General features: G+C 37.1%; 1 pseudogene; it reads right to left on the reverse strand.

The window, feature by feature from the left end:
- Positions 1 to 34,464: 34,464 nt before the first annotated feature.
- Positions 34,465 to 52,903, reverse strand: LOC102017837 (annotated as a pseudogene).
- Between the last annotated feature and the right edge of the window lie 11,266 nt (positions 52,904 to 64,169).

The following is a 64,169-nucleotide window of genomic DNA, read 5'->3' on the forward strand; positions in this document are numbered from 1 at the left end:
TTCATAAACAGTGCATCAATGTATTTTCTCATTTATTCTAATCTACAAAAAGTGTAGACAAACTTTACAAAGGACAAGGAGATAAATACCTCAAGCCCAGTGAGTCACACATTCTTCTCATTTTTCTTGCTTCATCACAAATTTAGTCTAGAGAGGTATTATTTTATCTACAATATTTTTGTATTACTTTATCTACAAATCAGGCAGATTTGGCCCAAGTATCACTGAACTAAATAAGATAAACTTAGAGTTCATCAGGAAGATAATCAGTGATAATACAACATACTCTAATCCATTAAATCTCCCAGTATTATGTTCAAGGTCACTTATAATTTTGATCCTATATTTAAATCAGGTAATTTAGGCAAATTAAAAGCCTTAACCCTGATAGAGGGTGAGCAATCCCTTATCTGAAATGTTTAGGACCAAGTGTTTTGGACTTCAGACACACGGATTTTGGAATATTTGCACATATATAATGAGATATTACTGGTGACCTAGATTAAGGGTAGTGGACTAATTAATCTATAGAGGAAATTTCAAGGGAGCCCAATGTTCATGCTGTTTGATGGGTACTTAAACCAGACCTACAGTGCAAATAAGGAGCAAATATCAGATGTGAAAAGCCTGAAATTTCATCAGAAAGTAAGTGCCTGCAAGAGTGAAGCCATGGAAAGTACGCTTGCTGGAAAGATTAGCATTAGAAAGAAGTCAGGTATTTATATTAGGACACTAGGATAAATAGTTTGCAAATATGTTAGGTAATAGTAGAGAGACTTTGGTCTCCTGGTTGGAGAATGTCCACATAGGGAATTGGCACTATGAGATTTGTTTCAAAATGCTCAGGTATTCAGGGACATCTGCAGCCATGATTCAAGAGACCTTGGACACTGCTAGGATGGGTGGCAAGCTTTGGCATCATACAGGTAATGCTGGTTTCATAGACATGCAGAATAGAAGAGTTGTGGGATCAGTGTGGTTTCCATCAGATGTCAGAAGTCTTGGGAGGCCAAAAATTGTTTCCCAAAGTGTACAAGGGGTGAATCTTAAAATGAAGCTGAAACTGCAGTGGAGACCCCAGGAAGTTGGGGATGTCAGGAATATAGGCCATCTACTGAGGAGAACCTCAGGTAGTGAGCAGAGCCACTTGAAGAGAGTCAAATGGGGCTACAACTGGCAGTCCTGTAGAGGTGGTGTCTCAGTTACTTTTTTCTCTTTGCTGAGACAAAATACCCAATTCCCAAAATTAAGGAAGGAAAGATTTATTTAGCTCACAGTTTGTGGAGGTTTCAGTCCATACTTGGCTGGCTCCAAGGCAGAGTGGCACATGGCAGAGGGCTACAGTTCATGGCAGTGGAAAACAGCAAAAGCAGCAAGAGAGAAAAAGGAGGAGCAGTGGGAAGAGCAAGACTCTTTCCATCTTTTACATTGCATGCAGGCTACCCACCCCAGGGTGGGTGTAGCACTCGCACCCATAATCCCAGCATTGAACTATGGATCAATCATAAACTCTGGAAGCCCGCCCCATGACTGCATGAGGCTTTAAAGGGGGGGGGAACACTTAGACACAAGCCATAACAGGTGGGGACACTCAAATCCTTTGGAGCTCAGTACCTAGAACCTGATGGATACTAGACAGGCAGAAAAAGGATTTGTTTGCCTTAATGGGTTTTGGGATTGTTTTGGTCCTATTCCTTTCTAGGCCCCATGTCTTTCTTTTGGAAAGGAAACATACATGCTGTGCCATTGTATGATGGAATTAGTTTATTTTCTTTAATTTTAACAGTGTCTCATAGGTAATAGTTTGCCTTGAGTCTCAGAGAAAACTTTAGATATGGTCTTCATAGCAATGCTGGAACTGTTGAGACCTTGACAACTTCTAGAGATGGACTAAATATATTTTTCCTAATGAGAAGGACATTAATCTTTCAAGATCTTGGGCAGAATGTTATGTTGTACATCTAAAATGCACTCCAAATATTTCATGGTTTTGGATGATGATTGAAGCCTGGTCATGCTAAACTCCTTAGTGGAATCATAGATTGTTGAGTTCAGTGGCTAAATGTGTTGCTAGCAGGTAAGATCTGGCTAGAGGCAGGTCACTGGGAGCTTGACATGAGAGGGTACATTCTTCTCCCTAGAACATTACAATCTCTTCCTTACCCTCGCTGCTTCTGGTTTAGCATGGTTTGAATAGCTTTTCCTTACCATGTCCTTTCACCATTTTGTTTTTGCCTTTTATCCGGCCAGTCATAAACTGAAACCATGGGCCAAAACAAACCTTTCTTCCTTTAAACTGTGGGTACCAGATAGTTTGTCCAGTGTTGAGAAAGCCATGGGTAAGTAGCTTATGGAGACAAAATTTTGTCATATATATACCAGTGTTTGTAATTCAAATCACTCACCATTCCTTTTTACACTTGAGCTTTCCATAAGCAATTATCCTCTTTTTTCCTACATTACAATTTTAGAAGTGTCTTTTGGTAAGACCTGTTAATACTAATAAGAAGTCTCTTTCATGCTGTCTGAAATTTCTTTGCATTATTTTCTTGTAAAAGACAAAGAAACTTTACTGAATATGGAATTCTAAATTGATGCTATATTACTTTTATACCTTGAAGACCTGCTTCCATTATTTTATTCTTACTTCTATGGTGTTGTTAAGCTATCAGTTATTTGCATTATTTTTATGTTTATCAAGATATTGTTCTTTTCCTTCATAACAACTATAATATCCCCCCTGCCTCTGCTGTAATGTTTTTCAAGAGCCTAAGTTTTGCCTTTGTTCTATGGCAAGGTTTTTTTTTACTTACCCTGGTTAAGATCTGTTGAAATATGTTAACTTTAAGAGTAGTCTGAAGATTGGTCCTATTTATTCATTTTGAAAATTCTACTAAATATTCTTTTTCTTCTTCATAGCTTCCTCATAGCTTCCTTCATAGCTTCCTTCATAGCTTCCTATCAGGTCTCCAGCTTTCCTTTTAACAGTGCAAAAACAGATCATGTTATTATTTGACAAATGATTGGGTTTTCAAATTTAAGTATTATATTTATCCTTTCCAGAATTTTTGTATGGCTCTTAGTTTCAAATAAAACTGGCTGTATTTCATATTCTTTTTTCTTATACATTGAAATAGTTTTATTTCATGTAAGAATTATTAAATTATTCATTGTATAAGTATAATTTCTAGCCAATAATTTCAAGGACATTATTTAAATGTCAGATTCTGGTAAAATTTAATTTTGCTTCTGGCTTTTTCTTTGAAGTGTTCCTATTGTGAATTTTTTTCTTCATACTTTTTCTATTTCTGATCAATGAGAATTCTGTAAAGTCTGGATAGGATAAAAGGTAGATGTCTACCAAGGAAATACGTGTTATCTCCCAAGCAGTCAATGACATTACAAGATTGAAATCACTTTAAGATAAACCACCACCCAATAGTTTTTTGTACCTCACAAGAAATGCTTTTTGTTTTATACTCTAATACAAAGCAGAAAATTGTTGCCAGGAGCATTATTTAGGGAAACTGTCACTCAGTATCCAGAAACCCAAGCTTTACCCAGGGATCTCAGTTAGAACTTATAACCTATGCTGGCCTTCTGTACTGTGAATGAGACTCATTAATGTGGGAATTCTGCACACCAGGCACTTGTACTCTCTTCATATCCCAAAATCTCAAGTTTTAGTGTATGTCCATGGATTAGTGCTTCCTTGAGTTATTTTGAGAAATATGTAAATTTCCTGTGTTTACTTCCATTTTTATATTTGCCTAATCTTAGTGTATTACATGCATGGATTTGGAGATATAAACTTCACCATGTTATAAGAGAATATTCTGCATTTTCTTTATATTCCGGTAATCCATTACATGAAGAACAATTTAACTACACAAGGTTGTACTTATTCACCAGCCAAGGGTACTCACTTTCCCTTCCAGCCGTTGAATCTGGGTCTCAGTTCCTTGGTTTGTCCTTCAGAGGCATTTAGCTAATCTCCTTCATGTGGAATCTGTGCTTGTGTCTCCTTACTGATGCCAGGGGGCATTGAGAATGCCAGTTCAGTTTAGTTAGTTGCCGTTTCAGAAAAGGTTGTTTCACCATACATTGGAGGAATTCACAGGGGCTTCCAGACAGCCTGAACTGATATTATTCCATTCTAACAAGAAGCGTTAACATTAAGTTCTGATTTGGTCTAATCATGAGCTTGTTTGGTTCAGAGCTTTCCCACAGGGAAATCAAATACAAACACTGCTTTATACCTTTGTTTCTCACAGCAGTGTTTCAGAGTGACATTGAAACCCAAACGTCCAGTTTGTTTGTTTTTGGTAATCTCCAAATGAGCTTAAACAACAATAAAATAATAAGTATGTCTCCCCAGAAATGAAAGCCTATCACAACTTTCTTTCTTAACACATCATCAATTATGGAATGTCAAAAAAAAAAAAAGAGAAACTCCCTATAGTTGATTATAAACTCGTAAAATATCTTTTGTTTCTGTTACCTTCCAGTGACCATGTTACAATATGCATGAAGACACACAGGAACTACTACTAAATGGGAGCAGTGGCATCTATCCTCTGCCCTGTCTTATTGCCACTGCTGTTTATGACATCTGCAGTTAGGGGCTTTGGTTGGTTTGTTTTTCCCTAGCTCATCACTTCATACTACACATGACACTTAAGTCAGTGAAGGAAGTAGTACCCCTACAATGTGGGACAGGAAGTAATCATGTCCCTAGTTGCAAGTACCTTTAAGGAGGGAATTGTCCCCTGACATTGAGTTTTCCATTTGTGTTGGCTGGTATGTGATACAACGAATGGAGTTAGTAGTCATGTGAGAGGATAAGATGATCTTGGGAGAGGCCAATCACAGAAACCATGGAAGAGGAAAGGAAATCTCCAAGTCCAAGCTGAACATAGTAGTTTTGACCCAGGGTATCACTGAACACATGAGCATAAGAACAAATATCATAGGTCTTATTTAAGCCCCTTAATTCATTTCTGCTGTTGCTAGTATTCACTCTCCTCAGCAAACCTCCTTTGAACTAACATAGATTTTGGTACCAGGAAATATGGAGTCACAAATAGCAGGACCTAAACTCATAGCTCTTGCTAAATGGAATTGATGTTGTGGGCTGTTTTATGATCTGAGTATATTTGTAGCCTGCAAACTTATTCTACTCAGAGTAGATTTTGATAAAAGCATCCCCTGCTGTTTCTTAAAAGCAGATCACATGTCGATGAGTACAGTGACATTGGGAAAAATACTAAGAAAAATTAGATTATTGATTTTGCTGGCTGCATCTTGCCACTTTTAGCAAAGTGCTAGGAGAGACAAACATTGTGATGCTGAAGCTTGTGCCCACAGCCACAAGAGGGCCAAAGAAAACACCTTCACTGTCAACAGACTGAGCCTGGGAAGCTGGGCCTTGCAGATCTGAGAAGCAAATGCTTCTCTCAAAAACTAGAGCAGTTATCTCTCATGGCTCTTAGGGAAAATGAGACTAGGAGATTTCTTGGGGATCTTCCATTAGGAGTTCTATGCTAGAAAGTTGAAAGCAGCCCAACCACACACCTGACTTGACAGCGTAAACTTGTTTTCAGCAGTTCTTAAAAGAGCTGCAGCCAGGAAAGCAACACAAGTAGGAAGTTCATATATGTAGAAATGCATAGAGGTGTAGCTATAGAATTATACACATACAGAAATACATAATATAGATCCACTTACTATAAGAAATCATTATAAGGGTTGTGAGAACTGGATGAATAAACTCAAAGTTCAAGGACAATAGTCAGGAAAAACAAAGCACAAGCCAGTTGGTCCTTGAATTAAAAGTTGAAGTCCACAGGTAGGAAGAGATGAATGAGCAGATCAGTAACAATTAGGTAGGTCAGCAGATCACTGTATCAAGGTGAGGGTGAAGGTCTCATAGCGCTGAAACTCTAGCTTTTCTTCCATTCTGTTGGTGGTAGGAATAGGAGGTAAAGCATGGGGCGTGGTCAAAATGTGCAAACTGGTAGATAAAATGTTTCAAAGCTCAGAACTATATTTTTAACTATTTGTTCAAGGAGCTGACCAAGAACAAATAGCTGAAACAGCCTACCAGATTTTGTGAAGATGTTGTATTTTCAAAGAATCCACAAACCTACCATACAAATATCTATAGTTTTGAACTTTAAAATAATTCCTGAGTTTCCAAATCCAAAGCCTAGGGAAACATTTAAGCGTCAAAAAGACCAGGTTCCCATACATACTTTTGATGAAGCAATGGAGGATGGCGTAGGAGGGAAATTGTTAGAAGTACAAAGCAGGTGTTAACAGATGGCAATGTTAGCAAGACACCCCGCCCAGACTGCAAAATGTGAGCAGTCAGAAGGTCTTAAATGGTTTATTGTATTGCCAAAAAAACCAGGCTCACACATCCTTCCCAATATGGTCTATGTGATAATGCCTAAGTATCAGTGATGATTCCAGGTCAGAATTTTTAATTGTGGTTACTCTATTTTTACTTCGTAAATTGAAGTGGTGACAGTTAATGACTTTTCAAATAAGGGTGTGAATGCATGTAGTGCCCTAACCAAGCATTGCACTTCCTGAAATCTGACCTGGAAGCAAAGAGCATGTGGAAAGTGAATGGCTACACGGATTCTCAACCAGCAGTGGCAGCTTCTCTTCTTCCATATGACAAAAACATTAGCTGGATATGTGACTAAAGAATAAAAGGTTGTGTTTTTGTCCTATGTGCAAATTAATGGGTTTTGTGATGACATCTGGCCCGACAGCCTTTGGCATTAGTGGCTAGAAAAAATGAGCAGATAGCTAGCATGCACTTTTTATGTATCTTCATTACCTATCCCTCTATTTCACTGTCAAAAATTCAATTTGGAAGTGAACGCCACTGACCATGAATGCATTGAATGGCCTGTCTAGTAATGGCAGAACAGTGACCTGATAGTAGCCTGGATCCCAAAAAAGTTTATTGAATAATGGGTCCTTAATAGCATTGGCCTGGCTAATGCAGACATTTATACTTGTCAGAAGTAACAGAAACCTAATCCTTCCTAATAAACTTTAATGATAGTGTATATAAAGATGCAACATTCATCTCTTCTCTGTATACAGTTTCTCATCATCCCCCAACTTGTTTCATTCCTAGAAATGTGGTTTCTATCTTGATAAATTACGTCAGTAGTCTCATTTACTTTGCCCGTTCTGTGTCTGTCTATCAAGGGCTGTCCTATCTATTACCAGAGGAGTTTTGTTGAGGTGAGTGCTGATTTAATTATTTCATCTGAGCTGCAGTCTCATCTAACTTTGTACCTTTCTCGTGCTATATTAGTTTAGGTATGACTCCTGAGATGCACTAACTCAACAACTGGTAAAGCAAAATGTGACCCATGGGACACATATCTTCCAGCTGCAGGAGTGATGAAACCAAGCACAGTTCTACGGACTTTGCTATGACTACATTCGGCGGCAGACTATCATTGCTTTATCTTTCAAGCTTCCAAAATTCAGTACAGCAGCCTTAATTCACTTTTCTGTTTGACCCCATTAGGTTGCATGATCGAATAATGCATTGAGAGGCCATGCACTACATTCCACCATTAAACACAATCTGTAAGATAATAGAAGAATTGCAGGAAACAATATTGTACATCAGCCATGTCAAACTTTAACACAAACACTATCAGCATTTCCTACAGTTTTGTCCTCATAAGAATTCATTCAGAGAGACGTTTACACAGGCAAGAATTTAATAAAGTGCACCAAGCTTTAAGTTTGTGAGAACTTTTGTTATGCTTCTCAGTGGTAAGTGAAGTCACAGCTCTAAGTATGAGGTGAGGCCACAGGACAGGGCTCACATTATTTTCACCAAGTTTCCTTTCAACCTCAGTGTCCAGTGACTTACAGCACACTTTTTCAAATAGGCTGTGTTGCTTTATTGATAAAATAGATCTGGGATGACAGTAAGGCAAATTTAGCTTCCTGGTATCCTATACCTTGTAGTGGAGTGTTGGTCCAGGCTTGGTTAGAGAAGCAGAGAAATAGCTCACAGCAAACAGGTAACTGAGAGCACAACTTGGTTAGCAGCAACTTCTTGGTTCCACGTGTTCATTCAAGTCATGAAACTCTGTTGAATGACGAATCCAATGACATTAAATGTGTTGAGAAATGCTTGACACTATAAAAAAAAGTCTGAAAGCTAATGTGAAACTGCATCTGACTATCCGGAAAACGCAAAGGATCTGAATAGTTTCCAGAGCTTTCTGGGGTTTGCGGATTGTGTACAGCAGGCTCAGCCCCAGGATGTATAATAAATCATGGACCATTTCACAAAGATGCCAAATGAGGCATGTGATCCCAATAAACCAGGAGTCTGAGTTTAAAAGCCTCATGCACCAAAGGCAAGTGACAGAGAAAGGTACTGGTGCAGCGCATCTCACGTACGCAGGATGTGTAAAAGACTGATAAAAACCTTTGCAGCCAAAAGTTGATAAAATGGCCACTATCTTTTCATAACTATTTATTCTCCTCTAAAGCATAGTTTTCAAGGTTGTTATATATTTTAGTAAAAGTCAAATTAATTTGGAAGCTTAACATTACAAAGTCCCTTGAAGGGAATTGATTACAATCACGCAAAAAAAGGACCCTGAAACTCAGTTCATCTTCCCACTTCCATCCAGCAAACGTTAGGAACTCGGCTCTGATCTCATGAGGGCTGTCTCAGCCACAGAGATCAAAACTCACTCTTCACTGTACCATGTACTATTTGTATTTGGGGCAGGGTGTTCAAGAGTTTTGGCTCAAAAATCAACCCTATTTACTATTCAAATCATTTTCCCACTTTTGATCAGGTTGTGTGTTATGTATCATTGAGGTTTGTTTAGCTCCTTATATATTTGGGATATTAAGCCCTTCCTGGTTTAATATTCTTAGATTCTCCATGTTGTCTCTTCACTCCATTGACTGCTTTCATCAATACTCAGATGTTGTTATTTATAAAATCATTTAATTACCTTTTTCCTAGGCTTTAGAGTACACAGCAGAGTTTTAGGCAACTCCTGGGTCTCTGGACCTTTGTCTGCAGAGAAAGCTGAGTCAGGCCTTTGTCCTGTCCCCAAGGATCTGCGACACCTTCACACTCACTTCTCACCCACTCCGTTCCTTCTTCCCTTCCACCTCTTCTTCCTCCTCTTCCCTTTCTCCCCTCATTCCCTCCTCTTCCTTTCCCTCTCCCCTTACTCCTCCTGCTTGACTGCCCCCTTATTTTGAAGTAAAATGCCAGGAACTCATAAAATGCCATGTTTCAGTTTTGCAGGTGCTTGATTCTTTCTTGCTGTTTTGATGTCTCCTCCTCTTTCTGATTAAATTTGGAAATACCCCACTCGGGTCCTGTGCTCACGTGCCCCGCAGAAGGGCCAAACCCAGAGGGCTGCCGCTGATATCTTCAGTCCTGTGAGTATTCACTGCATGTTTATTTGCTCTGTTTCCTATCCAGGTATTAAGGTGCATGGGCCTTTCTTCCTTCTAGGTGTTGTCTTCATAAAATTGTATTCTTACTGTGCTTGAGTGTATGGATGTGTGAGTGTGTGTGTGTGTGTGTGTGTGTGTGTGTGTGTGTGTGTGTTTAGCCCCACCCTAAACTTTTTTTTTTATTTTGAGACAGGGTTTCACTAAGTTGCAGAATGGGCTGGAACTTGCAATCCTCCTGCCTCAGCCTCCCAGAGTGCCAAGATAACAGCCACTATTGTTGGATTTAACTCATATTCTAATTCTCTTTCCCAAAATGGAGAATTTCTGTTGCATGGGAATCCATGTTTCTCTCTAGAAAACCTTCTATTAAAGCATATAGTATTACCCTTGATATTTTAATTCTAGCCAGGTATTACACCAAGCTTTTTCTTATGAATTTTTAAGATTCTTTGAAAACAAGAGACTTTAATTATGGCAGCTGGTGATCATTGTGGTTCCAACTACTAGAGAGATAAAACCTCTTACACCTCATTCAAATAACATCCTCAGACAATCACTCACAGTCCAGTAAGTACTGTGAGTCTAGCTCTTATTTTCTTACTTGCATTAATTAATTCTACTGAATTGTTACTTTATTTAGTAAACACAAGGTTTTGGTGGGGTTGGAAAATTTTAAATTTAGTCTCTACCTACAGGAACAGCTGAGCTGGTTGATAAATAATGGATCTGGCCATGGGTGTTCTTATCTAAACTTACCCTGCACAGGAAAGAAAGTTCTAGCAACTTATCATGTCTCTGGAAACGTGTGTAGGGAAGAATTTCCGTAAGCATTCTAATTTACACAGCATTGTAGCCTATTTTTAAATCATTCATGAAAACCAATTGTCTTAGAGGTTCATGTAAAATAAATATTCCTTTTTCATTAATATGGCAAGTGCTGTTCTCCTCCCCTCTGGAGGCCTTTTCACAGCCCTTTTCATTCCACAAATGTAACAAAATTCTACTTATAGACCCTTCCTCAGACTCCCTAGTTCTAACTGACTGATTTCCCATGGCATAAATTACCTAAACATGGAAACATAAACAGGAAAAATAAGTCAGTGCATATTTCTGTAGAAAAACATGCTGATTCTTGTGACTTGCTTAAGCTCTCTACATTTTACAAGTAGTTCATGTTAATGTAAATATTACAATAGCTTTGTCAATTTTGCTGTTTTTTTGATAAAGAACTGAAACAGTATTCTCTCATTTCCACTGATCTTTTGCAGGACATGTTCTGATTGCGCTAACTTTCCTTTCTCTGGTCAACCCAAGTTAAACTGAGCACTAAGGAATTTCTCAGAGTTTTGGGTAAGCCCTCATAATTCACTCATGGAGGTGGGGTAATGATCACCATAATGCAGTATTACTGCCTGGAGGTTATACTATGTAACACCTAAAAGTCAATATGCTGATAGAGGCCAAGTAATGGAAAAAGGGAAAGGCCTGAGAACTTAAACCTAAGCACAGCCTGAAAGGATTTCTAATACCTAAGATCCAATTAAAAGATAAAGTTTGCATGGAAAGGCAGACAAAAGGAAGATGACTTGTGGGCTATGTGACTGACATCACACCTACTCCCGGTGTGTTTGTGGACGTCATCCAGGGTACCTCAGTCCAATTTACAACAGCAAAATGCTTTGCTACTCTTTCTTCCATAGACTCCTGGCGCCATATTTCTTTTACACAGGTCACTGCACCTCATTTAAAGAGCTGTGAAAAATCCAATTGTGTATTCAAGAGAAGAGGACCAGAGCTCACCACACACCACCTGCCTGCTGCTGAGTGACTACTTTAAGAGCAACTACTTACACATAAGTACTACAAAAGCAAAGATTTTCCAACAGCAAGTTCAACAAATACAAACAACAGGCTCTCTCGTTCAATCTCTCTCTCTCTCTCTCTCTCTCTCTCTCTTTCTCTCTCTCTCTCACACACACACACACACATACACACACTATCCTAATGTGATTGGTCAAATATGTATGGCTTATCATTCTTTACTGAGTCACTGAATGAAATGATACTAGTAAAATATGCATGGCATGTTGAGACAGAGAAGAAGTACTTGATCCTTCCAGCTGGAGAGAAGTCTTGTCTTGGTTAAAGGCTGCAGTACCCTTCTCCTGGCTCCCCGTTGGTCCCCTTCTCCCACAGTGGACCAGGAAACTTGCTTGAGTGTCTTCCTTGTCTGTGGAGCTGCCACTCTCCACTCCAGTGTGAGCGCAGCCAGACAGTTCCATGCCCCTTCTCGCCACTTCAGATGCCAACGTTGCGTCTCCCACACTGGGAAGGGAAAGCTCATGTCTTCCTGTTTGCACACCAAACCTCACAGCTTAGCCTCCCGGAGGATTCCCTGGTTTTCGTCCTGGTCTCTCACTGACACAGGCAACTGCTATATAAAGCGGCCTCCCCAGCCTCTTCTTGGCTTTAGTGGGGAGTGTCTCCCTCCTGTAACTGACCACCCTGTGCTGCAGGATAGGCCCTGCAAAAATAAAGACTTATTTTGGTGTTCCTGTAAACCCGCTCATGATTTATTCCTCAAACAGTATGGGCTTCAAAGTCCCATAAATACTTGGGATTTTTATCCTAAGTTATATGGACAGAGCGGTTGCTTCAAAAGAAAGAGCAATAAACATTAGAAGCTGTTAGCACCAAAGAGCTCCCCAGACCAGCAACCAATAAATATCAGCGGCAGAAAACAGTACCAGTAGAGGCCCCCCGCCGGCACAAGCCAGCGTGGCCTGGGGACACGGCAGCGACAGCAGCTGGCTGCGCCAACTGCGGGCACCCAGCATCGTCTGCACTTGGCCATTTCACAATTTCCATCTGAGTTCTGCAGAAGAATGCTCAGCTCATTGGCCACAACATCTACCTGATTCTGTAACACTTGAATTAATCGAGTTCTTGCCGCTGTTGAGGGCACCATTTAAATCTCCCCGACTGGCATCGGGTGATCCCCCAAGCATCTAACAGGCAAGTCTATGAGACTGTGGAAGCAACTTAACTCCTTGAGACCTAAGCAAACAAAGATGGCATACTACTTTTTTAAAAGATACTCACGGAGCATGTTCTGTGTGAGAAGCTTCCTGACATATATGTAACCTGAAATAACAAGTACAACTCAATCTTTACCAGTAAGGAATAATTTAATAATTTCACATGAGAGCCAGAGATGGAAAACGGACCATTTTGGTGCATTTAGTGTCACGCCCCTGGGCTTCCCACCTTGTTTGACCCCCTATTCCCCTTTGTTCTCTACCGCACAGGTGTTCCTGGTCCTATAACTTTACCATTTCTGTGAAAATTTGGAACCAAACAACATAAGTTTCCCACTTGATTACTACATCTACCATAATAACTATTTGGCTATCAATAGAAATCAGCTCACTGGCCCTTTAGGCTTTGCCTATATGCCTGAATTTTGGTATTGCTAGTTGGATCAAATCCTCAATAAAAGAACAGAAACCACTGAAATAGTAAATAAATATTCAATAAAAATATTAAACACATATTATTCAATAAAAACAATATAGTACAATACTCAATAAAAATAAATATTCAATAAAAATATTAAAAACAAAGTATGTGTTTCAGGAATAATAAAATAGATAAAACCATAAAAACATTATTTGAGGAAATAAAACACCAGGAGCTTGTAAGGAAATAGAAAATCCAAACCAAAGCACAGAATGAGAAGTGAGATTTGGTTGTGGGGAAAATTTTTGTTGCAGGAAATGATAAACACTTGGACTTCACAAACAAAATGATTGTGAAGTATGATTATCATATTATTTAAAATAGATTGGGAATACATGCATGAGCCTACAGCTAGTCAATGTCAGAAGGCATGGAGTGGACTCACAGATGCCATCATCTACCAAACAAATAAGCTAACTGATCTCTCAGTTCCATGCAGGCTTGATTCTACACATCCATGATTTCAAATCTCATAGTATCCCCTGGAGTGTACTGATGTCTTGCAGAAAAAAATTACTCAGATTACTTATTGTATTATACACCAGATGGTAAAGACTATAAAATCCTTCCTAGTTATGAGCAAGCACTGAGAAAGACTATGACAACCTTCCTACTTAACACAGGACGATTATAAAAATTGACACTTGTTGAAAGGACCTTTTAAAGAGCTTAATTTATAAGAAAAATTTTACTTGGGAATTTTATTGACATTTTTTGTGGATGAGAAGGTTCTATGCATGAAGTACACAACTGTATTACAGATGAAAACTGTATACACTTGAACTGAACTCAATAATTTAAATTCATAAATAATTTTCAATTTACCCTCAATTTTCCCCCTCTTGCAAGGTTGTACGTTAGGAAATGCCAATGTTGCGTACACAGCAGGGCCAGCCAGGAACAAGGAATGACTCACGCTGGCATACGTCTACACTCCAGTAACCTCCAGACCGTCCGCCCAGTCTCCCACCCCTGCTCAGTGCTTCCATTCCTATCACTCCTCCACTAAGTACTTTGCATCCTTCCCCTGCTTACTACAACTCCCTGAACCATTCGCTTCCACCACTACTGTCCCTGCACCTGACCAGCACTCAGAATACATTGCTATTCGAGCTAAGTACAAACTCCATTAAATGGTTTACAAACTCTTTGTGGTCTGGCTCTCCCTGGTTAGCTCATTCACCTAATCATTTGCCTTCCTCGCCTACTCAGTCAGCAGTAGCTTTTGCTATATCCACAGGATTCTGAATCATCTCAGCTCTGTGGGTTGGTTCTGCGTGTCTTCTCCCTTTGGCATAGCTTCTCCATTCCGTGTTGGCCCACCTCCCGTTGGCTGATTATTCAGGGGTCAATTTAGATGTCATCTCTTCAAAATGGCCTTTAATAACCCCATGAGAAAGAGCTAAGTTCACAGACTAGTCAGTGCAACCCTGAGCTTATCTGTACCTCAGGACAAGCAATAATATTGTGCCGTAACAGCACCGTCATTCATTCCTCTTCTGATCAGACATTAGGATTCTTAAGTGAAAAATTCTGATACAGTGACTGGCTTACCGTGGGCAACAAGGAAATATTACTTGAAGAAAATAAATGAATGCATAAGGCACTGGAATACTTAAAAATGGCATGTAAAAATTTCAGTAGAAAGGGAAAGAAGAAAAATTATACTATTTGAAAATTGATATTCTTTGCTTGTGATAAGAAGAAAAGTCACTGTAAACATTATATGTGCTTAAAACAGTAGAACTGCAGTGTAACTGCAATTCATCACAAAGATTTTACTAAATTCTGGAGTATTTGAAATGCTTTCAAATGAAAAAATAAAGAATACAACCTCAGAATTAAGCAGATGGTAAACATAAAATTCCACATATGTTTCCATACAATAATCCCGAAGAGTTTGACATGAATTAGGAAAAATGCTTCAGTGTCCTTTGAGAGGACAGAGAGTGAATGAACCCCAAAACAAGGTCAGATGAAGCGTTAGTGCTGTATCAGCCCTTCCTTTAGAAGTCTGAGGCCAGTCCATGAAAAGGACCAAGAAAAAGGAGGAAAGAAGGCAGGAGGGCTCAAGGATGGAGTAAAGGAAGGAAGAAGAGATAAACGGAGAAGAAGGAAGCAAAGAAGGAAAGCAGATGGGGAAAAGGGAATTAAGAAAGAAGATGGACAGTGTGTTTTTGTTTTTCTTTTATCCCCATGGAAGAACTCTGTAGAATAAATAACTATATCCTGCCTCCTTTGTAAATTGAATTTTTCACTCTCTTGTACAATGCAGAAATTGAGAAAAGAAAAAAAGCTTGTGACAGCAATCTGGTCTGAGGAAGGCCAGATTGTAGAGCACCCACTTCTTCTCCCTGAAAGTCTCCCATGAGTGTAGTAAGTACCAGTCAGCTCCTAGTGCTCTGAGAAGTCCTCCTCTAATCTGTATTGCTGTGGCTGTTTTATTTTATTGGGATTTCTTCATGCTTTCTTCTTCATCTCACAGAAATGTGATGTAATGTGTGTGAAATTTACAATTGTGTACTTGAGTGACAGGAGATATCTGAAGTAATGCTGCCAAGGACAGAACATCCTGACTTTGAAAGCATCGGGGCCCTCCTTTGCAGTCAGTGACACAGACTGCGGAAATATGTCATGGGCGATCTGTCTCAAGTACCTGCCTCAAAGTCACGAATGGGCACTTGTTTAAAAGGCAGATACCTGGCCTTGCTGCAGATCTGCTGATTTAGAATCTTTGCATTTTCAACAAGCTTCTCAAAGTGATTCTAGCTGACTCTAAAGTCAACTCTAATGGAAAAACTGTACAAGTGGATGTAGCCTGCTTGTGGAAAAATACTGACAGTCTACCTGGATTTCATAGTACTAATAACGTGACTGTGTTATTCTGTTTCATTTCAGAAATGGCTTAGCAATTCTAAATACAGAGCTGGGGCGTAAAATCCTAAACAAACTTGGAATTCTTTTTAAAAAGTTATGGGAGAGAAGAACTGCAGGAAGAGGAGTCAGACAGCAGAGTTATTTTGCATCTCTTTAAGCTCTGCAATGCTTTCTAAAGAGACCCAGGAGAGTTATGTTAGCAGAAGCTTTCTTGTTGGGTTTTATGTTTAACGCATGGGTGCTTATCAATATGATTAGTTTCAGATTTTTTTTACTATGTTTACTTTCAGGTATATTTCTGATGTTTGTGTGACTGTCATGCTAGATCACATAGGGATCCCAAGGTCTTCTCCCCAGAACCTGTGCACAGGTTACTTGCCAAAAGGGCCATGGATAAGTAACTAAGACAAAGATCTTGCAGTGTTGAAATTACCCGGAATTACTCAGGTGGGCCCATCGTTATTACAAGAGCCCTTAAAGGAATTCAGGGTAGATGAGGAAGAAAAGTAACACCGTGGCAGAAAAGTGAGAAAGATTAGAAGATGCAATGCTTCTGACTTCAGAGGTGGAGAAGGAGCCAGCATCCCAGGAACGGGACATCCTCCTGGATCCAGAAACAGCTGGACGTGTTCTCCCCCGAGAGACTGGAAATGGAACCAGCTTGTGGACACCTTGGCATTAGCCAGCTGAGAATGAATTTTAACTGCTGACCTTCAGAACCCTAAGGTAATACATTTTTGTTATTATATGATGCTCATATTTTGATAATCTATTATAGGAACAATAAATTTATAAAACATGCTGACTAAAATTAATCACTTAGCAGGTGGCATTTATATATCTTATTAATTAAAATGAAACATCATATCTTGTATGTGCTTAATCAATAAAATATGTGACAGAGATATTGGAAAATAATCACCAATTACTAAGGGCCATTTTTAAATTCTGTACTATGGATTCTTTGGGCAGGCTGATGAATTCTACCTGAGAATCTTCTTGTAATACATAAACTGATGTCTATGGGAATAGAAACCAATTACACTGTGACATTGTTCTTAACCCTAAATTAAATACTTTTGAGATAAAGTAGAAATCATTTATGTGAGGAACAACCTAGTTCTTTGAGTCAAAAAATTCATTTAATTAATGATGAATGCAAAATGTGTATAAATGAGGCATCTTGCTTAGATGCAGAATTGAATCTCCCTGGGAGACCGTCACCAAAATAATGACAGTGCTGAAACACCTAGCTAACACACATCTAACCCTCACAGAGCTGTAGAAAGGCCTGGCTTTACGCAATTGAATCTAGACACTGCCCTGCTAGCAAAACTTATCTTATGATGCCAACAGGCACCTGATTACACATTCTGAGATTACATCAGTCCAGGACACAGCAAAACCGCTAATCCTAGAGATTTTAAGGAAAGCAGTAGCACACTGTTTGTAATCATATGCAACGCTAAAAATATGTGAGTGCTGGCTTATTATGATATATGATGTGCTCATGTAACTGGATAATATAGCAATGTAGCAATGCATCTATCTGCATTAAGGAAAATTCCCTGTTTTTCTCTAGCTGCACTAGTCGTTACTGTCAGCTTGCATCTTTAGAATTTGTCTTTGATAGCTACATCACATGCAATTAGAAGCCATTATAAGTGGACATGCCTAGTTACTCAGATTACATATACATCCATGTACTATGATTAAGCATGCTAAAATGTGGGAAAATAGCTAATTGACTACACTGAAAAAAATACTAAGTCCACATTATACACTTCACATCAAAAAATATCAGTGGGTTATAGCAGCAAGTATGACCATACAGTACAAGTAAAACCGGTGTGAAAATATACATATCTACTTAATGGACAGAAACGTCCAATGGCATCATGAGCAGAGACATAAAATAAAGACAAAGTTGATAGAACTGATTAAAAAAATAGAAATATTCGCTAGAAATATAAAACCAAATTAAAATTGTATGTGTAATTTTAACAAACATTAGATGGAATTGTTTTATATTTTTAAAATGTCTCAAAAACCATCCAGAAGAGGATAACACAAGGAATAGAGAAACTAGTTAAGAAATAGGTAGTTCACAAAACATTATACATGAATGTACTTCTGCTAAATTCCATTTCAGTGTTACATAAGAAACACAAATTAAGACAGAAGATATTGGAAAAATATTCTAAGCAAACCTTAATTTCTACAACTGGCATAGAAGGGAAATATATTTTTGGGGGGTCAGTTTTATTACATATACCAGTTGCATTAAAACTATTGTCTCAATTTGCATAATTATTCTGGAAAGAATTACCAGAGTTATAGAAAAAAGTTACTTATCTCACAAAAAAAGGTTATGCACAAAGATGTAGGTCTCCAAAAGGGAATAATAGGAAAAACTATTTTAAAAAATGAAATGTTCTCATATTTTATGTGCAAAGAGCAATCTGGAGAAGAAAATTGTGAAAGCGTACATATGCAGACAAAAGGCGAGAAGAGGTGCACAGGAATATCGTGTGAGACTTCTGCTTCCAGAAAAGACGGGGTAGGAGAACAGATTCATCCTCCCCCTCAACACGGCTAAATACAAAAACAGAGTATGTGAAACCTCCGCCCTCAGGACGAAGGTGCGCAGACAAAGAAAGATTTCTGAGGAATGGAAAAAGAACAAAGTGAGCCTTAAGATTGCTCCAGTGACTGCTCAGAGAAAGTTTCTGGCCATAGAGTAGGGGCCTGGGAACCAGTGTGAGCTGTGGATTCCAGTACAGTGCCTGCGAATAGAATGCTCACGGTGGCATATTCAAAATCAGCTGCACAGCGCGAGAACACAGCAGATCTTCAGAGGGTTCTCCTTAAGAATTTGGGAGACCATTGCTCCTCCATAATTTCCCATGAGGAAACTACCTCAAACAAGAGAAACGCCAGAACAGACTAAGAAGAACAGCTCTTGGAGCTCAGACAGGGCTAAGAATAGGGTCTGTACCAACACCGGAGTGAGAAATGTTCAGGGGGACAAATGAGTGCACCCCAGTGGGTCTTAGGGGAGTAGAAGGAATGATTAGTCCTATGGAAAGTGCATCTCTAGCCTTACCTAACAAAGCTTTAAAGGAAGATGTGAAAGGCCTTAATTGTTTCTAACTAATTTAACCATGCCTAATACTAGGTTCCAGATGCTGGGAGAGCAAGAATATGAATAGCAACATGGTACATTCATGCTGTTCAGCATCCAATCAAAAATTAAAAGACCTATTAAAAAGTGGAGAAATATTACCCATAATGAGGATAAAGCTTAGTCAACTGAAAGAAATCCACAAATCATAGAGATTATAGTTAGCAGACAAGAGCATAAAGATGGTTTTCAGCACCTGATCCCATATATTCAAATAGATAAAAATGTATTTATTTAAATAGAGGCATGATGATATAAAAAGATACTAATTAAACTTTTAAGTTAAAAATTATGATGTCTGGGATGAAAAACACCCTAGGTGGGAGTGAAAGCATAGTAGACATGTCAGAGTAGGGAATTTGAGGCCTAATTTGGCTTCACTTTCCATCACTGTTGTGACAAATGACCACAATCTTAATGGCACAGACACACATAAGCACACATGTGTACACATTGATTCTTACAGTTCAACAGGTTAGAAGGCCAATATAGGTCTCATTGGGTTCACAAAGGTACTGAACAGGCTACATTTATTCTGGTGGTTTTTTAAGAAAATCAGTTGTCTTGCTCTTTCCAAATTCTGGAAACTGTCCTCATTTCTTGGTTATGGCCTCCTTCTTCTACCTTCCAAGACAGAAAGGGTGAGTAAAGCTGATCTCATATTGTGTGTCTTTGATTTTTCTACCTTGCTTCCAATTTTCAAAGTTCATATGCTTAGATTTATCTTACCCAGATAACTTTCCCATTTTAGTGTTTTTTGAGAAGTAATAATAATTCTATCTTCAATCTTAATTCCTTATGCCATGCAATGAAGCATATTTAAATGTGGACATATTCTGGGTTTAGGATGCAGACAAACTTGAAAGGCCACCATTCTGTCTACTACAATGACATAGTGATACAGTCCATGCAAAAGAGAACATGCGAAGGAGAAATGACTGAAAAGAAATGGACAGATCATCACTGAACTGTAGAACATATTTAAAGGTCTGAGTGAATAAATAAAGTCCCCAAAGGAGGGGCATAGAGCACTAATATTCAAATAAATAGCTGAAAGTTTTTCAAATTTTCTAACACTCCTCATCCCACAGATCAGAGAATCTCAAAAGATTCTAAGCACAGGAAACATGAAGAAAGCTACTCCAAGGCTTATCATCACTGCACTGGTCCAGTTCAGCGATAGAGATACATTCTTCAAAGAAAGAAAATTAAAGGGATACATTACATGCAGAGAAGCAAGGACAAGAGGGCAGCACATTTCTAATTGAATACATTCAAGGTAAAAAACAGTATATAAAATCTTTAAAATTCTGTAAAAAGCAGAGTTTTCAAAACTAGGTAGGAGTGTTTTAACAAAATAAGGAGGACAAAAAGTTATTCTGACATATGAAAGCTGAAGAAAGGTATCAGTAACAGATCTACACTGTACAAAACGTTAAAGGAAATCACCTATGCAGAAGGAAATTGAGAGAATGTGGTTTGCTGGATCCCTGGAAAGGACTGCACAGTTTCAGAAGTATACCTGCATGGGAGTGGATTTTCTTACTCAAATACAAGGGTTATAATATTCCTAGAAGTAAATGTATGACAAAAAATAGCACAAAGCTGGAGGGAAACAGTACAGGTGTGTGAAATTGTATAGTAGCATTTAAACCCACTGCTATAAACCACAAAGGCAACATATAACAGAATACAAAGAGACCAGTGTGGAAATTTAAAAGTATTTTGAACCAAACGATGAATACACTACATATAAAGACATGAGCGGTGCAGCTGAAACAATCCTGACAGAGATGAGTACGGTGCTCGAGAGCAATAGCAGGAAAGAAAAGCTTCAACTAAATGACCTGCTTCATTTCTCAACAAACAAACAAAAAAGAAGTTAATTCAACTTAAAATAAGAATAAAAAATGAAATACTTCATGATAAAATATTTAAATGTAAGTTTACAGATATACATATGCATGTTGTATTTATTGTATACACAATTTATTTACTAAGTATTTTAAAAGCAATGAGATAGGAAGTCAGCAATGGTTGTTGTATTACTTATTGTTATCTTCAAGGTAGTTGCTCAGATGACCAGATATAGGTGTGCAAGACTGATCAAACAACCAAACATTAACTGTTCCTTTCAAAAAACCAACAGATATTAGTAATACAATTATCCTAGCTATCTTGCATATATATACATTTTTTTCCTTTCCTTCTCTCTTTCTTTTCTCCTTTCCCTCATCCCAGTTGTTCCTTCTTACTAAGCAGTTTCTCTCCCTTTCACAATATCTATTGTACCTTTCAGATTTTATTTACTCTTTCAGGTTCTTACACTAGGGAGACAATATAGTGTTTACACGTGCCGGTCTGATTTATTTCTTATCATCTTATTTTAAAATTCTGAATCATTCTCATAGTTTTTGTGGTTTCATTTTTGTCTTTGTTTTTGTTATTTTGTGTTTATTCCTTTCTCTTTAAAATAAAAAAATTCCAAAAATATAAGGTAAACATATTAGCAGAATTTGAAATTATATTTTTAAGTCTCTAGATTACTAGTCTTAAAACAAAGATTATTTTAATAAATCATAGTCAATACTCAGTATTGAAATATAATTATGTTTAGAATCTTAAAGAAATCAAAAGCATTTCTGAAATGGCAAAAAGAGTATTACTAAGGCCATGTTTTAGTGGTGTGCATAGCATTATACTTCAGGGTTCTGTGCATTAGTCCTAAAAATGTACATTAGGTATCCACTTAAAATGAACTAATCTGCATACTGGGAACCAAAGATACAGTTGGGAACCAACCGGCCAATATCCAAAGCAATTTTGCGCATTTGCTGCTTTGAGTGGAATATTTCGGGGATATTTGCCATCTAGTGAGACTTTGGTGGCCCACAACACCTGTCTTGCCTATTGCACCCCCTCTCACTCCCAGGACACGGAGCCATCCTGAGCAGGCTGGAGGTGTGTGTGGATGGGGGAGTGTATGTGTGCATACCTGTGAGTGTGTGCATGCAAGCACACATATGTGTGTCTGACCTGGAGGAAGGATGTGGAAGAAGTGAATATCTTGACAGAAAAGTGCTTCTTCCCAATTCTGGACCTGCTCTCAATACCAGACTTCATCATACGTTTAACTTTCTTTGTACCATGTAAATCCTACATTGTCTGCTTTCAGGTGGCTCCTTCTTGGATACCAGAAAAATGTTCAATAAGTTCAACTATGTTCACATCTCCAGTTCAGTTTGATTTTAATCTTGCATTCCAGGGATTCTAGGAGTTTAATCCAGGAGTAGGGTAGACATTTTTGCCCATAAACTCTACTCACGTGCTAAGAAGTTGCATGTGTTGTTCTCCATGACACGCAGAGGTTGAAAACAAGTTTACAGAAAAAGAGTTGTCCAGGGAAGAGCGATATCGAAGACCAACCATGAGCACCATCCATATCAATACCCTCGCTCAAAACTCTACTAAAAACAATAGCTGTTTTTAAATTGTTTTCAGGGGGCTGGGGATTTAGCTCAGCGGCAAAGCGCCTGCCTGGTAAGCGCAAGGTCATGAGTTCGGTTCCCGGTACCAGAGAAAAAACCAAAAAAAAAACCAAAACAAATAAATTGTTTTCAGTAAAGTATGCATTTTTAGATGTCATGGCTCATTCTCAATTGTATATCTTTTGTGTCTTATAAAATGTCTGTCAGGTAATAAGAGATTGTCAATAAGGGATTATTAACCAAATAACAGTGTCCATCAATTGCTTTCAACCATCTTCTGGTGGTATAGGTTAAATCCCAAAATGATAGCTCTCACTCTCTAATTTCAAAAATTGTTCAGAAAGTACCAAATCTGCCTAAGTTTATTAAGGGAGATTGTGAATCTTTTTTTATAGGTCAGGTTAGGAAAACATAATAGCCCTCAGCTTTTCTCTATAAACAGTTATAAATAAAACTATTGATAATATAAATACAAATATTTATAAGTTAGCTAACATGACTTACATCTTGGATCCATAGTGTTGCATTAATTTTGCGTGTAAATGAGACCATTTTAGAAACACCTTGTATGAGTTGCATTTAAGTTTAAGCTCAAATACTGTTAAATAATCATGCTGATTTTGTCCCCAGTATAGAAAGTTAAAAATCACCTTTAATCCCACACTGAAGGAGGCTGAGACAGGAAGATAGCAAGATGGAGGGTCACCTGGGTCTCACTTAGTGCATACCCAGGTTCTGTCCCCAATACCAGAAAAAGTGAATAGCTAACAGTAGATACATCTCAGTGACAACTGAAATTTCCAATATTCCACTGCAAGAATTTTTTCCTTTTGTGTTCATCTGAAACTGTCTCACGAGTTTATGGAATCATGTTCCGAAACCCTTGTTTGTGGTATTAGGTAGTCAGGTCTCACATTTGTTTCTTGGAAACAAAAGTTGATTCCCTGAATTTTTCTTCATTTGATGTTCGTTTGTTTGTTTGCTTTGTTTTACTGTTTGGTGGACACTTCTAAACTTTCAAACATTTTTCCCTTCGAATTGCCCAATTAGAGCAATCCCACAAGCAAGGTCACTAACAACACCTAGTGTCCTTCAAATGCTCTGCAGCAAAATTTTCTCAAACTCAAGCAATAAGATTATACCTGATCCTTTGTGAATTGCCATGGAGAAGAATAATTTTTCACTGATGACGCCGGGAATCCTGCTGGGGTTGTGTCCAGCTGTGTACCATGAAGGAAATTATTCCTGAAAACAAAAATAGGGTGTTCTCTAACCATACTTCCAAGGCTAAGCCAGACGAGTGTTCCAAGCATCAGATAGAAAATGGAAGTTTATCTCCCAGGTTTGGGCTGATACTCTTCTGGTTCCCACTCATACGCTCTCAGTGAGAGCACGCTTTGGACTCCTATTCGTTCCCTCGGCCGTCTTTGCAGGGCAGGCTGCAAATGAGATAAAGAGTCTGATGACCGCTGCTGACAGGATGCGATTTAGTGCATGCGATGAGGCCTCCGGAGCTGCGACGCCTCTGACGTGGTCCATAATTCATACCATCTCTTTCTTCTGTCACCTTATACATACCTTCCTTGCCGAAGAGCTGATCAAACTTATGAACTCCCTTGTCAAAGTTCAGATAAAAATGACGCAATTAAATTTTTTGTCTGCCAGTTTGTATCATTATAGTCAGTCCTTAGCTATCTCTGCATGTAAGTGTGGCACTAAATTTCAGTATTAATATGAAATGCTTTTGATATTTTGATTGGTGGAACTGTTATTTATAAAGAGATGTGTTATCTCCATTACTAAAGTTTGTCTGAATGAAGCAGGAGGCTAAAATGTCATTCAATTTCATGACAAGCATAAAACTTATTAGTAATGTTAAATTAGAAATAAATAATGAGTTCAATTTCACCTAAAAGATCAACTAGAAATTTGATCCACCTATAATTGTAGGAATATAATAAATGCATGAAATAACATGGCATAGATTTAAGCAAGGAGGGGTGATCAGAGGCCCCTGGTTAGAGCCATCATTTACTAATGTTACATTTTGTCTCTTTGATCAGATTATAGAAGGAGTTGTGCAATATTTATTAAGATATTTAACTTCAAAAATCAGTGTAAAAAGAAAATAACTGTGTTATAATTTTGAGAACTAATATATTTGGGGGGAAAGTAATGTTTTAAAATACATGGATTTAGCAGATGAGAAATATTTATTTAAGACTACTTAGTTTTCAAAAATTTTCCATTTTAGTTCTTAATGTCAAAGGCACACATATGTCTTATTGCTAATTATTTCTCTAGAAAATAAACTGTGCTAATACAAAATGTTACAAACAGCTTTGAAGACAAAAATTTCTATACAACACTAGTGTCTCTAAATATTTACATGGACATATATGACTGTCCTATAATGCACCATTTAAATCACTGTCACTGTAGCAATGATTCCAAAGTATTCCATAAATAAAAAATATAATATCTAGAAGAGAAACCATATAGGTGACACAATGAATGAATGAGAGCTTCCTTGTTTTGATACATCCCTGTATATTTCCACTGTGCATATGAATGATGAAGGGCATACAATTCCAAAACACAAACCAGTTGAGAGCCTGGCTATATTATTAAATGATTAAGTTGGTTGGCAGCTAAGGTGCAATTTGAATGCGCATGTTTTTATGAAATTAGAAAGCCTGTGCAAGGTTGAGACCGAGCTGCATATCCAAGCACACGAATATTTATTTAATGAGGTCTGAGGTCCCAGTCCAAACACTGAAGGAAACAGCAACGGTCAGAGCTAACCTGACCCAGAGGAGCAAGGATAGGAATTTGTGAAGATAGGACTGTTCCGAAGGACCTCCAACTTTGAAAAGAGGGATTAATGGCTAGAAAGGATGTGTGACAGCAGAATTTCTCACACTTTGGCACATTATTTGTCCCAAACCACAAAATGATGTGTAAGCACTTCGAGAAAATCTCAGGAGTGAAAGAAAATGGTTCCTACTAGCTAAAAAAAGGATCTCACAATTTGTCACCTTGGAAAGGTTCCATTCCATTTTGAGGGGGGTAAAAATTTCTTTTTAAGTGTAAAGTGCAGAATTTCCCTCTATACCCCACAGTCTGTGCACCTTTCCTGCACTGACTAATTCACTAGAGAAACCATGCGTATGCTAAGCACCCTACCTGTGTGGTGAAAAAGTGCAAATGGTCCCTTTTTTGACTATTTTTTAACTTGTGTTTGTTTAAAGGCAAATCCATTTTCTGAAAGGCACCTTGCTTTTGTGTTTTCATTTTAGTGCACATAGGTTATACAGATTAATGGGTTTCATTTTGGCAAATCCATACAGAGCGTCACATACTTTAATCATCCATGTTATCACCCAACACCCCACACCCTGCTGCCTCTCCAGTGTTATGGGCGTTGGTGGGTTTTCAGGGTGTATAATGTGTTTGAATCATATTCATGTCCCCCATTACCTCCTTTATACCTTGTCTCTCCTTCTTCCCTTTCTCTCATCCTGGAGTGAATGACATGTATTCTCTGTCACCATGCAGAGGAAGCCTGTGGAACTGTCGGCTCTGCCATTTAACCACTGGGCCATCCCATGTGTGACATCTGTGGAGATCCATACTGCATGCATCTTTTCCATGGCAGCTGTATTGAATTTGTCTTTTAAAAATAAATTTTATCTTCTACCTTACATTTCCTGTGTGCTTTAACAGAAGTGCATCGTCAAATGTCTGATTTTAAGCTTTCTGAAAGAGGAATTCAATCTCTCATTTCCTATTATTTTGCTCCTGTGTGTAGAACACAAGTGGACACAACAGTTACTCAGAAGTGCTGGTGACCGATCTGATTAAGGTAGAAATACTCAGTGAACGTCTATAGAAGACTTTCTTCTTTCAAAAATTAGCTTGTAGAGTCCCTTCCTTCTTTCACACACTTTTCTGCTTTCTTACATTTGACGTCCACCTCACCACCTCAGATGGTGCTCTGTGTTCTACTTTTCACTGATTTCCTCTGGCACCTTAACTACACAACCATGCATACCTGTGTGTGAGCAGTGCATACACACACACACACACACACACCCCATTTTGTTTAGGCTGTAAATATTTTATTCTATGAGTAATAACTTTTGTTAGGAGAGTCAGAAGGAAAACAATTTGTAACTAATGCACAATGATAACCAAATTATCTGTACCTCTATCATACACCAGTTTCAGCAGGTTTTAAGAAAAGCATGAGTTGCAGGAATACCCTCTCTATTTTGGATTTAAAAGTTCAACAGTTTGAAGAGAAAGCAAACTCAAAGTTGCACAAGCCTGCAAGTTTTCCTACTGAGCTTGATCTTACACTGGGGCTCTGGAATCTTCACAGACGACCTTAGCGCTCACTTAAAGGAGGGCTTGGTAGAATCATAAGTCCATCCCATATGAGGTCACACTCCTACGTTCATGGCTTTGGTAAAAATGTATTCGCTTCTTTGTTTTTATTATCCCGTGTGTCGTTACGTAATGATCGCAAACGCCACGGGGAGCTGGCACATGCGCACAGCACATCGGAGCTTCCCTCGTGCTCTTCTCCTCCCTTCTCTCTCCCCTCCATTTCTCAGTCTTCCTACTTGCGAAAGATCTATCCCCTTGTTTCCTATCTTTTATTATTCTCTTTTATCTATACTCTGGGTTTCTTATGTGAGGGAAATTATGTGATATTTGTTTGTATGTCTGATTTATTTCCCTTACATTATGGGGCAAAAGCACTTTTCTAAGTGTTTTCCATATAATCTGTCACATTGCACACTATCAAATACGTGGCTGAAACAAACAAATTCTAACACTACACCTCACATAAGATATGTATTGGTTGTGTTGGTCTCTCTTACTTGAAGTCATTCTTGATTAATATAGACTCTTATCTTAAAAGCTGGCATGAATATGATTCACAACAGTTGTGAAAATACATTCCCATCCCAAGGTCCAAGAGACTGACTGTACAGTTTCAAGCACACAGACCCAAGAAAATTCTGCAAGTAGATTTTTATTTTATCTGCTGACATTTTAAGAAGTTGAGGAAATATATGTTATATAGTTAGAGGACACACCAACTTACCTAAGCATGTCTCAAGTTTGCATCTCGACCCACATTTTCCCTTTCTCTTAGATTATAATTCATGTCTCCTGTATTCCTAAGTAGCACCAGCTGACATGAGATGAAATGAAACTGGAATAGAAGGTACTAAATGAAGTTATCTTTGGGAGTACTAATCTTCTACACTTACTAAGGAAATAAGATTGAATTCAAAAGGTTAAAAAGAGTTACCTGAACACAATTTCAGGGAGAGAGTACAATAGCAGCAACCTGGAACTGCTGCCTTGAAACTGTCCCTAAATCTTCCTGTGTTTTACTTTCTGACTAAAGGGACTTGAAGGGATATGCTTACTTTTTTAGGTTTTCTTTTTACCTAGTGTAAGTGTGGCAGATTCTAATCCAGGAGATGTGAAAGGAAGACTTTTAGAGACATTTCTGGAAGAATAAAAACAGTGAAAACCAGGAGCACAGGAAACATACATTCCTTGCTCAATGAAATGCCTCCCATCACAGCAACTGTGTTAGAACAGTGAGAAAAAGCCCTACAAAATTATATTCACCAGATCTACGAGTACCTAACCACGCCACCATCTCCAGCAAAGGCCTTGTTACACAAAACTCCAGTTGCATGAAAAAGGTAAGTCCTTATTATTTAAACCACAGTAACCTAGGTGTGTGTAGGGGGGGAGGTGGTGGTTGTGTTGGTCTCTCTTATTTGAAGTCATTCTTGATTAATATAGACTCTTTTCTTAAAAGCTGGCATTGTAGAGAAAGAGTGGAGATGAGTGTAAATGGCTCTGAAGAATAATATTCTTTCACATCTGTTAGGGTTATGTGCTGCCTATGTCCATAATTTCAAATTACTAACTTAAAATCCTGCCAGACTTAGTGACAAATACCAGCAATTCCCGCACTCTGAGAGACTGAGGCAGGAGCACTGCAAGTTGGAGCTCAGCCTGAAAAAATTTATAATTTACCTAGACCTGTCTCAAAACAAAAAATAAATAGCAAAGACTGAGGATATAGCTCAGTACAAAGATTCTGGGTTTAAAGACCAATAACACACACACATACACACACCAATCCTTAGAATCAAATAAGTAATTGTCCGGGAAGAGTTGAGTCAAATAATACATTAAGTTTATAAAAGGCACAAAAAGTCATGGATTTCGTGACTGGATTCATTGGGATGAGTTTGTGATTTCCTAACAGTTGTAACAAGTCTCTGGGCTGTTTATTTTGTGCAAAACCAAAATTAAGATAGAAAAGTTTAGAAATAAAACTTTCAAATAAACAAAAGTGATTTCATACATTTTAAAAGTTACAACCACTGGTATTGCTAGCATATTCAAGATATGTAAAGCATTTATGCATTAAAGGCATAAAAATGTCTGGTGATAATTTATGTTCCATACATAAACGGGGCTTTCAGTGAGAAGATAAAGGTGGTAAAGCCTACTGCTGGGACTTTTTTAATATTTAAAAAACAAAAAGGCCCACAAATCATTAAAACTAGAAACTTCTAGCTTATGCTACTGTATTTGCTCATGCTCTATAAAATTCTGGCAATTTATTACTCTACAGTAAGCAATTTTAATAATGAATTACTATGTAATTTTAAATTAAAATATTTACCACCTACAGCACTCCCATTTTTGGAATCTTTTCCATCCAGAGCCTGGTACTTATTATTAAATGATAAGTATGGCATGCTTCTAAATGTCAACCTCTAGGCATTAAATAGAATGGAAAAGCCTTTCATTATAGAATACTTCTTCAATACAGTTAACTTCACTCCCCAAAATTTTTTTGAGAAGTTTACTTCAGTGTGAACACAACTTTTCTGGTATCATGGAAGAAGAAATCACTTGGAGTTTTCACCAAAAATGTATGACAACTACTGAAAGATAAAAGTTCCAGAGCTAGAGTAGTTTGTCTTTAGTTCCGGAAGATTGCACTTCTCTTTGGTATTTTAAAGAAAAAAGACCGTCTTTCAGTAGCGCCACACTGGTTAAACAAACTTCAAGAAATAAGATACATTAAAGGAGACTGTCACTGCTATGCACTTTGTATAAGTGATTCAATGACTTTAAACTGTTTTCCAAAGTGAAGAATGCAGAGAAGAGAAATTTCTGTCTGTGCTTTGCGTCTATTCTCAGTTAACCTTTTTCTGAAAAGACATGCCAGACATTATTTTCAGACCATTGTTCCGTTCAGAGAAATACTAAGAACAAATAAGCATTTGCACCTGAAGTGCAAAGGATATTTTAATGGCATTAGAAATAATTTCGTTTTGCTAGCTGCAAGGCTAACAAAAATAACTAAAGAAAAACAGTCCAAAAATGTGGTGAAAAGATATTTGGATTTATCATTGAACTTCTTCTGCTGCTACTCAGACCTTTTCTTTCACCAGCTGATAATAAATGTCATGTATCCTTCACAGTTCAGTCCCCAGAGAAAGACTATCTCTTCAGTGAGGCATACGGCACTTCATCTTTTAAAAAATGACAGACACTACAAATAAAAGATGAAAGGTCTAAGATGTTAATCCTTTAGAGTTGAAAAGAAGTTTCTAAAAATTAGATACTCTCTCATAGTGATAAATCATCTTCCTATCACCAGGACCTATGCCATCTTAGCTTCTAAAATAATAAGTGACATTACAAATAACTTGTATTTGTAACATTAATTCATACCAACATGTATAAGTAGGAAATCTCCATTGATATTTTATGGCAGTTTAAAAATCATTTAAATTATTTTTTTAAAACAGTGTTAGACAAACACAGCAAAACTGAGTTTACAGTCAAAGATATTCTCCCTGTATCCCCTCCCCAAACACAGGTTGTGCCTTCCCTATTTTCCATATCCCTGGAGAGTGGACCATTTGTTAAAATTTTGAATCTACATTGTCACATTATCACCCTGAGTCTGCAACTTACATTAGGGTCACTCTTGGTCTTCAACATTCGATAAGCATGGAGAAATGTAAGATTAGATGTATCCATTGTGATATGGTCATATAGAATGCATTCGTTACTGTAAAAATCCTCTATTTCCACCTGCTTATCCCTACCCTAACCACCCTTTGAAAACTACTGATCTTGTTACTGTAGCCATAATTTTGTCTTTCCTTGAATATCATATTTCCTATAATTAAAATCACACACTATGTAGACCTCCACCTTCGCTTCTTTCACTTAATAACATATATTTCTGGTCCCCCATGTCTTTTTATGGTTTAACAATTTGTTTATTTTTATTCCTACAAAATATTTGTACCACAATTTATCCACTCACCGATTCATGAACATCTTGATTCTTTCCAACTTTGGGCAACTGTGTATACAGCTGCTACAAGGCTCCATGCACAGGTTTTCCTGTGGTCATAGTTTAGAAATCCTTTGGGTTACTGTTAAAGAATGTGACTGCCAGGCCATATTCTAAGAGTGTGTTTGGTTTGGTAAGAAATAAGCAAACACTTCTCCACGGAGGCTACCATTTTGTAACCTGGTTTCCACTCAAAAGCTTGCCAGCGTTTTCTGTTGCCAGAGTTCTAGATTTTGGTCACTCTGTGAGGTCCATACATTGTTGCTTTAATATTCATTGTACTATTTTTTCCACTTAAGGGTATTTTCAACTAAGAAATTTTAGTTTTATCATTAAAAATATAACAATGCAAACAAATTGTGTAATGCCCAAAGCAAAACATTATTCAATGCCTCACTGGGGGTATATTCCACCCAGGGAGACTGGATCCGCACAATGATAAAGAATGTCTGTTGTATGTTCAGGTATTCTGTATTCAAATAGTTCCTATCGCATCTGATTTTGACCCATAGCAATTGATCGTATTGGATGTTTAATCTTTAAAAATGGCTCTTTCGGCATTTTTCACACCTTTTCCTGACAGATGCATTACAGTTTATATTCCTGCCAGAGAAACTTCTCCACTTTCTCCTTTCTTCAAGTTCTCCTCTTTCTCATCTTGCAGACTTTATTTATGCCTTTTAAACACTTTTTTAAAAATCTGATTATAAAATTTGCTTTCGTTTCTGCATGGCTAAGTATCGCAGGGGGCCCTTTCAATTATGTTTTGCACCAATGTTTCAATGAATGCCTTGTGCTTTCTATTCTCTTATTTGCTACTGACACATGCACACATGCACACACTCACACACACACACACACACACACACACCAGCCCATAGTGCTCCCAGTCAGATAGGTCCCTCACACAGAAACACCCTAGACTCCAAAAGGCTTATTCCCAACTAAGAGGCCTCCAGAATTCCTGGTGCCTCCTGGGAGATTTCTAGGCTCTCCTTGATGGACCTGCTCTGCTCTGGAGATGGGACTACACCTGTCCACCCAGAAATAAGCCACTAGAGAGTAAGTTTTTAGGGGGATCATGATAGACTCACAGTTGCTTTGTAGTGCCTCATTGAGGTGGGCACTTATGAAAAAATATATCAAATTTTAGACATTTATAATCTAATCCAGTCTCTTGCCCTCCCAACCATTTCTCTAGTTGTCCAACTCAGAAACTGGAAAAGCATTCTCCCTTTCTGGCTCTCCTCCCAGTCACTGTACTCCCTCATGCCCATGCGATGTCTCTTGACTCTAACACACTGCCTGAGGCCACCTCCTCCCGCAGCAAAGCCTGCGGAATCCCCTGAGGACCTCCTGTCAGTGCCTGCTTGACCAGTCTTACCAACCAGCCTGCACAGTACAATAAGAATGACGTTCTCCTTTCCTGAACCCAGATATGACCTGTCATGTCTCAGCTCTTCCATTACCAAAATCTCAGCATGAATAATAAAATAGTTTATGATTAGACCTGAATCCACTCTACCGTCTCTTCTACAAGTTCCCTACTCCAATGCTCCCAAACATCCCAGTGCCTCTTCCATTCCTTCTAAACTCCAGGCAAGTGAGGCTATGCACTGACTATTCCCATTCAGATCTCTGTACTATTGCATAATGTTGAGATGCTGATAGGTTGAACTGCTAACCAGGCTCACAGTCTCTGGAAAATTCCCTGCTAAAATTCAGTATGCAATGCTACACATCAGTAGTCTGCAAATGCACACATGTGTTTAATCATTTTACATGTCAATCTCATTATAAAACTATAATAAACTCCTTGACAGCAGGATTCGGTACTATCTGCCCTAATATCTACCACACAGAGTAGATCTGGATTTCCTTTGAAATATTTACCTTTAAGAAGGTGCCCCAAAAAGGGTTGCTATCCATCCTTAGGGAACATTTTATGTGTTTATCTCCCCGTACATTTTGTCACCTTGTCGTTAATTTGCTTTTTCTGCTAGGGTGAAATATGCTGAAGCTTCCTCCTTTCCCTGCTCCATTCCTTTCCCATCACTCAGAACCAGGCATCTCCGCGTCCTCCTGAACAGAAAAGGAGGTTCCAGAAATTCGGACTATACTGTCTTCCTCCAGGTCTGCCTCAGGTCACCAATTGTCCTTCTACCTGTCTCTTAGAGAATATTTTTCATCAAATGCTTATTTCTACTTTACTACCAAAGATTTAACGCAGGCTAACTTTCTTAATGTATTTCAATAAAATACTATATATTTGTTTCTTTACAAAGATTTCATAGCTTGGTTAAAATGAGTGAGTTCAAAGTGTCCTGTTATTGTTGTTTTAAAGTACAGCTTTATATGAAATTATATTTTATAAATTTTCATTTCTGAGATATAGTAATAAATTGATGTTATTATGTCTTCATGGATCTTCTGTATCAGTCAGATAGTTTACTAGATAACCAGATATAACACAAGATACACAAGTGTGCTAGAGAAACAGCTATAACACAAGATATACAAATGTACAAGAAATTACAAGTTTGGCTTAGAATTATCAGCCACAGGGGCTGGGGATTTAGCTCAGTGGCAAAAGCGCCTGCCTGGCATGCGCAAGGTCGTGAGTTTGGTTCCCGGTACTGGAGAAAAACCAAAAAAAAAAAAAAGAATTATCAGCCACAGCGTTGGATGAGGAAGTGTGCAGAGGGTGTCTGTACGCTGGAGATTGAAGAGCCCAGTCCAAGGCCTGGAGCTCACCGCAGTGTCTGTACAAGTTTGTATCAGGAGGCTGATGAGTCTGTGACGGAAGGCTGGAGTGTCTATGATGAAGGCTGGAGAGGCTACACCAGAAGGCTGAAGAGTCCCAGGCGGAAGCCAAACAGTCTGCACAAGAAGCCAGGAGATGCTCAAACTGAAGGTGAAGACTAGAGCTCCTGCCAAGAACCAGAAGCTAGTCCTTTCTCAATTGCCTTTTTTTACACAGCCTATCCGCCCTGGGGGTGGGGGTGGTCTTTACACCCACACCCTCTGCATGTCTTCCTCTCGCACAGGCTTTGCTAAGTCACTAAGTTAACCTTCTAAACTTCTCAAATTAGCACAATGAACAATATCTCAGAAAGGTAAGGGTATATCCTTTCACCCCAAGATGCAGAACTGATGAGTCACTTAGCCAAACCTCTAGACTCCCCAAGTTGACACAGTGTATCAACCATAACAATCCACCACTTGTCAATTTGGCAACCAGACACATTTTTTTAAACCAGTTTCCAGATACAAAGACTTATAATTGCACCTAACATGTTATAACTATCCTGCCTACAAATGTAAGTGCTCTAATTCTCTCACCAGAGTAGAAGGTCAATTCTCCTTGGGTGATGCTTACTCTTATCATTTCACAACTTGAACATTATAACACAGTTTAACAATCCTTAAGGACCAATAGTAAGTCTATCAATATTATATTACATTAGAACCATATTAGGGGAGAAATAGTACAATTATAATCCTATTTTCTGTAGCTGATTATGGGGTCATAGCTGATATTTAGTACTACCCTCTTTCACTACCCATTCTGTATTCCTAGATGAGGTGCTTGGCCTTCAGCAAGCACCTCAACAGGTCTTGGTTCTTTCCCTGGTGGAGTGAACCATACCTTCATTCCTGAAGGCACTGGGCAATTTGTCATTGTGCTTATATTAGGTTGTTGTAGTTTCCCATTGATTTTAATAAGGGGGCATGGTAATGCTAACAGGCACCCTAAAGGATCTTCTGCACTCAAATATACTCTTCCTTTCCCCCATTGTGGAGTGGTAGTCCAATTTCCCCTGGATAGTCTGGGGCAGTTACCTCTGACAACACTGTGACTCCCTTTTCAGCTTGTTTCCTGAGAGATATGAGGAGACCAAAATGACCAGGGGGGAAATCTTAGCTTCCAGTTCAATGGTATCACTGTTGTGCTTCCTGGTAGAAGCCTTCCCCGCTCTGGAACTAAGACTTCTAAGCCAGCAGAACATAAGGGTGTGGGGACAGGAAACAAAAATTTTACTAACGGTTAATGGTAGGAGTAATGGTTAGGAGTAATGGTTAGTGGTGCCATCCCTATGTCCACCCCTTGATTTCTGCACCCATGAATCTGGCTATGGGAGACACAGTGCCATATAGTGGGTGCTGATTCAAAGCATATACAGCCTTTTGAAGTACCTTATCCCAGCCCTGAAAGCTATTACCACCTAGCTGGCACCTTAACTGTCTCTTCAAAAGACCATTCCTCCTTTCTATCAATCCAGCCGCTTTTGGATGGTGAGGAACATGCTAAGACCAGTGAATACCATGAGCGTGAGCCCATTGCTTTACTTCTTCAGCTACAAAATGTTTTCTTTGGTCGGAGGCACTGCTATGTAGAATTCCATTACAGTGGGTAAGGCATTCTGTAAGTCCACGGATGGTAGTTTTGGCAGAAGCAGTACTTACAATAAAGGCAAACTCATATCCAGAATATGTGTCTATGCCAGTGAGGACAAAATGCAGTCCCTTCCAAGATGGAGTGGTCCAATATTATCAACCTGCCACCAGGTCTCAGGTTTATCACCATAGGGAATGGTGCCGTATTGGGGACTCAGTGTTGATCTCTGCTTCTGCCATATTGGGCATTCAGCAGTGGCTATAGCTAGATCAGACTTGGTGAGTGGGACTCCATGTTGCTGAGCCCATGCATAACCTTCATCCCCGCCACCATGGCCACTCTGTTCATGGGCCCATCAGGCAGTGATAGGGGTGGCCGAGGAAGGAGGTTGGCCACTATCCATGGGACGCGTCCTCTTATGTAATTGATTATTAAAATCTTCTTCTGCCAATGTCACCTTTTGGTGAGCGTTTACATGGGAAACAAATATTTTTACATCTTCTGCCCACATGGAGAGGCCAACCCACATACCTCTTCCCCAAATATCTTTGTCACCAATTTTCCAGTTATGTTCTATGTTCCTGATCATCTAACCAGACCATTGGCTAAGGGCCCAGGAGTCAGTATATAGTCACACACCTGGCCATTTCTCCTGCCAGGCAAAATGTACTACCAAGTGCACTGCCTGAAGTTCTGCCCTCTGTGATGACTTACCTTCACCACTGTCCTTCAAAGATGTCCCAGAAAGGGGCTTGCAATGCTGCAGCTGCCCACCAGCGGGTGGTGCCTGTATAGTGTGCAGAGTCATGATAAACCAGGCCCTAGCCTTCTCTTCCTCTGACAGCTGATCTTATGGTCCACCCCACAAGGCCATAGGTGCATGCTGGGAAACAGAAGGCAGTACAGTAGGTGTAGGAGACATAGGCATCTGGGCAACTTCCTCATGCAATTTACTGGTACCCTCTGGACCTGCCCTGGCTCGATCACGAATATTCCACTTCCGTTTAATGATAGACTGTTGCTGTGCACGTCCAACCTTATGACTCAGTGGATCAGATAATACCCAGGCCATGATAGACAACTCAGGACTCATGGTGACCTGGTGTCCCCTGGTCAAGCATTCAGTTTCCACCAGGGCCCGGTAGCAGGCCAAGAGCTGTTTTTCAAAGGGAGAGTAGTTATCTGCAGATGACGGCAGAGCCTTGCTCCAAAATCCTAAAGGCCTCCGCAGCAATTCACCTATGGGGGCCTGCCAGAGACTCCAAACAGCATCTCCTCCTGCCACTGACACTTCAAGTACCATGGGATCTGCTGTGTCATATGGCCCCAGGGGCAGAGCAGCCTGCACAGCAGCCTGGACCTGCTGCAGAGCCTGTTCTTGGTCTGGGCCTGTCTCAAAACTAGCAGCTTTCCAAGTCACTTGGTAAATGGGCCAGAGTAAGACACCTAAGTGAGGAATGTGTTGCCTACAAAATCCAAAAAGCCCCACTTGGTTGTAGGGGAAGCCAAATGCAGCAATTTATCTTTTACCTTAGAAGGAATGTCTCTACATGTTCCTCACCACTGGGCTCCTAGAAACTTCACTGAAGTAGAAGGACATTGAATTTTTGTTGGATGTATTTTTTTCTTTACAAAGATTCTATAGCTTGGTTAAAATAAGTGAGTCATATTATCGTTGTGTTTTAAAATACAGCTTTATATAAAATTATATTTTATAAATTAATTTTCTCCTATATTTTCTAAGTCAAAATTACACTATTTCTGAAAAGGAACTTTCCCCCTTTTTCACCCAGTGTTGCACATTTTATTTCACTACCTTTTTCTTTTTCTCCAGCAAATACCTGCAAGACAATACAAGAGAAATTGTGGTTTTAAGCATTTTTATCGTTACCTCAGTTTTAACTAGAATTCTCCCAGTATTTTCACTTTAAAAGTATGTTGGCTATGGATTCGAGTTAGGTACTAAATATCACATTAGGAAAAGTTTCTCCAGTTTCTAATTGGTTAAGATTAATTTTGATTTTTTAAGTCAATGTGTGCCAGGTTTGATGAAATTTAGTGAGCTAAACAAAGCTGTCATTTTTCAGCTTATAACTGTCCTGAAGTTCATTAATGAATTTGTAATGTTAATTCATCTTTGAACTTGTGAAGCAAGCATGACTTCTTCATGAAGTTTTTTTTTATATGTTGCCAAATGTTGATTGCTAGTAATTGTTTAAGGTTTTTACATCTATGTCAATAAATTTCTATAATCATTCTTTCTAAACATTCTTTTTATTGTCCGATTTGTTATCAAGGAGCTAGCATTTTTATGAAATAAGTTTGGAATATTTTCCCTTTGTTTACTCTTCTGTAAAGCTCATTTGTCAGAAATGATTTGAGCCTTGAAAGTATCTAATGATTTATTCCAAAAAACACTTAAGCTTAACTTTTGAATATTGCTTTTTAAAATTTTGATAAAATATGTAAAATGAAATGTGTCACTTTAGTCATTTTTTATTTTAAAGATAAATGAACAAAAACACACATACATTTAGAAAATAACACAGAAACAATACAAGCAATACATAATTTCAACATAAAGAAAGTTAATCTCAAGGCTGTTATAGGAAAATGGACTCAACTAGATGCCATACTCATAAATGAAATAAATCAGACCCACATGTGTAAACATCACATTATCTCGCTAGTGTAAGAACCTGAAACAGTGAATAAAATCTAGCAGGTACAACACACATTGTGAAATGAAAGGAAACTGCTCAAAAGAAAAGAACAACTGGAATGAGGGAAAAGAGAAAAGAAAGAAGGGAGAAATTTTTAATCATTTTAAGTGTAAAGTTCAGATCATTAATTATCTGCACTGTTCTGACATCTTCACCATCCATCCCCAAAATCTCTTCCTCCTTCCGTAATCATCACTCAGTACCAGTGGTGGAGACTGAAGTTTACATTTGTGTGTATTAATTCTTTCTTTGGTTTTATGAATGCTGGTTTCAAACACAGAAGATGTACACTGGACCAAGAGGAGGCATGAAGAAAAAGAATGGAGGGTAATTTTTTAATTTTATTTATAGCAGAGAACATTTTATTTGCACAATGTTAGGAAATAGCCAGGATCTGGAGGGTTTCCTCCACAAGTCATTATTTTTGTTTTTAACCTGAAACACAGAAGCCGTCTTAAGTGAAAGCTTAGGGAGAAACAGAGCCCAGGGTGCCCCTTGGAGGATGTTTTACCTGTGCTCAGTGGAATAGGACTATGTATTAGAAATTGAATTGAGTTAGAAAAAGCAATAGTTAGATTTCTTCTTAGCTAGATTTAGAGTATTGAGATTCACACCTACTCTCGTCAAATTGTAACAAAAAACTTTCTTTCAATAAGATGTTCTCCCAGAGACTGAGGGAAAGTTCTCTCATTATATGGATATTTCTCCTGGAAATCATAAGGAATACTGGACAAAGCATTAATCCCTTGTCAACTACAATGAGGGTATTTTTCTGGACCCAGGTCACAACCTGATGTGACTCGCAAAGGGCAGCCCAAGCATGGGGACCTATAATATTGTCACCCGTGCCAGTTACACAAAGACTGCAGATCTTTTCCTGTAGACATGTCCTTGTGTCCTCAACAGCTTCATCTTTTCCAGGCTACAATCTTGACTAAATATCTGCTTGACATTTTAAACAGCCAGCAGTATAGCTGTGGGACACTGGAACTAGAACCTTCCCTCCTCTGCCGGTGCAGAGTGCAGCTACTGACAAGCCTACCTTTTTTTCTTTCTCTCTTTCTTTCTCTCTTTCTCTCTCTCTCTTGGTACCAGAAATCAAACTCAGGACCTTGCACTTGCCGGGCAGGCACTGTGCCACTGCACTGTATCCCCAGCCCATCTCTTCCCAACTTCAGGAGAAGACATTTGCTTGGAGGTGAACTGTGGAGACACGATGTGACTGAGGAACCCAGCCTTCACATTGCTCCTCACTGTGTCTCTGCCATGTGACTTTAGTCGTGTGTTTCAAATGGGTGTGCAGACAATCGACTGGATCTAAACATGATCATCAATGCAGGTGCTTCTGTGAGTTTCACTTCCTAGGGTTGGTGGGGTCACTTGCTTTTCTTTAGGGTCTGGTGTAAGTGACAAATATGGTCCCCTAATTCAGAGCTCATGGATGAGTACACGCTACACATGTGACACTCCATGTTATAAATAGGGGGCCTTTGTGTGCCACATGGCTCTTTTGGAATTACTGAAGTCTGCTATTATAAGTCAGAAAATGCCAGGAGAAATCTACAAAGAAATGAGCAGAGCTTGGTTCCATTAAAACTTTATGCACAAAGTGGGTGAGGGCTTGTTTTGACCTAAAAGACACGGATTGCCTGGCCTAGCATTAGTCTGAACCTCTCCCTTGTATCCTCATGAAACTGCAGAGGGAGGGAGCATGAAAAGCCTGCATACTTCCAAATTTGCCAGTACTGTACCTCCTCAGGGTTACAGTTTGAATTCGTCTTACCACTTAACAAAATGATGCTGGAGAGTTTTCACTGAAGTGGCTTCTTTAAAAGAGTAATTTTCATGGCTGAGTTGTTAGATTCTGGGTTTTTTTTTTTCTCTTTTAATCTTTATTCTAAGACTATATTTATTTTAACTTTGCCTTATGGCCAGAAAATGTCCAAGGAGAAACATATTGTTTAAGAAGGGTCTAGATCTCCAACCAGGTTTATTATATGCAAATGATTTTCTTTGAAAGAGGCTCTTTCTAAGTCACTAAGTTGCTCAGGCTAGGCTCGCACTTGCCATCTTCCTCTTTCAGTCTCCCAGAGCAGTGAATTTACATGCAGGCTCCACTACACATGACTTTTTATGCCCTGATCCTAAAGATAACAAAAGTACATGTCAGGGTTGGGACATTGGTACAGAGTTTCAGGGTGTTTATATTAGATGACATTTAGGCATAATTTATAACTTGTCCACAAGTGATGAACCAACAACGTTATCGTTTCTAAACAAGTGTATGAAACATCTGAATATTAAATCAGTATTACTTGGCCTGCAGTTGTGTTGGGTTACAGATCTCAAACTATGTCAAAGGGTCTACCACCCTGCAGTGAACTCATGAGGATGCCAGGGACATTTATATTTTCAGAGAAAAAACAGTACTCAGTAGTCTGTCTACCTCTGGATCCCATTATTATTCTGGACTTGTCTTTTTGAACCCTTTTACACTAAAATGTGTTTGTGTAGCTCTGCAATATTTACTTCCTTTTTTGTGCATTTTTCTGTTAGACATTTGTTCACCTTAGAATTTTTAACATTCAACTACTATCTCTTCTAAACTTGTTCACAATAATTTCATTTTGTATCCAAGTCCATTTTCTTGTATTTTTCTGAAATAAATCTCTGGATTATGACTCTATATAATTTAAATTTTTTTGCTCTCTTTTCAAACTTTGTCTATCATTTAGCGGATTTATTTCAACAAGCACCTTTTTCTTTGGAAATTTAAGAGCAGCCTCTACCAAGGTCAGACCTTCAGTTTTCTCTTAGGGCCAGGTCCTCCTCACAGAGGCAAAATTCCATGTCATTTCAGAAGTGGTGGTGTTAAATTATATGCTCCAACCCACCTATCCTACACAGAGTTACTAGAATATTCTTTATAAACTCCATTTTCACTGCACTGTAAATCTGTTTAATAAGTAGATAGTGATTCACTGTAAAAAAAAAAGTTAGGGAGACTCACTCATGTCCTCAATGTGAGTCTTTTAATGCCATCTAGTTAAACTCCATTCTGTCTTTCAAATGCATATCCAATATATTTAGAAAAATAAACAGTACACTCTCCACAGAGAAGGCCCCACAAATAAATAGATGTGAAAGACAAGAAAAATATACACTTCTTAATATAGAATTTATTTAGATAAAAGCAATTGACAAACTTACATTTTGGGTAAAAAATGTAGTATTTAAAATCTATATAGTGATAAAGCTATGAGCAACTGAAAAAAGAAGGACAAATTCAAGTTTTATTTTTAACATAGAAAAATATTATCAGGTGATAAAACAAAAAGTCACATGAACACCTTAGGATCTGCCTAATCTATAATCTTTCTGCCCTAGTAGCTAGTAAACTAATAATTTTCTCTAATGAAAGGCTCTGTATTCTAAAAGTATCCCTTCCAAATGAGATTCAGAAATGTTAGATGTTGTACATTCCCCAAAGACCAAATAAACTAACTCTGGTCCTAGCTAAAGTAACGGGGGCCTAAAGTATGTGGGGGGAAAGGAATTTTGTTAAACTTTTCAGCTCCATATCAAACCCAGTGCTGTCCTGAATGCTTTCACTGTGTAATATGGTATAGATCTGCTTCAGTACTCAAGAAGCACAAATCCTCCATCTGGATTATATTGTAGGTGTGAAAGTTTGTAGATGAAAGACATAGACTTGGCACAAACCTAAAATTACAGGAAGCTTTCTGAGTAAGTGAAAGGTGAGAAATTACTACAGTCAGAAGATCTGAATATCTGATTTCTTCATTTAGAATTTTACAGTTTTCTTTATGGCATTTGGAAACTTAAATGAGTCTGAAATCACTATCATTTTATATGTATTATCCAAAAGAAATCTTCTTTAGAAATATTTTGCTCACTGATATTGAAGACTATTTCTTTTAAAAAGGCTATAAAGTATGCAGAAAAATTATTTTACAATTTTATGAAATATGATGGGAGTCCAGACCAAAATGAAGAAGGAAGAGGAAGAGAAGGAGGAGGAGGAAGAAGAACGTCCTCAAGCTATATTTCTTTACAATTCAAAATTTTAAAGCAGACTGGCTAAGGTGATGCCCGGACTGGGAGGTCCCCATGAAGGTGAGCTTCTCTGTGCCCCTGAACCCATCCAGAGGGAGGGGCCTGGACTGGGTACTTGTCAAAGCCGCACTCCCCAGGCTCCTCACCGTCCACGTGACTCACTCGTCTCCATTGCAATGGCATCTAGTCTGTGACTCCAGGGCATATATCATCTAGTTATGAACCCAAGTGGTCAGAACTCACAGGGCAGCTTTCCTCTGAGTCACTGAGAAAACCATCTTCCAAGAGATGCCACATGAGATCGCTTTGTGAAGTCACCTGAGGAGGGAATGTGCTGGGGAAGCATGCTGGGCTGCCCAAGACTAAGGCACACTGCAGGAGCTTGATGAAAGCTGTCACAGAACCAGTAAGAATAGCTCTCCCTTCTCCAGGGCCCTCCACACCACTATTAAAAGAAGCTCAGCACTACTTAAAAGAGAAGGATATTCTAGAAACACATACAAGGATGGGGTAGGGGTGCACTTGGACTTCAGAAACTGTATTAGTCAGCTTTCCTGTTGCTAGTACACAATACCAGACACTTAAAGAAACAAAGGAGGAGATGTTTAATTTGACTCAGTGTTCAAGGGATTCGGTCCATGGTCAGTGGGCTACCAGACAGGAGTGTCATGACAGAAGGAGGAAAGTTGCTCACCTCATGTTAGCCAGGAAGCAGAGAAAGAAGGGAGGGGCCTGGGAGGGAGATGCTCTCGCAAGAGGAATGTTGCCAATGACACACTTTGTTCAACTGATCCCCACCTCCTAACAGTATCTGTAGCTTCAAATTCATCAACGGATGAAGACACTAATGACCATAATGCCTCCATGACAATCCCCTTCCCCAAACCCCATGTATGGGCACACAGACTGTTGGGGTACATTCTAGATCTAAACCCTAACAGTAGCTGTACCTTAACGACTGGGCAACAGCCAGCAAACTTGGTCTAATGAACACGCTGATGAAATTTCACCCACAGAGGATAAACGTGTGTGCTTCTCGCCATGGAATGTGTGGAACAGATCTGAAAGCATATTTAAAATAGCTTATTAAATTAGCAAAGTAAAAAATATAAAAGAATTCTAAAACATTTGAAAATTTGAATTATTCATATTTAGGGTTAGTGTAATAGTGGTACTGCACATAAGACTTCAGAATGCAGTAAAACTAGCTTTTAGGGTTAAATCAGTAGCTTAGTTTAAATATGAACAAAGCTTCAAAATTAGTGAGTTCTGCAACTAAATTATAAAGTTTTTAAAATGTATAGAAATGAACTTGATTGAAGTATAGGAAAAATAATAAAAGTAAAGATTCACATAAGTGAAAATTGAGAAGTTCCCTTATTACAAGACCCTGCCACGCTTAGGGAAAAAAAGGAGGAGGAGAGAGGAACAAAATGGAGGAGAAGAGAAAAACAATGGGAAGAGAAGGAAAGAAAGAGGAGGAGAAAGTGTGAAGAGGAAAAGGAGGTAAGACTGATGATAATTTGGTGAATTTTTTTCCTTTCAAGTATCAAGACTTACTATAAAATTAAGCAACTTTGATAATATGGAGTTGGGGCTGGACATGTGCAAATGCCTCACTAGTGTGGGGCAAGAGTGGAGAGACTGATCAAATGGATGTAGGAACTTGATTTATGACAGAGCACCAGTTGCAAATTAGTGGGAGGATGATAGATTATTTAATAAATGTTCATCTGATGATTGTTTAATTTATAGGGAAAGATAAAATTTAATTCATCTGTACCATAGTAAAAACATCGAATCTGGTGGATTAAATGTATACGTATGAAAAAGAACTATTATTTTGAGGTAGGGAAAGATGTTTTAGAGCTATTTGAAAGCATACTAAAACTCAGCTGTGTGACTGTATTCCTAATAAGAAGGGGGCTAAAGGCATACAAAAGACAAAGCAATAACGAGAATACGTTTGCAGCACAAGCAAGGAAACAACTGCAAGTGAGGGGCAAGAGTTTAAAAAGAAATAGGTGCAGACGGGCTTCTCCAGCGCTGAAAGGAAGACCGCATAGCCCCCGTCTCAAGTGAAACAACCTAACTAATTACAACTACTTAAAAATAATAATAATGAAGTATAGGAAAATGTTCTAAGGCCATACAATACTTTCTAAGTAATAAATCAAGAAAATCTATTTTACCTGGAGAACAACCCGAGTCTCTGGCACTTGAAACACAATCTCCTGCCTCACCATCCCTCAAACACAACGTGGGGGAACCAATTCAGGGCAGGTTTGGCCAAAAACCCAGGGTGTTCCTCTCTCAGCAGCCTAGCAAGATGCGGGCCTCTCCAGGTGGGCCGATCACCAGCATCTTCTGCTCTTGTCACTCCCTCCTGTAGCAGAGATTGATTCCAGATGATCCCGGCCAAGCCTGGGCCGCTCCCTCCTCCCACCTTCCCTCCACTCAGCCCCTGCCCTGGGGGGAGCTGTGAAGAATACCCAGGATCACCCCGCCCCTGCCACACAGAAGCGACAAGCCACCTCAGCAGAGGCCACTGACCCTATTTATGAGAAAAACAAATGGATACAGAGACCTTAGTCCTTGGTTTATTCCATGTAGAAAAATTAACCGGGAAGAGACAACAAACCTCAATATAAATGCAGCCATTTCCAATAGGAATAGCAAAATTCAAGAATAAGAAATTATTGTGAGCCTGAAGAATACCCTGCTTTCTCATACTGAACCCCAAAAGCCAAAAATACAATGAAAACGGAATCAATGGAACATCATCAAAATTACAAACGTCTGTTCTTCAAAGACAATACGATAGAACACGAAAGCTAGTTACAGACTGGAGAAACATTTGAACTTACACTGCTAGCAAAGGACTGGTATCCAGAATATATTGAATTAAGATACTATCATCTCAGTAATAAGAAAGCAAGCCACCCAATTCAATTTAATCAAAAGATTTGAATGCTAATTTCATAAAAGGGATATAAAAGTCCAGTAATCTCATAAAAATGCTCTTAACCATCATACAAATGTAGGCTAGAGCCAACAATGTCATATCTTTCCGTACCCTTTAGATAGCTTAAGTGACAGACACTGAGCATGACGGGGACTGCCACAGAGTGCAACATCCTATAATACTTTAGAAAACTGTTTTTTATGAAGTTAAGCAGCTGCTTGCCATACCACCCAGTGGTCCCAGCCCTAATGGTTTTGCCAAAATAAATGATAATGTACATCTACACAAAGAGAGAATACAAACATTGCTACCATTTCTATTCACAGTAGCCACATAATGAAAATACAACATAAATGTGTTTGTGGATTTACATCTTGTTTTATATGCCCATGGGATGCTACTCAGAAATAAACAACACAAACATTAAAAAGTATTATATGGTGAGATAAAAAAGTACAGTTACATTTACTTGAATTCTAGAAAAGCCAAACTGGCCTTCAGCAAGAGAAGTCAAAACAGGACTTGTCACTTGTGGATGTAAAATAATCATAGAATGACACTGGGAAATTATTTGGAGTGATGGAAATATTTTACAACATGATTTTGTGATGGTCATATTCATCAAAATTCCTCAAAAATTTATTCTAAGATGTACACATTTTGTTGTGTGCAAGTTATTGCTCAGTGAAATTATTTTTAAAGAAAGGAAATATAAACAGAGAATTTGCAAGGAAAGCGAGGTTCTTATGTTTCTTAGCATTCCCTGCAGAATCACAACCATAAATTTGGAAACTATAGAACTGAACCAAAAAGAAATCATATGAAAAATATACCACAGGGCAGAAAGCATATTTGATAACAAATCAAAAGACTCAGGACAGTTTGAAAACTGTTTTTTAAAAAACCAATTTGTTTTGTTGGAACAGAAATCTTGATTAAAAATGTGAGTGGCTAGCAAAGTACACGTTGCATGGAAATTATGTTCAAAGGTCAAAGTGTGAAAAAATTCTCTATATAAGTATCAAATATCTTGTGTGAGTTTCATAATTCTATGAATGGTAATATAAATATAAAAATCAATAAATCTTGCCAATCTATTATATAAAAAATAAATCATTTGGAATATCAAAATTAAACATAAAAATCATAATAAAAACAAAACAGAAGCTAATTTGTGGACTTTTGTGTTATAAAATTGGAACAGATCAAGCGTACAGGAAAAAAATGTGCCAGTAAATCATGCTACACTGAATTCAAAACAAACCTATTAGTACATTGTATATGATAATAGTCATGCAAAACACAGGAGAGGGAGAACAGCTTATAAATATATAAGGAAAATCAAAACTAGAAAAAACAGTGTATTCAAATGTGAACGCAACCATTTATTTGAACAAATTCTTCTTTGTCACTAAAATTATTGAGGGGAAAAGTAGTTACATAGTCTAGATTATTCATGTGGTCTGAAATCATCCTGCAATGATAAATCACTAATTGAAAAGGGCAAAGTGCAAAATGTCATAGGCTCACTCTCACCATTTAACCAAGTGACCACATTTCAGATGACTGGTGAATGCAATAACTATCTCATTTATATTTTTATTTAACCTTCAATGTTTAATATATTTCCATCATAATAACTTACTCAGATAAATCTAAAATACAGGTATTGATATTTCATACAGACACTATTTTAAAACAATTTTACTTGGACCACCTAAAAGCTCAGTTGAAGTAAATTTAAAAAATAACGTGCTGATCTTAATCTAAAATGAATGAAAGAGATATAAAATTTGGTTAGATCTCCAAAAAGAGTTTCTAAGTATATTTTTGTTTTAATCTGGAGTTGAAGATAGAATGTACATGATATTTAAAATGAATGTTAATAATCTTAGATACAATGATATTCTGCTATGTAAGACAGTGTCTTCATTCTTATAAATGCAACCAGTTGGAAACTATGTGTGTGCAGTGCCTATACTAAAGTCAGACAAATGAAAATGTTTAATAAAATTTAATTTAAGAAATATATGCCCATTGTACTATTATTATTTCACATTAAGTTTGAAATTTTTAAGAATCAAAAATATTTAGAATAAGTAAATACACTAGGCAGATAAAATAAGAAGATATACTAATAGTTTAGGACTATAAAATATGAAATATTTAAAGTAACTGAAAATTAATACTAACATGAATTATTACCAACCTAATTTATGTTCAGATTGAACTCAAGATAGGTATCTGCTCAAAGTAAAAAGGAAATATCTAGAATACAAACATCAATAAAATTTCACATTGATGAATATTTAACTCTTTTGCATAGAAACTTAAAACACAAAATATAAAACTTTGAAAATACTTTAAGATGTTGTTACCATCAATTTAAAGTATCAGGGATAATATATGAAACCATTACCAGTGTTGAAGATTATTTTAATGAGAAATATTGATACTAAAACTTGTTGGGGTTTGTAAATATTGTAATCAGCATAATACTTAGTATTAGAAAGACTGGAATTTCAGCCATGACTTTAAAAATTATGTAGGTGCTTTACTTTAGGAATATTTTACTAATTATGCAATTCTTTTAATAAAGAAATGACCCTAAAATCATTCAAATCTCTTCCAACATTTTCTTGATAAACTTAACATCTGCAGTTACACACCAAAAATTCACCATAGAGAATTAAATAAAAATCTCTGTAGAGCTGCTGAGTGAAATAACAGAATTTGGAAGGGCATTTGCACTTTGCTGTGTAGCCTGCTGTCATGCCCGTGTACAGATACACGTACTTCCAGGGCCATGGTGAAATGCTAATGAAGACTTGGAAAAAAATTATGCTTCAATTTCAGTAAATGATTTCTAGTGCAGGTTTTAATGCTTTCTTTGGCTTTACAAGAAAGATGTGTTTCAGTTTTTAAAGCTGAAAGACAGTTCAGCTGCTGTTAACAGTCCTCAAACACATAAAATTAACAGGAAACTTTGAAAAAAGTAATGATGATACCAGAAAAGAAAGAACTGAAGTATAGTTGAGCTGTGGGTATCTATATTATTCTTTTTTCATTTAACAGCATTATATTAGACTTTAATTTAACAAATTTAAATATACATTAATTTAGCAAAAAGTAGTGGACCATTTCAAACAGGTCTGATTTTACTTTAAACTTAATCTAAGGCAGTCAGATTTATACATAAAAGACATCAAATTGGTATGCAAAAAGGTCTTTGAAATGTATTTAATATACCAAGCTCTTGAAAGCTTAGGTATTAAACATGTGAAAAAGTGAAAAAATATCTCATTAAATATTTCTCACTGTGGATCAGAATTTGTTTCTTTTTGATTCCACCTCCAGGTCCTGAAAGAGTGAGCAAGCTAATGTACGAATGGCAGGATAATAATAACATTCTTATATCTCTCATCTCCAAGGAACGCCAGTGCTTTATAGAAGTGATCTCATTAATCCTCACAGGGTCCCTGCAAGGTAGATAGGTAAAAAAAGAACCATAATAACCACTGTATAATTGAAAATAGTGGGAAATTTTACAGTTTCAAATAAATTAAAAACAAACTTGGTACCTTTTGGCTTTGAGTACAGCAGTTTTGCTGCTAGATTGAGTTATTAACTTGGAGTTTATTCTTTAAAATGAACTCATCACACCATGTCTAAACTAAAAAAAAGAGAAACTCACCCACAAGTCCACTAAGTTGATCATCCTTGACTGATATTACATTCAACTAGAATATTGAAAGTGGAATTGAAAGACTTTTATACAAAACTGTGAAAAAATGTAAGACCTACAAGAATATAGCATTACATCATGTACACGAAAGATCGTCAATCAAAACTGAATGTAAATAGAAAATATTCCATACACAGTGCATCTTAGCTCATGAGTAATGAGGTATAACTGCTCCATGAATAATTTTCACCCCAGAGGAAGTATTCGTGCTATATGTCATACTGCAGATGATAATATATGAGATCTTTACTACCTTTTACTTTTTTTTTTTTTATTTTAAGGATAAAAGGAGGGAAACATTAACAGACATACAACATTTTACAACATATCACAAGCACAATACAGACAATACAGAGTTACAAACAAAGTGGTAGGGAATTAACAATGGTGGTTGTATTACATATTGATATCTTCAAAGTGGCTTCTCATGAAAACAGATATAGACATGCAATACTGGTCAACCAAAGACTCATTGACAGTTTCTTTCAGTATAGAAACAGCAGATAGAAGAACAACCATGTTATCTATCCTGTATATACATACATACAAATTTTCTCCTTCTTTCCCTTCTCTTTTCCCACATCCCAGAAGCCCTTTACTCTTCGGTGGTTTCCTATCATTTCACAGTGTCTATCATACCTCCGAGTTTAAATTAACTCTTTCAAGTTTTACACTAGTGACACAATGCGGTGCTTGCACATGTATGTTTGACTTATTTCACTTATGAGTATGGTCTCTAGTTGTGACCATTTAAATATAAAGGCCTCGAGTTTATCTTTCTTTACATCTGAGTAATATTCCATTATATAAAAGTACCATAATTTTCTTATCCAATCCTCAGTGGATGGACATTTGGGTTGCTTCCACATTTTAGCAATTACAAATTGTGCTGCTATGAACATAGGTGCACATATATCACTGTGATATGATGTTTTTAGATCTTCTGGGAAAATACCCAGCAGGGGGATAGCTGGGTTGAATGGGACCTCTAAACCTAGTTTTCGGAGGAATCTCCAAACTGATTTCCACAGTGGTTTCACCAGTCTGCATTCCCACCAGCAGTGGAGAAGGGTTCCTATTTCTCCACAGCCTCACCAGCATTTGTTATTGGTTGATTTCTTAATGCTAGCCATTCTTACTGGGGTAAGGTGGAATCTTAGTGTTGTTTTAATTTGCATTTCTCGAATGACTAATGATGTTGAACATTTTCTCATATATTTATTTGCCGTTTGTATCTCCTTGTCTGAGAAATGTGTGTTCATCTCAGCTGCCCATTTTTGGATTGGGTCTTTGAATTGGGAGGGGCTGAAATTACTTTTAGTAAAGTAATAAATTTCTTAATGAAAAGTTTGGAAAAGAGCAAAGACTTACATAAAGAAATTTATAATTATAAAAAGAAAGTATAAAATTTGCTTCACAACTTATCTGGAAGAAACCATTGTAAAATGCTGGCATATTATCCAAAGTGATATTCACATTTATGTTTCAGCACATTTTTATAAAGGATATATTTTGTAATCAGACTGAACATACAATTTTTAATATGCATTTTAATCCAACATTGAAAATGCTTTTCTTTTCTTAAGAAGTACTGAAACACTAATTCTAATATCTGTTAGGCAGTGCATCATGAATATGCACAGATTTCATGAAAATGCTTCTTTGGGGGTATAACTGGTGGCTTCTAGTTTTTGTACGATTACAAATACAGAAAGGACAGGTCTCTTTAAGGATTAATTTTTTCTATGTTACATCATTTCTGTACACTGTTTCCCAAAGTCAGTTTCCAAGGTAAAAAATCATAATCTAACCACACATTTGGGAATTAGAGATCACAGGCCATCCTTAAAAAGTTGTATCCTTTACATTACCAAGGAGGCTTTTATCCTGTCTTCACAGTCATTTGTTAACTTGAGAAATTCCTTTGAAAATGTTTTCCTAATGAGAAAAAGTGATCTCCTCCTCGTTCCTTTGAAAAAGTCCATCTTCTTATTTTGTTATCAGTGATGTTAAACTTCACCCACACCAACCTTGTACTTTCATTATGCATTCATGATTCCACCGTTCTTCCTTATCTACTTATTTCTTTTCCTCATTTATCTGCTGTGGGTGTATTTTTCAAATAAATATTAAATATTTTTAGAAAGGGTGCACTGATTTACCAGCAGACTAGTACATTTACACAGTCTTTAAAAAATTAGGCTACAAAAGGAGAGACAACATGTACCGACTATCCACAATGAATGTATTCAAGATGTACTATGAATAAGTACAAATAAAATAGTGAAAGATATTTCGGAAGTACAAGGAAACATTAAAAGAAAGCAACAAAACCTTCCCGCGCAGCTCTCAGAGAAGTTCTGGTATCTGAATTAGACCCAAATGTGGACGGAGACCACATGCTGACAATGAGAGAAGAAGATAGGAGCAAGGCAAATAAGTAATTTTTTAATAACTAAATTGTACCAAACATGCTTAAAATACATTCAATTCAATCATAAAAGAATTTCTGAAAGAATTGATACAGGCTTAAAATATATTCAATCCAGTTATAATTAAATTTTTAAAAGAATTGATACTGAAATTTCATATAGTGTTTCTTTACCACAGAAATCATTTCCTTAACAATGTCTCTGAGGGGCTGGGGATTTAGCTCAGTGGCACAGCACCTGCCTGGCAAGCGCAAGGTCGTGAGTTCAATTCCTGGTTCTGGAAAAAAAACAACAAAAAAAAAAGTGTCTATGAGATGAAAAGAGATTCTGATATCTCTACTGGGTTTGAAGTCATAATAGCTTTATTTAACCCACATGATTATATTTTAACTACTCTAAGATTGATTTCACATTGAATAAATTCAATTTGTAGTAGCTATACATTGCTTTCCACCTGCCCCACACTTCCTTGATTGCTCTTATTGCTTGGATTTGTTTTTATGTTTTATTGCATTTACATCTAGTTCAGATATATAATTTTGTTCATTTAGATAACCTTAATTCTCAGCCTCAGCCACTTTGCCACATATCTTTACTTTAACTCATCTATGAATTTGTCTGTATTTCATTATGGGGCAGTTTCTTTAATTGGCATATAAATAATCTTGTTTGGAAATGCCCTAACATTGATATTCAAACAACTGTGCTGTTTTGTATAAGGTTTGGGAGTCATGCTTCTTTCCCTGTAAACAGCGTTGGATTTTCTTCTCTAGTGTGTCCTGTTGTGGAGCCCCTTGGACTGAGGTTCTCTGCTCCGGCTGCCGGGCTTTGGCTCCAGCTGTCCTCAGGATTCTTGGTTTCCTCCCTCTGTGTGCTACCTGGAGCTCACATATCTCCGCTCTGAGCTCTCTGTATTCACACTCTCATGATCTCTGCCATGCTCTTCCAACACTCATATCCAGTTCTACATTGATCCTTTTCTCATGCCGTATTGCATGTGTTTATATGGTGCGCGGCACAAGCATGCCATCTTCTGTTTCTCGAGCTAGATTTAAATTCATAGCAAGTTTTAACAGAGTCTCTTTACCTTGCTCTGTTCCCTTCTCTGTCCACCCGTCCCTCTTGTCTTTCTTCCTTGTAGCAGTGTCCGTCCCATTTTATCTAATTGTGCTGACATTTCATAGACCCAGCTCTGTCCACACACTTAGATTTGATCTCAGGAAGCTCTCTTCCATCCCAGCAGCAATTAGATCAGCTCCTGCTTGCTCCTCTCTACCAGAAGGGGTTGGCAGGACAGGCGTGAGGTCAGCTCCCTCCCTGGAGACTGGCTAAAACTGCCTAGCAGGGCAACTGCTGCACAGATGGTTGGGCCACACATTTGTCTGGAAAATGGATTTTTCAAATTTAGCTGGTGCCCTGGAAGAAGAAAAGGCCCATGCAGTGGCTGACCGCAGCTGAGCGGGATGCAGTGTGTGGAGATGCTTACACGTGAGGGTTTTCCCTTACCCCTGCTGCCCAGGGTCTCCTGACAGTTGGCCTGCTGCTTCAGAATTGTAGGCATTAGTGTGAACCCCCAGGACCCTCTTATCCATTGTCTCAGAGTTACTGTGGAAGTGGAGAGTGAAGAGGAGAACAAGAACGGGATTACACATAAATGTGTATCTCAGTTAGGTCCCTAAGAATTGTTTATGTTCCTGGCTTTTATTTTATGTAATAAAGATTTCTATCAGGTTGCTTTTGGTCAGGTTATTTTACTCACTTATTTGTCTATCAATAACTTTTTTTCATTGTGCTTTATTGATGTGTGCTTGTAAACTTTAGTTTAACATCATATTTCTTATATTTAATACCATGAAATTTTAATCAGGTAATTAATTCATTTGTGAGCTTACTTTTAATTCAAACTATGTATCAAATATGTTTATATTAATTTTTTCTTTCATGGCTTGTGCAAGTATATGAATTGTGTATGTGTAAAATTTAAGTAAAATAAACATAGACATAGAAAATATGTCAGAGGGTTCACATTTTAAAACTACACAACTATTCACAAGATAAATGAAGCATTTTTCTAATGCAAGGCTCTCCCTCCCACAGCGCACACTCTCACAGGCACACACACACACACGCACACACACCCACAAATATCAGAAAAGGTCTGTGTGTATTGTATCAGAAATTTCTCACTTTATTTCCTAAAGAATGGTTATCTGCATTGTAAGCAAACATGTAATATGTAAACATTATCAAATAACATAAAACAAGAAGTTATTCTAATAAATATTTGCTATTCTATCTCCTATGACAACTCATTCTCCAGAGCAGATGAGCACCCTTCAAACATCTCTTTAGCACAGAGAAATACTGACAAAACTTCATAAGAACACAATTTTACTGTAAATGCTGTTGAAAGTGTGGCTTTTTAATTCAAGGAATTAGATTTAAACTTTATTGAGATGAGAATTAAAGTTGAAAATGATTACATAATTTCTCTGTAAGAAGATACAGTTGATGTCAAATTAAAACCAATGAAAAGAATGAAATATAAGTTCAAAAATTTAGGGAGTTCCTAGCTTAAAATACTCTGTGATTCCAATTTACAAATTGTCTTAAATCCCTGTGGGTTTTTTTTTTGGTTTTTTTTTTTTTTTTTTGTTTTTCTCCGGTACCGGGAACCGAACTCACGACCTTGCGCTTGCCAGGCAGGCACTTTTGCCACTGAGCTAAATCCCCAGCCCCTTAAATCCCTGTTTTTAAATAATACATTCTTAACGTTCTTACCTGCAGTGTATTTTTTGGTACAGTATTTGCTCTGATGGCAGACTATGAGGATGCCAATGTTAGTAATATGTCCATTATTTGCTATCTTTCTCTACATAGAACAAACTTTAATGCTAGGTGTTCATGGGTTCTGGAAGCATTAGTCACTTTACATGGTTCATTCCATGCTTGAGTGTGATTCTGTTTTAATATATCTCTGGGATGACGGAAATTTGCCATCTGATAAGTTTTTTAAAATTTCCTATGATGTACATTGCTAAGGAATTTTTGATTTGTAAGACAGCATAAACTTTGAGGCCTTAGATTCCTCTACAGTATTTTCAGACAAACTTCCTCTGGTACCTGGAATCTAATGTTGCTGCAGAGAACTGTAAGGGTGGCTTAATATTTGACCTTAGTTGGTAATTTTTCCTGCCCAAATTTTTAAAGTTTCTTTTTTTTTTCATCGCTGAATTCAGTTTTTCTTTTAGAATATATCCTGAATTTGCTAATTTTTTCGACTATCACTGGGATTCAGTGTGTTGTTTCAAACTATCGTTTCAGGTATATTTCCTCTTTCCTGTTTGATTTTTTTAAATGTATTTTATTGTGGGATACTAATGTGTTGCTTCTTCCATGTATCTTGTCCTATGAAAATTTTACACTTCTTATTTTTCAGTCTTCACTCCCTCTAGACTGCATACAATGTATTAAATTGATTTGCTCCTGTTTCTTCTGATTTTTGAGGCTTCTAATATGTCTATCATTTTTGGTGTAGCATTTTTCCTTTCTTCTGAGATATGTCAGCTTCCCTGTCATTTTATGCTGTCTTATTTGTATTTTTAAAAATTCAATTTTAATTTTCATCTCTTTAATAGCCAGTGATGTTAAACATTTTTTCATATATTTATTTGCATTTGTATTTCTTCCTCTGAGGAGTGTTTATTCATTTCAGATGTCCATTTCTTGACTGAGTCATTAAATTTGAGGATCTAATTTTTTTCAGTTCTTCATATGTTCTAGGTATAAACCCTTTGTCTGAGGGACAGCTGGGAAAAATTTTTTCTCACTCTGAGGGTTATTTTCTCACTCGATTAGTGATTTTTTTTGCTGTGCAAAAGTTTTTTAATAGAATGAGACCCCAGTTATTTTTTTTGTATTATTTCCCGTGCTATTGAGTTTTGTTCATAAAATCTTTGTCTATATCTATGTCTTCAAGAGTTCTACCTATTCTCTTTTCCAGCATATTTAGTGGATCTGTTTTAGATGTTTGATCCATTTTTACTTTAGTTTAGTGCATGGTGATAGACATGGGCCTAGTTTTAGTCTTCAGCATATGGAGAGCCAGTTTTTTCAGCACCATTCATTAAAGAGAATATCTTTCTTTCAGTGAACATATTTGGCTCCTTTGTCAAAGATAAGTTGGTTGAGTGTATTCAGAGTTGTTTCTGCATCTTCTCATCTGCCCCATTGATCCTCAGGTCTGTTTTTTTGCGAGTACTGTGCTGATTTTATCACAGTAGCTTTGTAGTAGAATTTCAAATCAGGAATTGTAATGTCCCCTGACTTGCCTTTGTTGCTGAGAATTGTTTTCGCTACTCTAGGTCTCTTCTGGTTCCAAATGAATTTTAAGATTATTTTCTGTAGTTCTGTGAGGTATGCTAATGGTATTTTGATTAGAATTGCATTAAAGCTGTAAAACAATTTTGGGAGTATGGCCATTTTTACTATGCTGGTTCTTCCTATCAATGAGCAAAGTATATCTTCCCATTTTCTGACATCCTCTTCAATTTCCTTTTTCAGAGTACTATAATTTTTAATGTAGAGATCTTTTACTTCCTTTGTAGATTGATTTCTAAATATTTCCTTTTGTTGGATGCTATTGTGAAGGGTGTGGTTTCCCTAATTTCTCTCTTAATAGGCTTGTTATTTGTGTAGAGGAAAGATATTGGAAATGTGGACTACTGCAACCACTGTGGAAATCAGTATGCAGATTCTTCAAAAAACTAGGCTTAGAGGTCCCATTCAAGCCAGCTACCCCCTTTCTAGGTATGTTCCAGATAGAATTAAAAATATCACAGTGCAGTGATATATGCATACCCTTGTTTGTAACACTATAGTTTGTAATAGTTGCATCTTTGTAACAACTCAAATGCCTATCAACTGCGGACTGGATAAAGAAGGTATGTTATTTTTTTATGTACAGTGGAGTACTTCTCTGCTATGAAGAAGGATAAACTTGAGACTTTTCTAGGTAAATGATGCAATTTAAAACCATATTCTTTATATATGTTAACATCATATTGTGTCCTTGGTGTGAGAAATTAAAAAAGCAAATAAGGACCAAAATGTACAATAGATATTGTGAAATGGGAAGTAATTGTTCAGAAGAAAAGAGGAACTAGGTTGGGGGAAGGGAAAATGGAAGGAGAGGAAAAATAAAAGAAATGATTTTAAAAAGGATACAATGGAAAAAAAGCTTTGTAATGGGGGAAAGAAGGTTTGAAAGGAGGAGAGGGGATTGAGAAAAAAAAGAAATCAAAATACATCATGTACACATACAAATTCCCTATGATGAATATGATCATCATGTATATCTAAACTGTATCAGTAAGCTTGAAAAAAACAATTTTGGCTCTCACACTTTAGATAGCAGTCATTGGAAACTTATACAGTGCAAACAATTTTACACACCTTATATTTCTGTGAAAGCTTATTTTCTGTAAAATTTATCTTTTGTGTAGATCATTCATAAAATATTTGCTAATGTTTGTTTGTCTTTGCTTTTATACTTTTGATCCTATGTGTATTTCAGTATGATCTGAAGAAAGTGTATATTAAATATGCTTTTATTACTTTTTAAAATAGAAATATTTCAGTGTTCCCTTTTCTTTGGTTGATTATTAACCTGGGTTTTACTTTTCTTGCTTGACTTCACTTAATATTTTGTTCAACTTCACTTGTAGGTAAAAAGTAAAACTTTACATTCTGTAAGAATCTTAAATGCTTCACAGATTCTCCAGAAGTTGAGGAATGAAATATATAAAAGAAATATATTTCTATTCTAGAATTTCTGAAAATAATTTTAAAGCAAGACCATTTCCCTTTAAATCTTTATTTTATTTCTCATCATATTTTCACTAAAATTTACTGAATTATTTTTGTTTTAAAAGTCCTGTTGATATTTTATTATAAATTTTCAGAATCAGAAAAGTAAACTGTATGCAAAGACACTTTGTGAATCAGGTTCTCATCTCTCACAAAACACCTGAGGGGACCGACTTAAAGGAAGACAGATTTATTTTGGCTAACAGTTTTGGAGCCCTCATCCCAGGGACAGTTGGCCCCAGTGCTTTTAAACCAGCTTTTAACAAGAGAGTCACAGCCTAGGGAACAGTGGGTGGGCAGAGCTGTCCAGCGCCTGGTAGCCAGGAAGGAAGGAGGGACAGAAGAAAGGAAGGGAGGGAAGGAGACAGTGAAGCAGGGAGGGAGGGAAAGAAATAAAAGAGGAAAGAAAAAGAAACGAATGAAAGGAAAGAAAGAAAAATAGAAAGGGAAAGGGAAGAGAGCGACTAGGTAGAAAGCTAGGCTCCCAGTGACCTACATCATGCAAATACCTCCTGAAGGTTCCGCCATTTGCCAATCGCAGTCCCAGCTGAGGACCCAGCCTTCCACACACTCCCGTTTAGGGGACATTCCGGGTCTAAGGTGGAACAGATATTGCACAGAGATGAGAGATACACTGAAGTGTAAATTCAATGAAAATAGAATAGATGAACTAATGCGTATGGAAGGACTCCAGTAAGAAGAAGCGTTTCTCTTTTTTTTAAATTATTCGTTTCTTGGATAAAAGATTTTGGATTTATCACCAAAGTAGGTATTGCCAGAATACTAGAAAAGATGGTTTCTCCACACTTGTATCTCCTTTAGCTACAAGTTTCTAGATATCACCAAAGTAAAAGATATTTAGTATAAAGATCATGCAAATATCTCAGATTACACAATAAATATGTCAAGAAGGATAAATCTCAAGAAAAATTATGTCATTTTGATACAGTTGTAATGTATTTATATTAGAGATTTCTGAAAAACATTTATTTTTCAGTTTCATTCAGGTTGTTTTAGGAGATCTTAACTTAATTTCCTCGAGGTTAATTCTACCAGTATTGTCATGATATAATTACAGAATTTTTAGTTTTTAAATAAGTGATATAAAATTGTGTTCAAATGCCAGTGTCTGTTTTTATTTGGTTGCAGGCATGCTGAAGGGATGGAAAGTACTGTTAACAGTTCTGAAAGTCAGCATTATTTGAGGTGTTGAAGAGATGCATTTCAGAAGAAAATGATACTGTGCTCTGCTCCGGGAGTTTGGGGACTAGAATATAGTGAAAGAATATGCCTTTGTGCTAATTATGGCGTTGATATTGCTCCAGATGGGCGTTATACTGTACGAGTGTGTGAACGAGGAGCCCTGCACGCCCTCGCACCTGTCCAGCACAGCTCCAGCAAATCAGAACCCATTGCTGCAGGTGGGCCATGGCCAACGTCCAAAATCGGTCTCAGGACGCTTTTGCTGCCCTCTGGGGAGACGTGTAAGATTGCACTGCACAGACATTTATGATTTCATTAAAGACTGAGTCACCAAGAGCCAGTGGGGGCCTGGTAATTGGCATCTAAAGATATAAACGTATTTTAACTGCAAATGAAGCTGTTTCTATCTCCTTCTTACCTAACCAGTTGCAGAAGTTATAGGTTCTTACACAACTTTCTTATTAGATTAAAACTTTTAAATATTTCTAATGGCTTTTTAATTTAAGAAGGAAATTATTTCTAATAAGGAATATTTGTAAACCATTTTAAGAAATGTATTTATCTTGTTAAATCTTTCATTCTACCTAATTTCTATTCAAAGTTCATACAGTGTTTCAGCAATTTTTTATTGTTGCACAGTCTTCAAAAACATTCACAATTTTGTAATTTTGCAGAATTTTCTATTATGTTAATTACAGCCAAAATATTTGTTTTTCATCTAAATGCTGTTCTAGCATTTAAAAAAGAGAAAAATAACCTTTATGGCTCAAAGTTTTATATCTGTGACAATTACTTATGTCGTTTCTCAAACATCTGCCACCACTAACACTTATGTAATCATAAAATATATGAAATTGTCATCATAAATATCATTTCACTGTGGGTAAAATGAATTTTTTTTGTCAAACTCAAAAACCAATTAATTGTTTACTGAAAGAAAACCCAGCAAAATGTATTGTTTCAATTTATCTACTCGTCACTGCACTAAATTATACAGCTTAAAATACATAACCAATTTGGTTAACAAGATTCTATATTTCTGTTTTTATTCTTTCTAATAAAAATCATGATTAATAGAGTAGTCTATAAATTCTTATGTGAAATATCTGCAGGAGAAACAGTCTTATTCTTTAGTAAAAAGCTATTCTTGCCTGAAAACTAAGCAGTCGAAAACTACACATTCTCCATGTTCTCTTTATTTACTAAATCTATTTTGACAGCAATTAATAAAATCTGGAAAGATTTAAATGATGCAAGAATGTGTTACTTTGATTTGTTTTAATCTTATTAAGCAAATTTTGGATCAAAATTTCATATTTTCAATGACTCTAATTATCTTATGCTTTTAAAAGTACCTAATAAAACTTCTTATCCTATAAAATTTATATCGCTTGTCATAACTATAACTTGTGAAGACTATCTTGTAATTGAAATTACAACTATTTATGTATACATTTCAATGCTTAAAAACATAAGGAAAAGAAATAGGCTAAACAAAAATATGTAGACATAGTAATCAAAGGATGAAACCATTTTTATACCAAATACACACTGGGGAATGAACTTTTAATTTGCCCTCCCTGGTAAAGTGGAAACATGTACCAAATTATGAAGTAAAGGAGTGAACATTAACACTGTGTAAATTTCTCATTAATGACTTCATTGCTTTGTAGAATTTATTTTAAAGCATTGTACAACAAAAGTTTTCAATGTTTTTAAGTATTTATTTAAATTTCAAAAACTGTATGCATTTATATGTATGATATGATACTTTGAAACGTGTATGTTTGTGGGATGGCAACAAAATGCATATTGAGAAAAAATATTTTAAATTTATTCTCAGCAATTTCCAAAACTGATGTTGTTACACCAGCATTATGTTACACAATACATCACTTAAACTATTTCCTTCTATTAAAATGAGATTTTTGTATCTTGACCAACATCTACCTAACCCTCCCTTAACAGCGCCTGATGATTACTATTCTCCATCATTTTTTAAGAATTCAACATTTTTAAAATTTTTATTAGCACGTATTTGTAATGCATAACGATGACTTGCCCAGTGGGGAGCTGGTGCACGTACATAATACATCTTAGTTCTTTTTTTCACCCACTTCCCCTCCCATCTCGTGGTTCCCTTCCTTTCTGAAAAAGATCTGCCTCCTTACTTCTTATCATCTATCTTTTATTATTTTTTGTATTTCTTATTTTTGTATAAGAGGAACCATGCCATATTTGGGCTTGTGTGTCTAATTTATTTTATTTATCATTGTGGTAACAAGGTTCATCCATTTTCCCTCAAGTGACTCAAGTTTATCCTTCTTTATGGCAGAGTACTGTATATACTTCATTTTGTATAAATAACACATTTTCTTTATCCATTCATGTGTTGATGGACAGATGGGCTGCTTCCAAGATTTAGTTATTATGCACTGTGGAGTTATAAAAATGGAAATACATGTGTCACTATCATATTATGTCTTGAATTCTTCAGGAAGATATCTAGAAGGAGAATTTCTGGCTCAAATTGAATTTCTGCTTTTAGCTTTTTGAGGAATCTCCATACTGATTTCCATAATGGTTTTACTAGTTTTTATTCCCACCAACAAAGTAGAAGGATTCCTTTTTCTCTTCAACCTTGCCAGCATTTGCTATTACGTACTTGATTTCTTGATGACAGCCATTTTTTCTGGAGGCAGATGGAATCTCAGTGTTGTTTTAATTTGCATTTCTCTAATGGCCAAAGATATTGAATATTCTTCATGTATTTATTGGCCAGTTGTTTTAATCTTCATCATATAAGTGATATCACACGGTATTTGTCTTCTTGTGCCTGGCTTATTTCTCTTATCATAATGTCCCAAGTTTCTTACATGTCACAAATGACAGGATTCCCTTCTTTCATCAATCTGAATAGCATTCCACTGTGTGTATATATATATCCATTTGTTGGCTAAGCGCACGTAGGAGGATTCCATAGCTTGGCTGTTGTGAATAATATTACATGAACATAGGAGGAGAATAGATGTTTTTTTGACATACTGATTTCATTTACTGGGGCTAGAGTTCCAGCAGTGAAGTAGCTGCATCACATGCTTTTTCTGCCTTTAATTTTTGGAGGAGCTTACACACTGCTTTCCATAACAGCTGTACTAATTTGCATTCCCACTCACAGCGAGAAAAGAGATCTCTTTTCTCTACACCACCTACAACACATGTTATTATTTTGCCCTTTTGGTAACTGTCATTCTAAGAAGTGTGAAGAGATGCCTCCTTCTGGTTTTCATCTGCATGTCCCAGAGTAACAGTGATGTTGAGCATTTCTTCAGATACCTGTTGAATATTTGTGTGTCTTTTTTACTGAGAAATTTCCATTCAGATCCTTTGCTCATAAGTAATGCTATGCTTTTCTGATCACTGAGTGCCTTGTATATTTTGGATGTTAACCCTTGGCAGAGGCATGGTTTGCAAATATTTTCTCCCAATCTCTAGTCACATTATGGTGTTGGCCATTTTCTTGACTGTGCAGAAGTTTTGTATTTTGGTGTAATCTTTTCTTCCCTGTTTATGTGGATGTTTATGGCTATAAACTTCCCTCTTTGATCTGCTTATGCTTTATTCCACAACTTGCTATGTGCTGTAACCATTTCTGTTTCAAGATATTATTTAATTTCACATTTAATTTCTTCACTGACCAATTCTGGGGGTATAATTTGGGTTTGGAATACGTATTGTGAGCTATTAGGAATATAATTCATTATATTTTATCTTTCATTTTATCAGAGGCAATGATTTTTCTTTCATTATTCTTCTGAATGAAACGTAAATTGCTGGACATAGAAATTGTAATCTGTAATACATCATTCTGCATTCTTGGAAAGTGAATGAACTGATTATCACAAAATTAGTATACGATACAATAGAATTAAAAAATAGAATTAAAAATGAAAAAAATCATAAACTTTGAATAAAAATAAAACTCATACAAGTAAGAAGCAACTTCAGAATTCTGATGTGTACAAATTTCCATTATAAGCTCAATTATTACTCCACACATATAAATAACATAATATTGGGTAAACTCATGTTAGCTAGCTATAGACCTTATTTGAAATGATTCAAATATATTTTGATAGCCATATATTGTTTTTATTTTGCAAAAATTGCTCTTCTGAAAATATTACTTTTTTGCATTTCTGTAACAGAGTTTCCCATAAGACGTTACTTTCAATTTTATCTACATAAATTACGTCATCTTTCCAACAAGAGAAGATTCTCAATATGTCTCTTGGTGAAGAGTTTACACAATAAAAGAAATTTTATTTAAGAGAGGCTAATTTTAAGGAACAATGCCTACTAAACAGTTAATTCAGGACAATAAATTTTAAAAATTTTATCACACAGTATAATTATTCACACAGCTATTCCCTAGTTAAATGTAAATTTATAGACAATCTAATTTTATATGTCAAAATTCAAATTATTCATTTCATAACAAAAATATTCTTTAGCAGTTTTTCTATAACCCAAAGATTCACGTAATTTGTGAGCTCTGTGAGGCGACTTTGCTAATGAAGCAAGACCTGATTTGTTCCCCATTTCCTAAGGAAGTAAAGCCTGACTTGTTCTCCATTTCCACAAACTATTTTAAAGAACTGAACTTAATAAATGTAGGGCAATTACCTGCAAACTTGGAAATAACATGTGTGAATTCTGTTGCTATTTTTATTTTATGTTAGAAGTTCCTTTTCTAAAGTTTCTTTGTAAAACTCACCCCCAAATCATCTTTTGTTCTTTAAATTCATAAACATTATGTTCCTAACATGTTTTAAATTTTATTATTACTTCATTCTAAAAGAAAAGTTTTGCTTTATGTTTTCAAAATATTTTCAGATCTTTGCACACATGTAAGCACTAGACAACACAAGTTAGGTAAATCTCAATTATCAATATCACTGATCTCATCAAGACTTATTTAACCTCCAAAAGCCACTCTTATTAGAAAAGAAAGTACGTACATACATCCCTGTAAGTGTGGATGATTTATAAGCCTTGTACGGTGCTGATTTATGTGTACACATGAAGTTTGTTGACCATCTGTTTTGTGGTTCACACTGAGCTATATTCTGATATAAATGAAGACATCAGTGAGGGCCTGGCCTTGAGGGTTTCACACAATCTGTTAAGGAATTCAAAATTAACATGTAAGTGAAGTCTAGCAGACAAAGTGACACGCTACGAGTGCACAGAATGGAGTCCCAAAATCTTCACTGCAGAGCTGCAAAGGCATCACAAAGAACATGTTCTTTGACATTTCTAAGGCAAGTTGGAATTTGACAAATGAAAAAGAGAGTGGAGGAGATATAGATAAAAACAACAAAGTCTAAATACACAGAAATAAGAAGACACTGGCCCATTTAAAAAGCACGAAACATATGGACATGTTTGCCTTACAAAATGATAGTTGTTAAAACACTGTAATAGGAGAGGCCATGTTGTCTTATGTCAGATATCATGCTAAAGAGTTAGGATTAGATTACAGTTATAAGTGGTAAAATCTGAAAGATTTTTGTGAAAAACAGATATTATCAGATTTTTGTTTTGGGGGAAAAGTCTAGGTTTAATGGCAAAATAGCTGGGAAAGAGAAACAGAAAGAAAATATAATATAGACAAAGAATTTAAAAATCTAGGTAAAAGAGAGGGTGACCGCTGGGTCCGAGTGTGGGCCGGACTCATACCACCGCGATTCCCAGCCGAAAAGCGCGCAAAGAGCGAGGTAGGCC

The sequence above is a fragment of the Chinchilla lanigera genome, unplaced genomic scaffold (assembly GCF_000276665.1).
Source record: "Chinchilla lanigera isolate Chin_1 unplaced genomic scaffold, ChiLan1.0 scaffold00003, whole genome shotgun sequence".
NCBI lineage: Eukaryota > Metazoa > Chordata > Mammalia > Rodentia > Chinchillidae > Chinchilla > Chinchilla lanigera.